General features: G+C 41.4%; 1 protein-coding gene across 1 annotated transcript; it reads right to left on the bottom strand.

Moving 5' to 3' along the window:
• Positions 1-13,333: 13,333 nt before the first annotated feature.
• On the bottom strand, positions 13,334-57,553 carry ticrr (TopBP1-interacting, checkpoint, and replication regulator). Its single transcript, XM_078529997.1, has 22 exons — positions 56,863-57,553; positions 54,134-54,455; positions 53,195-53,430; positions 52,534-52,765; positions 44,805-44,934; positions 44,578-44,714; positions 43,975-44,178; positions 43,184-43,335; positions 38,488-38,588; positions 36,800-36,893; positions 32,422-32,504; positions 30,888-31,124; positions 29,554-29,641; positions 27,959-28,037; positions 24,989-25,126; positions 23,756-23,846; positions 23,530-23,594; positions 22,643-22,795; positions 21,358-21,482; positions 17,538-20,748; positions 15,430-15,552; positions 13,334-14,699 (listed from the first exon to the last, which is right to left on the bottom strand). The coding sequence occupies exons 1-22, from the start codon at positions 57,469-57,471 to the stop codon at positions 14,548-14,550; spliced, it is 6,762 nt and encodes a 2,253-aa protein (XP_078386123.1). The 5' UTR covers positions 57,472-57,553; the 3' UTR covers positions 13,334-14,547.
• Positions 57,554-69,816: the final 12,263 nt, after the last annotated feature.

Raw genomic sequence — 69,816 nt, 5'->3', positions numbered from 1 at the left:
TCTCTAATTTAGTCTTCTAGCTCAATCTGTCGGCCCTGGAACCATTCTGGCAAACCTCTGCACACTCTCAAATCCTTCCTAAGGTATGGTGAGTAGAACTGGGTGCAATACACTGGCGATTTAGAAAGGTTCAGTATAACTTGGCTGCTTTGGCTGAGCCTTTATAAAGCTCCAGTTAGGCCACAACTTCCCTCTGAACTCTGCCTAGCAGATCTTGACGATAACTGGGGTGTCCAACTCAGGATACCATTTCTTCTCAAGTATGGACAAGATCAACCAGGAACCACCCACCAGCCCCCAAACTCAGGGGATGACAATGAAATGGGAATCGCTTTCTCCTCACTCGCACCATGTCCATGACCTTGAAACAAGATGTTTGTTATCTGATTGTCAATCACCTGCCTCCAACATCTCTTGCTCTCATTCTATTCTTAACTTTCAGAAAAACAAAGTACCGTGGATGCTAGAAATCTGAAATAAAAACCGAACATTTTGGAAACATTCAGTAGGTCTGACAGAACAGATTCTGATGAAAGGGCACAGACCTCAAACGTTAACTCTGTTGCTCTCCCCACAGATGCTGCCAGATCTGCTGAGCGTTTCCAACACCTTCTGTTTTTATTTCTTATCTTCCACTCTTTAATGATATTACATTGAGGATTGTCTCTCTGAACTGTCTTCTTTGGCTCCTCTTAAGCTCTGGCCCCAATGGTAGATGAATTCTTCCTCTTCCTTGTTTCCACACCATGTTGAAACCGCAGCTTGGTGGGGCATTCATCCAAAGGACTTCAAAACTGTAGAACTCCTTTAGCTCCCCTTTCCTCCTACAAATACAGTCTTAGAAAAGCTGAGCATAGTGTCATATGATCACCACTTCTTGAGTGAACCACTTCACTCCCTCTCTTACTCTTTTCTTTCCACATTGGTGAGACTTAGCCCTTCCCTGGGGCTTCTCATCAAAAATAAAAATGAATAAATACAATCAAGAGGTAATGAAAATTCCTCAGCAAATAATTTAGATTTAGATTGTAAATCTCCCTGCTTAGCACCCTCAGGAAAAGAGGGGAGGGAAGGGAAGGGAACTGTTTGAATAAATAAACTGACTGAAACTTGCAGTTGAAAGATAAATGTTCCAAGAGCCTTCAGCACTAACCATCTCCTTGCAGGAAAAACACTGGAACTTATTTGTGAAGCTTCAATGTTGTCCAGGAAATGGACTGACACATTGCTGATCCTCAGATCTCAGGCTGTATTGTGCTTCTTTCCTCTGGCTGGTTGTATTTTGCTAATACTCTGATTTCCCTTCACCCGCCCCCTCCTCCCCGGGTCTAATGGCAGCTGTTTCCAGCCATTCTTCACCAGCGGAGCTCAGGTGCAGGGGGAGGAAGAGCCTCTGTTCCCAGTGATGCTGTGAGGAAACAAGAGCTTGACTGGGGTCAACACAAAGCTGGTAGCCAAAGTGTAAATTTGTAGACCCCTACCCTTCCTCTCTCTTCCCTTCAGTCATCCTGTCTCAGCTTCTTGCTTAATGAAAAAACATCCAACAGTTTTTTTTTTATATTCCACATCCAAAGGCACCAGAAAATACTTTAGCTAGCCAAGCATCAACTAACACAATGAACCATGTTTTTTAATTTTGTTATTCTTTTTCACACATTTGTTCCCTCTCTCCCCAATGTGGCCAATTCATTCACCTCAGGAAGCATCTATTGGCCTTAAAGGGAGTGCAGTGCAGATTCAGCAGAATGATGCTTCAACATGGAAGGTAAAATTAGGACGACAGGTTGCATAAACTTGATTTGTATTCCCTTTAAGCAGAGAAGATTGAGGGGTAATCTGATCAAGGAATGTACAATGTTAAACAGTTTCAATAGGCTGGATACAGGGAAATTATTTCCACTGATGTCTGAATCATACAAACAAGGAGCATGAGTAGGCCATTCAGCCCTTCGAGCCTGCTCCGCTATTTAATAAGATCATGGCTGATCAGATAGTAACCTCAAATCTGCATCCCACCTATTCCTGATAACCTATCACCCCCTTGCTTACCAAGAATCTATCCACCTCTGCCTTAAAAATATTCAAAGACTCTGCCGCCACTGGCTTTTCAGGAAGAGAGTTCCAAAGACTCACGACCCTCTGAGAGAAAAAGTTTCACCTCATCTCCGTTTTAAATGGGCAACCCCTTATTTTTAAACAGTGACCCCTAGTTTTAGATTCTCCTACAAGAGGAAACATCCTCTCCACATTCACCCTGTCAAGTCCCCTCAGGTTCTTATATGTTTCAATCAAGTTGCCTTTTACTCTTCTAAACTCCAGTGGATACAAGCCTAGCCTGTACAACCTTTCCTCATAAGACAACTCACCCATTCCAGGTATTAGTCTGGTAATTTCTGAACTGCTTCCAACGCATTTACATCCTTCCTTAAATAAGATGACCAATACTGTACACAGTACTCCAGATGTGGTCTCACTAGTGCTCTGTACAACTGAAGCATAACCTCCATACTTTTGTGTTCAATTCCCCTCGCAATAAATGATAACATTCTATTATCTTTGCTAATCATTTGCTGTACCTGCATACAAGCCTTTTAAGATTCATGCGCTAAGACACCCAGATCCCTCTGCGTCTCAGTGCTCTGCAATCTCTCACCATTTTGATAAATGCCTCTCTTTTATTCTTCCTGCCAAAATGGACAATTTCATATTTTTCCACATTATACTCCATTTGCCAGATCTTTGCCCACTCACTTAACCTATCTATATCTTTGTGTAGCCTCCTTGTGTCCTCTTCACAACTTACTTTTCTACCTATCTTTGTGTCACCAGTAAATTTGTCAGCCATCCCTTCATCCAAGTAAACAGTTGAAGTCCCAGCACTGACTCCTGTGGCACACAACTTGTTACATCTTCCCAACCTGAAAAAGACTCATTTATGCCTACTCTCTGCTTCTCGTTAGCCAGCCAATCTTCTATCCATGCCAATATGTTACCCCCTATACCATGAGCTTTTATTTACTGCAATAGCCTTTGATGTGGCACTTTATCAAATGCCTTCTGGAAATCTAAGTACAGTATATCTACCAGTTCCCCTTCATCCACAGCACATGTGCCTTCTTCAAAGAACTCCAATAAATTGGTTAAACATGATTTCCCTTTCACAAAATCATGTTGATTCTGCCTGATTACCTTTAACTTATCCAAGTTAAAGCTTCTTTAATAATAGCTTCTAATATTTTCCCTATTACAGACGTTAAGTTAACTGGCCTGTAGTTTCCTGCTTTCGGTCTTTCTCCCTTTTTGAATCATGGAGTTATATTTGCTATCTTCCAATCTAATGGAACCTTTCCCAAATCTAGGGAGTTTCAGAAAATTAATACCAATGCATCAACTATCTCACCAGCCACTTCTTTTAAGACCCTAGGATGAAGTCCATCAGGACCTGGGCACTTGTCATCCCGCAGCTCCAGCAATTTACTCAGCACCAATTCTCTGGTGATTGTAATTTTCCTGAGTTCTCCCCTTCCTCCCATTTCTTGATTTATAGCTGCTTCTGGGATGTTACTTGTATCCTCTATAGTGAAGCCTGATGCAAAATACCTGTTCAATTCATCTGCCATTTCCTTGTTTTCCATTATCAATTCTCCAGACTCACTTTCTATAGGACAATTCTTACTTTGTTAACTTGATTTTTTTTCAAAATATTTATAGAAACTATCTGTTTTTATGTTTCTGGCTAGCTTTCTCTCATACTCTAATTTTTCTCTCCTTATTAACCTTTAAATCGTCCTTTGCTGTTTCTTATATTCTGTCCAATCCTCTGGCCTTCTACCTTTCTTTGCACATTTGTATACTTTTTCTTTAAGTTTGATACTATCTTTAACTTTTCTAGTTAACCACAGATGGTGTGTGCGTCCCTTAGACTTTTTCTTACTTGTTGGAATGTATCTATTCTGTGTATTCTGAAATATCCCCTTAAATGTTTCCATTGCACCTCTATCCCTTAACCTAATTTGCCAATTCACTTTAACCAGTTCTGCTTTCATGCCATCATAATTGCCCTTATTTAAGTTTAAAAATATCATCTCAGACCCACTCCTCTCTCCCTCAAACTGAATGCAAAATTCAGGCATATTATGGTCGCTGCTACTTAGAGGTGCCTTTACTATGAGATCATTAATTAATCCCATCTCATTGCACAATACCAGCTCTAGTATAGCCTGCTCTTTGCTTGGCTCCAGAACATGCTGTGCTAAGAAACTATCCCAGAAACATTCTATGAACTCCTCACCTAGGTTACCTTTGCCCATTTGACTTTTCCAGTCTACATGTAGATTAAAATCTCCCATGATTATTGCCGTGCCTTTCTGACAAGCTCCCTTTATTTCTTCCTTATGCTCCATTCTACCATGTGGTTACTATTAGGGGGCCTGCACACAACTCCCACAAGTGACTTCTTGCCTTGATCATTTCTCAGCTTATCCAAACCATTTCCACATCATGGTTTCCTGAACTTAGGTCATCCCTCTCTATTGTGCTAATACCATAATTAACTAATAGGGCCACCCCTCCATCTTTTCCACACTTCCTAAATGTCCTATACCCTTTAATATTCAGGTCCCAATCCATGTCTTCCTTCAACCATTTGTCTGTAATGGCTATCAAATCATACTTATTTATTTCTATGTGCACTCTCAGTTGTTTTGAATGCTTCATGCATTCAGATACAGAACTTTTAGTTTTATCCTTTTATAACCTCTAGTCTCATCTGTTGATTTACTGTTAGATTTGTGCTCTCTATCCCTTCCTGTCACGGTCTGTTTTTCATTTCTTGTAAAAATACCTTTCTCTTTTGCCTTGTCTCTACTCGAAGATTTACCATGTCTATCTTACCTGGATGAGTGCAGCTCTAACAACACTCAAGAAGCTCAGCACCATCTAGAGCAAAGCAGCTTGCTTGATCGACACCCCATCCACCACCTTAAACATTCACTCCCTCCACCATCGATGCACAGTGCAGCAATTGTACCATCTGCAAGATGCACTGCAGTAACTTGCCAAGCCTCCTTCGACAGCCCCTTCCAAACCTAAAACTCTGCTATCTAGGACAAGGGCAGCTGGGAACACCATCATGTGCAAGTTCAAGCCACACACTATCCTGACTTGGAACTATATTGCCATTCCTTCACTGTCTATGGATCAAAATCCTGGGACTCCCTTCCTAACAACAGTTGGGTGCACCTACGTCATGTGGATTGCAGCGGTTCAAGAAGGTGGCTCACCATCACCTTCTCAAGGGCAATTATGAAAGGTTAAAAATGCTGGCCTTGTCAGCGAAGCCCAAATTGCATGAAAGAATTTAATTTAAAAAATAGAATTAGAGCTAGACTGTTTAAGAGGAAATCAGGAATCAGCCTTTCACACCAAGAGTGGTAAAAGTCTGGAATTCTCAAACCCAATTGACAGGGAATGGGTCAATTGGAGTTTTCAAGTCTGAGATCGATAGATTTTTCTGAGATGAGGGTATCAATATATGCTGAGCTAAGCTGGGTAACTGATTGGAGGTAAGGATCAGCCCTAATCTAATTGGATGGCAGAGCAGCCTCAATGGGCTGAACGACCAACTCCTATTACTAATGTTCCTAAGGATTTTTCACTGACTCACTGTCCCAAAGGGTGAATCTTTGGTGGGTTTATTGTTTCATTGGTAACTGGTCAGCTTCTGTTCCCTTAGCTAAGTGGCCTTTCTTTGTGAATTTATAGCAAGTGACAACGTATCCACCCACAGGGCGATGCCATCAAAGCCAAACTCAATCTGTCCTCATCTAGTTTACACATGCACATTTCCAGCACTGACTACACCGACTGGATAGGGATCAGTCACAAGAATCTTACTTATGGACTTATGTTCCACACAGGATTTGAGTTTATAATCTTAGCTGGCATTCCAATGCAGTGCCAATGGAAAACGGCATCGCTGGAGGGGGAACAGAAAGGTGTGGCCTCATCTGATTCCACTGATGGTTTAGGTGGTAGATAAAGATCCATGAAAGAAGAAAAAACCTTGCATTTATATAACACTTTTCATGGCCACTGGACATCTCAAAAACACTTTACTGCCACCAAAGTATTTCTGAACTGCAGTTGTTGTACAGTAGGAAACACAGCAAATAATTTGCAGGCAGCAAACTTTTGCAAGCAGCAATAACCAGGCAATCTCTTTTTGAAGGATAAATATTGGTCAGGACATCAGGGATAACTCCCTTAGTCTTCTTCAAAATAGTGCTACAGGATCTCTTACATCCACCTAAGCAGGCAGATGGGGCCTTGGTTTAATGCCTCGTCTGAAATACAGCACCTCCAACAGTGCAGCACTGGAGTGTCAGCTTTGAATTTTTGCCCTTAAGCCCTGGAGTGGGACTTGAACCCAAAACCTTGTGTCTCAGAGGTGAGGGTACCACCAACTGAGTCACAGTTGTAACTGAAAGAGAGAAAGGAGTTTACCTGGTGAACTGTCCAACATTCTTCAACCAACAAATGGCAGATTAACCAGACATTCTTATTGATACGTGTGACTATTTTGCGAGCAAAATGGCTATATGAAAGTAAATATATTTCAAAATTGTGACTGTATGTGAAAAGCTTTAAAAGGTACTTCTGAGAAATACAAGATGCTGTAAAATATATTTTCCTCAGCTGAGACACTCCTCATTCCTGGCCTGACCCTAAAGCTCTGATTCTCACTTGCTTCCCTGATTTTCATGGTAATCATTGTTCATTGCAGTGGTGGAATTCTATCAAACGTTGGCAAAGAAATAGCCAAAATGATCATCTAACCAGCCACGAACCCTTTGTGTGACTGCTTTCCCAATTCTCGCCGCAGCACAAAAAGGGATTGAGTCTTCATGGCTGCTTGTTTGTGTTATTCACTACCTGAGTGTTACAGACATCGGGGACAATCAGTGCTTTGACTTCAGCAGGAGGAAATGGCTGGTGTTGGAAATTCAAACTGAATATTGCCATCCTTGGAAGTTCATAGCAGGCAGTCACTGGAGCACAGAGGTAGGTTATTTTGAGCAGGAAACTTGGGTAGAAACTGAAAGAAAACACAGAGTAGCTAGAAAGGATCAATTCAATTCAACTCCCACCCAATACTTTTAATATTATGATTTATATATTTCTAAATAAAAGAAACAGTTTTTGGGTGTGGAATTGCCACACAGAATCCAGGCATTCTAATGGAATTTTATGCAGCGCCTATTGACTAAGAGATAACTCTGTCTTTACTTCACATATCTTGCTGTACAGACAGGTTGTTTTATCAGGTTAAAGTTGAAGGTGTTAGCAGGAACAACTGTGTTAGACATGGAATAGCAGTTTGTGTAACCCTCTCTCCCTTCCCCCTCCACCTCTTCCCCAACACAGTTCATTTTCTGAAGATATTTAAGCAGTTTCATCTGTCCTGCTTCATCTCTTTTCATATAAATACATAAATCAGGTCATTAGTAGTATTGGGCCAGGAGTTAAACATATAGAAGCTTCTGATCCAGCAGCTTAAGCTCTCTCAAAATAACATTGCCCTTGGGAACTTGCAGTGCCCCAACCAGGGCAGATACTGGCAAATAGGCACTTGGCAGAAGTCCGGTATTTCTCTTTCTCAGCCAAGATTATGTCTGTACCTCTTTAACTGAGCGGAGACGCAGTGTTCAAATACTTCAATTAATTGACACATAAATATTAGGCCATTGTTCAAAGGTCATACACAGTCACAAAGAATCGAGGCAAGTTTTAACTTGCATCCAACTCAATGCTCAGGACGGTTCCGGCTCTGTACGTATCTAACCTGTGGCATGGTGGTGTTGCTGAGAAAGGGTAGAAGGACCTCTATACTCTGCATCTAATATCAGACTGTATTTGAGTTGGGAATGCTTAATGCAAAAGAGGGGCTGGTTTTTCCACTTTTACCTCCTGGTGGAAAATGGGCATTAGAGGATTGATGCTTGTTTGACATAAACCCACCTCTCATGTTCGTTAGTCAATGAAAATTGTGGGGGTTGGAAAACAGCAGACTGATTCACCACTGGTTTTCTGCTTGGTGGGAAAATTGATGATTCACCCCGTGTGCCTTAAAATGAACAGCGTTCCATTCCTAGAATCCTTTGCATCGATTAAAATCAACAAAAATAATATACAAACATTAAAAAATTCCTTTGAAACTCCAATAAAAACAAATCCTTGCCAAGCATCAAAATCCTAAATTTCCTCAGTATTAAAGTTTTCAAGCTGTTGGTATTTTTGTTTTTTGGTCTCCAGGTTTTGCATACTGAACCACAAACAGCCCCTCAGAACTGAAGGAGAAAGGAAGGTGGCACTAGCAGGATCCCAAAAGCTGGAGCAAAATGCTGCAGATGCTGGAAATCAGAAATAAAAACAGAAAATGCTGATCAACAGTTCTGATGAAGGGTCATCGACCTGAAATTCCCCTTTCCACAGATGCTACCTGACCTGTTGAGCGTTTGCAGCATTTTCTGTTTATCTCAAAAACTGGAGATCAGGACAGGCTATCATACTGAAAAGGTGATTGGAGTTATTTGAAGAAAGGAGTTGGGTCAATGATAAACAGATACATCACTGAGGCGGTGCTGATAACTTGCACAGTGACCCAGTTCCCCCACAAAGTTTGTTTGCGTTATTCCGTCAGATAGGACAGGAAGGCTCGAGGTTCAATTCCCAGGTAGTTAGTCAAGTTGGCCAATCTCAGCCAGAGTGACAGATGGGAAATAAAACAATTGGTCTCAATGCCCCTGGGCTGGGGTTGGGGTGGGGTGGGGGGGGATAATCATCAGACAATTTCACTGTTCCCAATTACAATACAGTGAATCATGTTGCTTTGAAAGAGGAGGGAGTGAGGTAACTTTTGCAGGTCACAAAAGAATGATGATTTTGAACAAACTCAATCCAGCGTCACTGACGGGATTAATTTTTCTTCCCCGCTTAGTTTTCTCCTTTGTTCCTGAAATCATTAACTCCCATTTATTCAGGCACTAGCTGGTCTCTGGCACTTCATCCTTTGATTATCTAATCAATATTCTACTAGCCTCACGCAATGTGGGATTGGGAGACAACTGGGGAAGTTGCACATAACCCCAACCTTAACCTCACCTGAGGGAGTTATTAGAAATTGATCAGGGGCAGGGACTCTGTCTAAATTTCCTAGCCCCTATACTGGGGTATAATTCCAATTACTCCCCAACTGACTCAGAGATTGGCATTCAAGGCTTGAGGCCTTGTTGTATAACTCAAACACTTAGTCTGTACTAGAGGCCATCAAGAAAAGAACAATATGAAAGTCAATAGACAAATTGGAAGAAATGTATTTACCCTACAAAGAAACTTCATGGGGGGTGGGGCCAGCATTTGGTAGGAGGTAACGGTGGTAGGAGGCGATGGTGGTGTCGTGGTAATGTCACTGAATTAGTAATGCTCAGAGTCACAGGTTCAAATCCCACCATGACAGTTGGTGGAATTTAAATTCAACCAATGAATCTAGAATTGAAAGCTAGTCTCAGTAATGGTGACTGCAAAACTATCATAGATTGTCATAAAAACCCATCAGGTTCATTGCCCTCACCTGGTCTGGCCTACATGTAACTCCAAACCCACAGTAATGTGGTTGACTCTTAACTGCCCTCTGAAATTCCTAGCAAGCCACTCAGTTCAAGGGCAATGCTGGCCTTGCCAGGAACATCCACAACCCATGATAGAATAAAAAAACACCCAAAAAGTAGCGAGAATGTGGAACTTGCAATCACATGGAATGTTTGAAACAGATAATATCGATGCATTTAAGGGGAAACTCGATAAACATGAGGGAGAAATATCCTGGTGAAGGAGAACAGCTGGAACACCAGCACCATCTTCATTCCAATATCACAGAACACTGCATTTTGTGCCAACTATTTTGTAAAATAAAAGGTTTCCAAATAAAAGGAGTACCCCTTTAAACTGACTGTTGTTTTGCAGGTCTGACCCACAGCTCAGAAGTACTACAGCATTTATTTCCATGTAGCTAGCCAAGCGCTTTATGCAATGAGCACTCAGCAACTTTTCCAAAAACAAATCAAGTGTTTATTCAAATTTAAGTGAGCTGCACATAGGTGTAACTAGTTCTAGTGATACAGTAGAGAGGATTTGTTTACTATAGTTTTCCCACTGACTTTCCCTGAATTTTTTTGCCCATCCTGAAGGGATGCCTTTGTGAGTATTGGCTCATAGCCTCTATTATCTCACCTAAGCAGCCAGCCAGAATGAGCCCAGTCAATGATTCTTTGTAACCTGGCCAATCATAGGAATGGTCACAGCTGAATATGATCCTGTTCTCACCCAGCACAGGGAGTAGCAGCAATGATGAGTAGGATCCAAAGCTGATTTTTACCGTAGGCCTTCAACACACAAATTGTTTTAGCCTCATTGTCTTGGTGAGAACAGCTATCATTTCGAACAAGGATAAAGCCTCAGACCAGACTACTCTGTATTGGTTACTGTCATATGTGGAGCCTGTCCACCACATCGCCTCCATCAGAAACCAAACAGATCGGGTTATTTAGAACTATTTAGCTAGAAATAAATTCCTGATGAAAGATACTTCTCTGGCACACTCCTATCCACCATGACTGTGACGACAATTTGCTGACAAAATTAAAACTCATCATCTTCTTGTGCTGGCATTACAGTAACTGTCCATTAAAACAGCACAAGGAAACTGCTGAATGACCGGGTGTTTGCAGATGATACCAAACCATTACTTCCTCCTCCTCCCAATGTTCCATGTCCTGTCAATAAACTATTTAGTCCCCTCCAGTAAAAAAAACATTTTAAAAGGTGGACTTCCTTACCAATTCTAACATAGAATCTGTCTTCAGCTAATTTCCTTCCCTCCTCATAGTATCTACAGCATGGAGACAGACCATTTGGCCCATTTACCTGTGTATTTATTAGTGACCATCTTATATTGATGGTCACTAATGCTGGTCTCTGCTGCAAGTGAAATCATCTCAATATCCACCCTATCAAATCCTTTCATAATCTTAAAAGCTTACAACTCCACACTGGTAACAATCACCCATGAGTATTCTTCATGCATGGTTCTAAACAGTGATCGTTCCTGTGCAACAGGGGTTACTGGATAATTAGAAGCTGGAACTCTTGCTAAATATTTCCTCTCTGGAATGCTGCGACCAATCGAGGGCAGCAAGAGTTCAGCTAACACAAGTCAAAATCAGGAAGTGATTTAAAAAAAAAAAGATTGATATAAAAATCTGTTTTTTAAAAAACATTCCAGTTGGAGATATAACTTAACCATTAAGCACGTGCTGCACGAAATGCAAAAGCCCAGATAGGCAAAGGTCTGATTGCCATTAAAACTAAACAAAGTATGCCCCCTAGAGGACAACCAGAGGAAGAATCCAATTAAGGCAAAGTGCTGTCTTCCCTTACATCGCAATCAGATTGACAATTTATTTTCTTTCAAGCTCAGACCCCTCACTGCTGTCTGACATTACTGGCATCTCAAATGCTAAAAATAGTGACACTGTGATAAACTGACAGGACCAGTGACAAAAGCAATCAATACATCCTCCCTGCTGATTCCCACGCCTCACTTCAAGAACCTATGAACACGATATAGGGTCACATGAAAAACAGCTTCCTGGGTGAAATTTTGAGAAGCCACCAATAATTGTGGAACAGTAAACTGGACGAATCAGAACCTTCAAAGGAGGCATGAAGAAAATCTGAAAATAAAACTAACAAAAACACTGGCTGAATTATCTATTTCAATCTGATTGCAGCTATCAAGTATGTAGAACAGTAAAACTAACCTAAATCCTTCTAATTGTCAGGATAAAAAACAAACAGGCATTACGTACATAAACTTAAGAGAGAGTGGCTTCTGATGTACGGAGGAAGTTTAAACAATTTCAATTAGGTATGGGGGACATCTGCTGGTATATTCAAGAACGACATGTGGAGCTGCACCACACTGATCTCGTTATAGCAATCCTTAGTGTGAACTACACAACAGCCACTTACATAGACCTAGCTGACTAGTATTGAACAACAGGAACAGAAAATACTGCAAATACACCGAAGGTGCAGGGAGAGAGAAAAAAAACCCAATTAACATTTCAAGTTCAGGCCCAATGTCAGATGTAGGGTTTCAGCCAAAAATGCTAATTTATTTCTTTAGATGTCAATGGGTAGAACAAAAATACCTCAGGCAGAGATGTTTCAGCAATGAAAATTCTCAACTGAATAGTTTGACTTTTGCTTCCATTCCATCTGTTGTAGATCAACATTTAATAAATGTACATGTTCTAAGAGACATTCAGTACTCAAAAGGGTTAAAAGCCGTGTGTTCCAATGCCATACCTTTTTTTTTATATATAACTGAGTTCACTGCTGTTGCAACTAATTTACTTAGACTATTCTCCCTTGTGATCCTACCTCATTCTGCTCTCAAATAACGAGTACACCATAGACTTAAGGAACTGAATTGCATGCATCCATCTTGTAAAGTACGCAAACTCTTGAGCATGTATCTTCAAATGGATATTAGCACACCACAAAGAATTCAGTGGTGTAACAGTAGCTTTGGTGCCTGAATAATCGCATGAATTGATGGAAGCCTGGGAAGGGAAGTGTAGTCTACCAATGCATTCTCTCAACCTGAGCAGTGGGACCCACTAAAAATCAACTTTTTAATTCTTGAAGGGTTTATCCTCAGATCTACCTTTTTGCAATGGTTACTGTGATCTCAAATCCCGAGAGCACATTCCCAGAAGAGACAATTTACTAAAACAGAGAAAGTTAATGGATCTGACAAAGTGTTATAAATTGGTGAGGGATTTTGATAAGGTAAATCAGGGAAAACTATTTCCAGTGGTCAGCAAGTTGATAACTGGATAACATAGTTGAAGAAAATCACCAAAAGAACAAAGATGGTGGGAGTTTATTTTTATTAGACAAGAGGGTTGTTGGAACATGGGATGCTCTATCAGTACCTGTGGTAGATACAGAATCCATAATAACTAAGAAAAGTGAGCAAGTCTAGAAAAATAAACAGCAAGGGAATGGAACTATGTGGATAGCTTTTTCAGTGACACAATGGCTGCTCTCTTCTATGCTGTTCTGTGATCCTAATATGGACCTATACAAATGGAAGTTTTTTTTCTTATCCTTCATGGAGGAAAATAAAAATATCCAAATGCTGCAAATCTGAAATGAAAACAGAAAATTCTGAATGCACATAAAAGGTGGATCAGCACTTGAAACGTCAGGTTCATTTGCTTCAATGCACCTTCAGCAGGACAGCATTGAAACAGTTTAATATACGGCATAATATCTACAAACTGCATCTTTTTGTAATATACTTTCTGTACACAGTGATAAATTCACAATTTTACCAAACAACTGTACAAAATGTTTAACAGCTTTAATTTAAAAAACACTTTACATAATTTTACACCCCGCCCCCAAGTTTGTAACACTTTATACACAATTTACTATTTAATAAAATCTGAAACATTACCTGGTGATCTGCATTGAACATGCATTCAGGCCACATTCCCTCCCATATGGGCCCAAGCGTTATCTTTATCTTTTCAGGTAGTCTAAAACAAATCTAAAAGCCAGCAAAAAGACTAGTGCCCTTCTGTAAAATGTATTTAAAATTAAAAATGACAAATGTCAACGGTCAATTGAGGCCATTTAAAAACTAACTGAAGTACTTAAAGGACCTGCCGGTCCAACCTTAAGGTTGGCGGGCAGGCCAGGAGCCCTGGTGGGCTTTAGAAAAAGCATGAAATCTCATCCATGGGCGGGATGAGGTTTCATGTGGGTTTTTAAAAATTTAATAAAAGTTTAATTAAAAGTGATGGACATGTCCCAACTCATGTGGCAGTGTCACATGAGGAGGCATGTCACAGAAATTTTATTTTTCTATATTTCACAATTTTGAATTTGGCGCCGATCTCCGAGGCAGCGCTTAGCCTCAGGGAGATGAGTGTGCTCTTTCGAGCGTATGCATGAAAGAGTGCACTCTCGGCTTAGGGAATTCCCCCCCTCCGCCCGCACAGGGAGCACACAATGCTTCCTGGTGGATGTCACGATGGGTGGGCCTTAATTGGCCCGCCCACGTAAAATGGCAGCGCGCTCCCAATCGGGGGTGCACCCGCTCTTGAACTTCCCCCACAACGGGGGGAAAATTCTTCCCCATTATATGGAAAAAAAAAGTCAAAAGCATTCGTAAAAAGCAACATGAAATTTGAAGGTTCAATCCACCATAACATGTGAACACAAGATTACAATTTAGAATGTAGTGTTGCACCCTCTTGCGTTCATTCCATTGCAAGTGCCATTTTACAGTCATGATGAACACAATAAAGAATTCCATTGTTCAAAATATTTGCTGCATTTCATACCCTACATCCTGCAATAAAAACAGAAACAAAGCCAGCAGGGGATGAAGCCAAGGTTGAGGTGTTCTAGTTAACTGACTAACTTTTTTCTAGAGTAGGTTTTTGTGATGCAACGGCGAACAGGCACTTTGGGGAAAGGGGAATAATCCTGGTCAATGTCACCAGCTATCGCCATTCTCTTGCTAGCAGAAGCATCTGTCTGCATATCTTCATACACAGTATCTGTAAAAAGATTCAGCACAATCAAGAACTTAGCTCTTTGCTCACAAAACTCTTAAGCTTAGTGGCCAAATGTGTGGTGTGGTATGGAACCCAAATCCCAGGTTCAAGTCCCAACTTGTATCAAGTGATCCAAATTCAGGTAGCTCTCAATCCTGGGCTAAAGACAGAATGGACAGACAGCCATGGAGGCAGGTTCGCTCCTAATTACCACCTGATGACTTCTCCAAAGTACTTGTGGTTGTCCAATGAGGGCAGGAATGCTCTGATCATGCTTCATAACATTCGGCTGAGATAAAAACAAGAACAATGTGGTAGCTGTGTTGGTCTGCCAGCGCAAGTTCAGCTGTACAATGCAGCTTACATCAATAGGAACCATGAGCAAGAACAAAGGTTTAAATTTATTTCAATAGTTTAGATTTGCCATGTTTACAGCACTAAGTGGGAACTGAACCATCCAAATTTCCATACCCTGATTCAGTCCCCGTTTGATGTGTTAATATTTGTCCACACCCAGATCCAAAAAACCTACCAGCCAGACCTAGCCAATTAAAGGTTGGTACATAAATCTTAAATAATGACATAAAACTGACAACAGAGAAGAGGGGAGGAAGAAAGCAAGATTTCCCTCTCCCCACCTTTCCATTAGCTTGGGATAACTTTGATTATAACTTCTGTAATAGCTTATGGATCAGTCATAACACTTGGATATTATAGGAAGTTTGAACTTTACCTCTGGTACCAGGTCTTTTCTTAGCAGGTGTTCTCCCAGCATATAACAAAGGTGACTGAGTGAGTGCCAGCAAGCCACTAGCTGACAGGGTCGATTTAACTTTACAGCTTGGTGATGCTCCTGCTACAGAACACAAACAAAAGCATTACAATCACAGGTAGAAAGCAGCTGCTATACCCAGTCTGCCCAAAGGGTATATTTTTTGTCAAAAGTTTCTTTGGTACGCCTCTGTACAAACTATTTTATCCCCAACCTCCAAACAGCAAAAAAAGATTGTCTTTTGGGCATGTCACTCTACTCACTCCATCCACATGCTTTGACATAGTAATAGGACCTTCCACAAGATGCACTGCAGCCACTTTGGCTGCACCTTTCAAACCCATGAACTCTACCACCTAGAAGAACAAAGGCAGCAGACGCATGGAAACGCCATCAGCTGTAAGTTCCCCTCCAAGTCATACATCATACTAACTTGGAACTATATCATCATTCCTTTACTGTCACTGGGTCAAAACCCTGGAACTCCCTAACAGCACATGGGTGTATCTACACCACATGGACTGCAATGGTTCGAGAGACGCCTTGTCACCACTTTCTTAAGGGCAATTAGGGATGGGGAATAAATACTGCCTTGCCAGCAATGCTCACATCCCATGAATGAATAAAGAAAGACAGCTGCATTACTGTAAATGATCCATCTCTCCATTTAATCGATTATGAGACCTTCAGTTGTGACTACTGGTCATCCCTGGGTTTGATGGTGGAGATCTGACTCAGGAGTTACCAAGGCTCACTGAAATAGCTGAATTGTAAACAGTGCCCTTACACCCAGAGTACACTTTTCTTGTACTGCACTTTTCTCTGGAGCTTTGTTTCCTTTCTCTGTGCACACACCAATGTAAGTGAAGAAAAATAAAAGCATAGAAACAAATAATTTTCATTTACTTGCTTGCTAGAATTTGGTTTCAAATTTAAGTACAGTTTGTAATTTTCTGTTCATCACCACATTGCTTTTAATTTTATAAGCTCAGTTTTATTTCCTTAATGTTAATCTGGCTTTCTTCTGCCATTTTGTGTTTGTCTCCCCTCCAATTTTCAACTTCTACTTGCTCAGTCCCTGCTGCTTGGGACTTGAGGTTAACTACAACTGATGGGACCTTATTCCACGTATATACCTGCAATTCTCTCTTTTTCACAACCCATCCAATCTCTAAATGGCCTATTTCCATCTCCCACCCAGTTTGTCTCTGAACAGATTTTCTTGCAAGGACATCAGAATGCTCAATGACTCAATGCAAAAACAGAAATAAGGAGACAGATATGGAAAGACAGTGCAAGACAACCATTTTTCAAATGGTTTTAGCAGTTTTTTAAACTATTCATTTCAGCAACACCTTGCCTCCAAACTTTGCAATAAACTGCAAAAGATTAATGTGTAATGAAAACAGAAAATGCTGGAAAAACTCAGCATCTGCAGAGAGAAAAACAAAGTTAACGTTTCGGTCAGTATGACCCTTCTTCAGAGCTGAAGGAGGGTCATACGGACTTGAAACGTTAACTTTGTTTTTCTCTCCACAGATGCTCAGATCTGCTGAGATTTTCCAGCATTTTCTGCTTTTGTTTCAGATTTCCAGCATTTGCAATATTTTGCTTTTATCTAAAGATTGTGTTTTTAATAAGTTAATGTTAACTAACACCCAAATCAGCAATTGTTTTCTCTTTGGGTTGCTATAGTGATCTTGCAGATTGGACTCCAGTTTAACTATGTCAGCTTTAGCAATATTTTAAACTTCAAAATGAGTTTCATGCAACTACATTATAGCCAATTTAAGTGTGATCATACAGAACTTTTAGGAAGGGACTAGATATATTGTCATTTTACTGATTTTCAGTTAAAGGAAGTTGCATTTCAATCCAGCCACCAGCTTCAACAAGCAAATTCACATCAACATAATTGACAGTTGTGGATTTGCTTGTTTCAGAGCATCTTGAGCCACATTTCCATAAATCTCCCTTCTCAAAAGAAGCTCATTCTGTAACAGCTGAGTTAAGGTACAATATTTGCTGAATTACAATTTTGGGAGAGGTAAGTGAAGTAGGAGAATCACCTGGGCTATCGAAAACCATCTCATCTTCAACTGAACGCTGGCATGTAAAGGTCTTACAAAAAGGGGAGAAAGAACAGGGTGGAGACTGCTCCTTTCGCACCTCTTTCACTGCAAACTCCGTATCTGAAAAGGGAGCAGCAAAATTTGCTTTCCTCTGCTTTTTAGATTCTTTTGCCTCTTCTGATGTGGGAGAGATAAAACCACGCCCACGTTTTCTAGACCGAAGGCCAAACTTTTCCTCTGGACTACCTGGAAATCTTTGGTCCCATTCAATAGTAGGGGAATGATCTTGTAACCTGCTCACTCCTTCCATACAAATTTCCTCCAAAGGCACGGCTTTGTTGCTATAGTGCTCTGTATGAAAGTTATCCTCCTTTTGCATGGCTGTAGGCTCGCCCTTCTGCCACTTCCCACCAAGTGGAGTTGTGGCTGCTTTCTTCTTCCGTGGCCAGTTTTTGATGGCATCTGGTGTTTGGGAGGGTCTGATCTTGTGTGTGGGAGAAGGAGTCCAGGGGGCCAATCCCAAATCTGCTTGTGACGGAGAGGATGTGTTAGAGGAGCATTGGGTTGGAGTATATGACTGGCAGATATAAGTCTGGACCCCACCTTTTCTGGGTGTAGCCTTTGCTGGAGTGTTGTGGGAGGAATGGAAACAAAATGATGGGGATATATGGCCTCCTTCCGTTTTTCCTGAATGCTTAACACACCACTGTGCATTTCTCTCACCCAACGGGCTTTCACATCCACTCTTTACACACACTGAGGAGGGATTACCATTGATTTTGTTGACAGAGTGCTCCAGCTGTGGGCTAACAACTGCACTAGACTTGGTCCGTTTGAATCGGAGTTTGGGAAGCCCAGAGTCTTGCATTTCCAGCTCAACCTCATAGGTTGGCATTGGTGGCCAATTCCGACCCTTTGGAGTTGAGATTTTCCTGGGAAATTCAGGTATCTGTTGCCGTGCGGCTGCTAGTCTCTGCCTCCTGTCTGGAGTCCAGCGGAATTCATAAGATGTGGAGTTCTTTTGAAGCAAGGGGAATTGAGCAGTAACGACAGAATTAGAAACACTGGAATTGGACTCTTTCCTCAGCACAGCAAATTTCATTTTCAATCCAGAGCTTTCACTTTGTACAAGTCTGACTTGAGATAGGTCTCTTCTCTCTTCTGCTTGAGAGTTAGCTGCACCAGCATCTGGTGAACTAGCCAAACGCAAATCCAGTCTCTCAGTTATCAAACCGACATTGGAAACAAGCTCAGAAGCTGTGCTCTGAGAAGAGCGAGAGAGAGAATCTGAAGCATTTAATCCTAGAACAACATTAAAACAGTCCTCTCCAAGATTCCCTAAGTTATCACTGGTTGCTGCTGACCAACTGTCAGATCTATTATGGTTGGTCACAGAGCTTGCATTAGTGTCAGGAGTCGCAAAGTTTATTTGTGGTATGCTCACCCACAAATTGGATTCTTGCAATGCATGTTCTCCCTTAAGATTGGATTTACTGAATGCCTTGTGGTTCTTCGAAGACTTCCTCTGTACATTGTAAATTGTGCTTTTATTTTTCTCTGGGGTTTTTAATATTTGGTCCAATCTGATTGTTGAGGTGGTACAATTTCCTGGCATTTTCATTGATACTACATCTGCTTCATTGGACATTGGTCTAAGTGGTGTGCACAGCATTGGTCTAGATTTAGACAGCATACTCACATCATGTTTAGCGGGTGTCATGTTAAGCCCAGGCTTTGTCTTTAATGGAGTTTTGAGATGTGGAGGTGTTGAATTAGATGTGGCTGGTGACCGAATCATTCGTGGGCTTTTGGGTGGTGTTGAGTTATATTTAGACAGCATCTTTTGATCAACCTTTGAGAGTGAAACATCAAGCAGAGTTCCTATTCTTGGGGATTTGAGGTCTGGAGATGTTGCAGTATATTTAGATAGATCTGTCACCTCAACCTTTGATGGAGTTACACTGAACATTGATCGTGTCCTTACCGGGCTTTTGGGTGAGGTTGCAGTAAATTTTGATGGTGTCTTCAACTCTGATTTTAAGGGTGTTACACTAAGCATTGATTGTGTCCTTACTGGGTTTTTGGGTGAGGTTGCAGTATATTTTGATGGTGTCTTCAATTCTGATTTTAAGGGTGTTACACTAAGCATTGACCGCGTCCTTACTAGGTTTTTGGGTGGTGATGTTGTAGATTTTGATGGTGTCTTCAATTCTGATTTTAAGGATGTCACATTAAACATTGATCGTGTCCTTACTGGGCTTTTAGGTGGTGTTGCAGTATATTTTGATGGTGTCTGCATCTCAGATTTTAACGGTGTAACATGAAGCTCAACCCTTGTTCTTGCTGAGCTTTTATACTGCATTGCACCAAGTCTATCTGGTGTAGGCACATTATACATCGATCTGGTCATCACTGAAGTTTTCAGAGGTGTTTGAAAACTGGCTTTCCAGATACTCCTTGGCGTACAAGGGGTGCTTGCATTTGATTTCTGAGATTTGCCCTGATCTGATGAGCATGAACTATCAGCAGTCTTTTTCAAAGATTTCAGCGTGCAAATTTTTGCGGGCGAAACTACAAAACATTTCATTGGAGCTTGAGAGATGACTGACTCATCAGATTTACATCTCCTCAACTCTACGTTTCGCACTGCATAAGGCATTGATTTATTTTTTGACAAATTATTGATCAAAAAAGATGGAGATAGCTTTTTGGATGCTCTTACTGGACTATTCATTACAGATAAACTTTTCCTTGATGATTTCACTTGGGAGGCAGACTGTACAGACTTTGAAGGCATAGCAGAAACATTTACTGTTGAGCCATTTCTACAAGGAGATGCTAAGCGCACACTCCGTCTGGGAGATGGCTTGACTGGCAGATGGTTCTTGTAAGGTGGTGTCAGAATTGGATGCCCACTCATCATGAAAGGGGATTGAGCTTCCATTTTCTGAGCTGGAGTACTTTTGTTAGGTGTTTCTTTGTTTAGACGTTCACTTCGTCTAGGTGACTGAAATTGTGAATCGGTTGCCATTTTCCATGGTGAAGACTCCTTACGTAAATAATCGTTGATGCCGTTTCTTGTTGTTGGGCTCTTGGATCTCTTTGTTTTCTTCTTTGGTGTCAAATAGTGGGATGTTCCTGGAGATTTTTGGGTGGCTCTGTTCTTGTTCTGAGAACTCAGAGGTTTATTGGGAGTAGGCTTTGGACTCTGATGGTATTAAAGAGACAAAGTTATTAAACTGGAGTTCCTAAATTCCAACAGTTCATTAGTCCCAAACTTTCACAAAATGTTGACATGATTAAAAATGCCAGCTAATAAGCAGAATGCTGACGAACTAAAAGCTTCTTATTCAACATCTCATTGCCAATAATGTGCAAACTAAGCTAGCAACCCAAAAGCTTATTCGCCATATAGTCAGTCTTTGCATTTTAAGTGGAGTTAGGTATACTAGTGGAATGAAACACTTAGTACAATTTTCAACAGTTACTTTTAAATAACATTTTATGCTCAGGTCAAAGGGTGTTAATATAGAGCAATGGGACACCTTCCATTCAAGCACCCTGTTATAAGTATTTGCACTACTTTTCCAGTATTAAGTTTCAAAACTTTCACATTTATAAAAAGGACATAATGATCTTCTGAATCAAATGTTTAGCATAGCTTTAAAAAGAAAATAATCAATCTGCACTGTAAGACAAAAGTATGTGTGAGAGGAGAAAGAGGGGAAAAGCCCATTTCATTCATTTTTTTTTCTTTCAATAGTACATCTGATTTTATTTTGTTTGCCTCACTTAACATTTTTAAGTTCCATCATACCTGAACCACAGATAAGCTCTCAGGGTCTGAACAGTAGCCCTTTGATGACTGCTTCTCTTTAGGACTGACAAGTCCAAGTACAGCACCAAAAAGCAGTTGATTTGGAGACCCGATGATCTGATTGTCTAAAGAGAAGGAACTAAGTTAATTAAGTGCAGTAGAAATATTCACTTTTAGCAGATGCAAAGTCTGAACACCAATTATACACCACTAAAGATTTTGCCTTGTCTCAATACATACATTGATCTACTTCAAAACACAAGTAATATTTATTTTATAGTTGAAAGCTATGCCATTTTCAGTTATGTGGCTAGTTTGACTAGTTACCAGCTTGTATTCTGGTAGTCCTGGCTCAGAGGCAAATTCTGACCAACACACTGGAAATTTGATGCTTTTTGAATGTTCACATGTTATTTCTGTCATCCAGCTGAACAACTGGATGGACCCTCCCTTTCACAAATTGATGGATGACACTAATTATAATAGAGAACTTTTTCAGGATTGCATTAGTCTGTCAGCCTAGACTGGGCCTAAAGATCCAGCTTTCTGAGTCAGACAGGAACATTATCAACTAAACTAAGCCAATACTGTGTACCGAGCTTCTTTACCACATACCAGTGCATGTTTTTTTTAAAAATGCAGATGCCTATATGCTCAATCACAACGATTTTCTATGATGTACCATTAGAAAGTAGTAAAAAACTGTTCTTGAAAAATTAAACATAATGAATGATCTCTGGCAGCTTGACAGGTAAAAGCAATTGCCAGAGATCAGAAAGCCTTGGGTTCAATCTCGTTATGTCCCGAGTTAACTTGATAGGCATTTTGATTAGTGGGATAGAGTTATCTTTAGGAGCCCTGAACTAGGCACTGCAATGATCAACCTGGGTCCCCACTTGATCCAGTGACCCTTGCTTGAAATGTTTACATTGATGTCAGGTCAGAAACAGGTTCAGATCCCAATTATTAAATTGCCACCAACATGCACAGTCTAGGTTGACAGAAGGAGAATATCTATGCACAACTGTATCAAAGGAGAGGGAGAGAAAATTGCAAAATACACAACCAATTGTTTGATAATGGTCTTTTAGAATGTTTTTAAACCAAAACTTGAAAGAGAGACTTCTCATTAAGGCCTCTTATATAAAAAAATCAGCAAACCCAAAGTTTTCTGAATTTTTGATCTGGGGATGAACTAAAACAACTCATCCACTTTTCAAAAGCCACATGAATTAAATTGAGATAAAGTGATTGCAACTTGGAAGTAATTGGTAACTTTGTTTACCTGCTCTTTTAGCTTGTCCTGCCTGTATACGTGACAATGACTGGACTCGCTCCAAACTCCGAGACATTGAACATGAACCAGAGTAAAACGAACTAGAATGACACCTGGCAAGAGATACTTTCCTGATGCGTGGGCTCCTCCTCATATTTGAGTCTGCATACAAAAAATTACTATAAGGAAGGGAGAACTCTTGCAAGTAATTTCATATTTAATGTATGGTCAGATACTTAACTCATAGGATTGCTGATGCCAAACACATGAAATAAAAGCTACACTGTGAACTCCCCTACTGTCTAGAATAATCCATCAGGCAAGTAGTGCATTCACCTTGTTTTTATATATCTTTGTCACTAATTGCAAATTGTGCCCTCTTGGTCACTTGGTTGATTGACCTTGAATTAATATTCTGGGTGCACGAGACCAGTAATATGGTTTCTCTTAACTGGATCACTTGAGAACCCCTTCCGATCTAAATTCAGTTGATAGCCTCAAGATAACTATTCAGTAGAAAATCATTTGCCTTAATTATATTTCATAAAAATCATAAATACAGCACCATTTGGCCCAACATGCAGGAGCTGGCTCTTTGAAGAGTTATTCAGTTAGGTTGACACCCCTGTTCTTCCCCCACAGATCTGCAAATCTTTCCTGTTCAAATATTTATCCAACACCTTTTTATTACTGAATCTGCTTCCACCACTCTTTCAGGCAGTGCATTCCAGATCATAACTTGATTTGTAAAGATAATTTTCCTCACCCCACATATTTTGTCCCATTTTCCACTTTAATGAAAGGGCTTAACACTGGAAATTTGTGAAATTCAATTTGGTGAATGTGAAGTGCATTAACAGTACATGAAATAATTGATCCATCAGCCAAAGACTTACCAACAGATAGAGCTCTCTCTGGAGATTCTTTTACAATACTAACATCAGAACCAGACTCTGAGCACCTGCAGGAAAACAGACATGAATCTTAATTTTTATACAAGGTTGCTGATATATCTGAAGAACATCTAGTCCTTATTATATATTTTAATACTAAAGATTCCAATGACGTATTCTAACAGGGAATAGAAAGATAATTACATTTCATCTGTATATGGTCACATACCTCCCTCTAATCTGCTTGTCCAGGAGCCGGTGTGACACCTGTTTGTGAAGTGGCGTTTCAGTCACCTTCCTAGTCAGTAACTTCCGATGACCTAAAAAGGTGAAATATATTCAATTTATATAACTTTCCTAATTTAGATGAGATCCTTTGTAAAACTAACCAAAATGACTGAACAATCTTACGTAAAATGAGTTTTATCTTATGCCTGTTATAGCAATCTGCAAATAAATTTATGAAATTAACTTGATTTCATGTCTGTGTGGAGATTGCTCATCTCATCCAGCATATTGTCTAGACTTTGAGGATGGGGAAATGAGTAAGCCTGGTAGATATCTAGTGACTCCTGCTGGAAAATGCGTATACAGATATCAAACTTAGAAGCAATAAACCCATTGTCAAACAGCCTGCTGTTGGCTGCATCAAAGGTTTGACAGAGGTACCAGAGGGTTAAAGATGATTCTGCAATTGTACCCAAATAAAAATCAGCACAAAAGGGAAGGAGAAAAAACTCAAGTGAGTAGCCCAAAATCTCCATTACACCAGTGACTTCACATCTAGGGTGCCACAAGGTCAAATAGCAGGCCATTAAGTCTGTTCTGCATAAGAGTGTCTCAAACAGACACCACCAAATTGAGGCAGTAGACAATGTTCCAAATCTTCTGGTCTCCAGATCGTAGGTGTATGACAGAAGATGCACGTCAGGACCCTGGGGAAGTCCTGATACGTGGACCTATGTGGGAATTGCCCAGGAAGTTTAAACTTTTGAGGGTAATTCCCTGCTCAGCTAGAATCGGAGAATTAGGACAGACACGTGCAACTTACTTGGATAATTACCCAGGAAATGTTCGACAGATTAAAACCTGGTCTAACACCTGATTAACACCACAGCCGAACCACACCCCATCACCCCCTGACCCAATCGCCACCCTCGACCCAACCACCCACCTCATCCATTCACTAACCCACACTCAAAGACTGGACCTTTAAACTTACCAGACAGAATATGACAGCTAGTGCCATAAAAAAGGGGCAAGTCCTCTCTTTCCCCAACTCTACTCTACTCTGACAGAGTTCCCCCAAGGGACGCTGCACTGAGCATTTCTTTGACAGCCGGAAGAAATGCGTAAAAGCATCTGGTTGGGAGAATCCTCCCAGCAAGATTCAGGCCAGGATATTTAAAAGTGGTCACTCAACAACTTAACTGCATGCATTCACATATAACAATGTAAAAACCTTTATTAGCTTTTTCTTCACCGTGCAGGTGTCTCACTCCCTCCACAACTGACTCGGAGTAGCTTTTTGGCATCTTCGATTTTTTCCTCGGAGACAAGATTTCTTGATTAAATAGATTCCTTCTCACTTTAGTAACCTCTAAGATGGTGAAAAACAGAGGGACAAGGTCATTTGAGTGGTAGCCAACAAAGGAGATTTGACAGAGTAACTCATGCAATTTATTTTATACACCAGGGACAGGCACTATAGTATTCATTATTGCCAGTTTTCTTCTCTCCCTGAAAGCATCAGTTCCTTTTGGGATACATTTCCATTGGCACAAATAGTGCTCAAACACCTGACGACAAATCTAGACAATAACCACCAGTAGAATACTCCATTCTAGAGGCATGACACACTAGCCAGGTCCTAGACATAATCAACATTAACACGCAGGCACATTGCAACAAGGGTTACTGGATAGCAATTTGAAGCATAAACCATAGTCAATTTTTTTTCTAAACTCTCCTAGCCCAGGGACTGAGATCAGTCAATTCAGCAGACCAGGAATTGAACATAGGAGCCTCTGTGTTGGGTCAAACAAATTTCCAAGTGAGCTTTCAATATTACTGCCTTCCTTCCAGCCACTGTGGTTGCTAAACTAGAATGTCAAGCACTACCAACAGCAAACCCCACAGCACAACAGCCATATGATTAAGTCGAACTTTGCAATTTTAAAAGCCAGCTAAAGTAAGTGTTCAGCCCCTACCAATTATCTTACCGTGAAGTGTGCAGGATTTTGTTGCATCACTGTCAATCCAACCCCAACTTTTACTGAAGTAATTGTCTAAGACAAAAGCATCTATCCAAATTAATACCAACATTTACCAGTAAAAAGTTCAGAGCCTGAACAGGGCAGTCTCTGAATCACTTCTATCATTCATTAACAAAATAATATTGTCGATGGCAAAAGATGTCAGCTGTGGCTCAGTGGGTAGCACATCTGCCTGAGTCAAAAGGTTGTGGGTTCAAGCCCAACTCGAGACTAGAGTACAAAATTCTAGGTTAAGATTCCTGTGCAGTACTGAGAATGCGCTGCACTGTCAGAGATGCCATCATTCAGATAAGATTTTAAACCTACTCTCTCAAGCAGATGCAAAAGATCCCATGGCACTATTTTGACGAAGTGGAGTTATCCCCATTGTCTTAGCTAATATTTATTCCTCAATTAACTTGACTAAGATAATTTGGTCGTCACCACATTGCTGCATGTGGGAGAAAATTCGCTACAGCATTTCCTGCATTACAATAGTAACGACACTTCAAAAATACTTCATTTGACTATAAAGCACATTGGGACATCCTGAGGTTACAAGAGTGCTTTAGAAATACAGTTTCTTTTCTTTTAATGGCCTTCTTTAGTGCACTGTCTGCTATACTCAGAAGCACTTGTTTATGGCAGATGAATACATCAAGATTTGTTGAATTACATTGCATTTCAGAATTTTTACTGGACATTTTGGGGATGCCCACATCCTGTGAATTAATTGAAAAAAATTACAATCACATGACAAGGCATCAATACTCTATACATCTTAAACTTACAACATCAGGTACCAGCTATTTTTCTATAAATATAAAGCAACACCTCAAAAAATTCCAGTCGCTTCTTTAAGATGTGTTTCTACACTGTGTCTAACAATAAAAAGGTTCATTTTCACCCCCATTTTTCACTGTCTCAAAAAAATGCCAGCTATGAAAAATGCAAATTTGTAAAATTTTCTATACTGAAATGTCATTTTAGCAGGAGGAAAATGAATAATGCACCAGTTTACAGCCAACCTAAATTCTCTCGGGATATAAAGAAAAACCCAGTTAAGTGTAATTACCTGTAGCTAGCTTATTTTAAAAAGCTATGCCTTTTAGTATACATTTTGCCCCTCTATTAGACTCCTATAGTTTTCTTCCTCTATAAAAGGTGGAGATAATTAAGTCTTCCCCTCAACAACTTGCTTTTATATAGCATCTGTAACATAGAAAAATGTCTTAGTGCTTCACACAGGTGTATTTTTTTTTAAAAAAAGGGCATTGAGGAAAAGATATTACGAGACTAACCAAAATCTTGCTCAAAGATTGGGTTTTAAGGAGGATTTTAAAGGTGGCAACAGAGGTATAATTGTTGACCAGGATACTGGGAGAGCCTCCCTTGCCCTTGCACAATTTTTTTTAAAATGTCCACCTGAGCAGACAGATGAAGCCTCAATTTAACAGCTCAGGCGACTAAGGCGCCCTTAATAATGCCAGTGTTCCATGAGTATCATTCCATGAGATTGGTATCTCTGCCATTAGACTCAATTTCCACTCCTTCTATAATCTGGCCGCAGTATGTATGATTTACAGGCTGCACTGAAACAACTCATCAAGCTTATGTAAAACAGTTCCTCCTGCCCCTATGGCTCTCCAAGATACATGGCACCCTGATTTGGACATACATCGACACTGGGTCAGAATACTGAAATTCCCATCTAGCATTACCACCACAGAGTGTAGTGTGATGGTACAATGGAGCAAGGGGCAGATGCAAAAAAAAGTCAGACATATAGAGGTAAGGTAAAGTAAGTCTATGATAGACTTTTAAGCAAGGACACTGAGCCAAGAGATCAGCATGCTACGGTTGGCTGGCAAAATGCCAATTTTAGAGTACTGAAGCTGCATAACAGGAAAAGGAAAATAAACAACAGGAACCTAACAGCAACAAACTTTGAATTCACCTGCAGTAAATGCTGATATATTTGCCTCACACATATTAGATTAATGAACATTACAACTGTTCACAAGAGAGGGTATCACCCAAATGACCAGACTGTGATCTATTCAAGAATTAGTTGTTCTGTGACCACCCACATGGGTCCCAGCACTCAGTGACACAACATTAAATATATATTTCAATCATAAATGCTACAGCACAATATAAACATGACCAATTTGTACCTTGAACTTCTTTTTGTGAAGGAGGTGGAAGTACTGCCTGCTCAATAGCAATCGGAAGGTGAGACTGAAAGTTTTCCTGCTACAATAAACACTTTTGATTAGTACAATTTCCAGCTACACAGATTTTCATGTTGGAAATTTTCAAACTTCCATACAAGTTAAGTGCTCATATATTTTACATTTGTCAAGTTAATGTGGGGTTTTTCAATCATTCCTTTCAAGTCAAAAACGAATCTGGATAGATGTTTTAAATAAAACTGGAAGTTTGAAAATTGTATTAACAGAAGTGAACACAAATGAAGAATGGACCATATGAAATACTTCTCCCAGACAAATGCAGCACAGGATAAGTGCAACTTATAGCCCCACAATGTATCTAAACAATGGAGGATAATAAACTTTAGCAAGACATGCAGACTAGTGAAATTGGCAAATTTGGCAAACAAAATTTAACATAAAAGTGAGAGCTGATCCATTTTGGTAGGAAAAAATTAGAAGTGGCAATATAAACTAAAGAAAACAATTTTAAAGGAGTGCAGGAAGAGTGAGAGATCTAGGTGTGTATGTACACACATCATTGGGTATGACAGGACAAGTTTAAAGCTGTTAAAAAGCATATGGGGTTCTTGGTTTTATTAATAGAGAGTACAAAAGGAAGGAAGTTATGCTAAAATAAAATATTAGTTAGGCATCTGCTAGAATATTGTTTAAATCTGGGCACCACACCAGGAAGAATGCAAAGGGCTTAAGAGAGGGTACGAAAGAGTTGTACTAGAATGGTGCCAGGGATGAGAAACTTTGGTTATCTGGATACTGAAGTAGCTGTGGTAGCCCTCCTCAAAAGCAGAGAAGGTAGAGGAAATTTGAAAGTAGTGTTCAAAATCATGAATGATTTGATACTGTAAATAAGAACCAATTGTTCTTGGTGGCAGAAGAGTCAGAGGAAACAAATTTAAGGTGATTGGCAAAAGAACCAGAGGTGACATGGGGAAACATTTTTTAAATGCACAGTGAGTTGTAGTGATCTGGAGTGCACTTCCCGAAAGGATGGCGGAAGTAGATTCAATAGTAATTTGCAAAAGGAAATTGGATAAATGCTTATTGGGAAAGAATTTGTATGAGTTTGGGAAAAAGCAGGGGAATGGGACTAGTTGAATACTCTTTCAAAGAGCCAGCGCAGGCTCAATGGACAGAATGGTGTCTTTCTATGCTGCATCTTTCTATGATAAACCTAACCTATTGTTGAAAACTGACTTTTACAGTTTTATGCAGACATCTTGGGATGGTAACATTGCATTAAAGTACAAAAACATTTCACTTTCTTCTTGGTGTGCCAAGGTATTCATCGCTTAGCTACAGAAAAGAAGGGAATATCATTAAATTAGCCTGGCTCTGGCCGTCAAGGCTGTTTGAAAAGTAAATATTTTCTTAAAAGAAGATATATTGGAGTTATCACACACCAAGTTCTACAACTTCAGCTTCATCTATTCTTTTTTGTACCCACTGCTCCATCCTCAATCCCGATCAGAAATTCCAGCAGGCTTTAGCAGCTACAGATTCACAAATAAATAGTTATTTCCTCCCAAGCAACTTACCCGTTTCACAGCCTTTTTTGGTATTTGAATTTGTCGCAAATTATGGGACACCTCAGACATGGTCCGATGTCTCGTCAGTGGAAGGCTCCTAAAATAAGAGTATCGTATTGAGCAGGGCTTTGAATGCTCACATTTAGGATAGCTATGTTTACTGGAGGAACACCAATTTTACACCTTTAACCCATGTATTTCAATCCTTAGAGTGTGTAGCTAATCTAATTTGTAATAAGCAGCTCTAATTTCCTCCAGCGAGCTGCACTGTTAACCTGCAAACTTTCATGTCTGACCCAGGATATCCAAGCTGACAGCAGCACTGTTCAGGAAAATAAAATATGCATACAAGGCTGTGATTCTGGTTGAATCAGCTGATCTGTCAATTCTATAGAAAACAGAGCAATTGCTCTCAGTATCAACCAAAATGTCACCCTTTCAACACGCTACAAAGTGTGGCTGTGAGGGCATGAAGGGACTTTTAAATTCTAGGTTGGACAAAGTAGATGTACACCCCATACTGTCAAATACTTTTAAGTGCTTTTCTGATCTACAGAGCACAATTTAAATTTTAAAATGTGTGTTTCATGACCTTTTTATGTCCTCAAGACATCCCAAAAATGCTCCATAGTCCGTTATTTACTTGTGAAATTTGGTACCTATTAGTATTACATTGAAATGTCAGCCAATATTATCTTCAAATCTACTGTGTTATGGCAGTCATGCCTCATTCACACCATGGGTCTATTTTTTATATTCATTCAATACTATACTGAAAATACAGCTTTAGACCTTTACACATCTCTCCTCAATGCTGTTTATTAGAATTTTAGTAGTGTACAATGGATCTGAAAGGTTTTCATGATGTAGACTTAAATTATGGAGGAGGCTAAAAAAACAGGCACTCAGTTGTAAGCTGTCTTTTTAAACCTGGATTGCATATGGAGTAGGCTACAGAATACTAGAGAAAAGCAGTTCTCAAAAGCAAAATACTGTGGCAGCTGGAAATCTGAAATAAAAACAGAAAATTTTGGAAACTCTGGTGAGAGGTCATTGAACTGAAATGTTAACTCTTCTCTCTCTCTACAGATGCTACCTAACCTGCTGACTATTCCAGCATGATCCCTTGCTGTTGTTACAAGCCTGTAATTGGTGGAAGTCAATTTGAGATGACAAATTAAGAGCATCACAATGGTGAAGGCTCTTGGCTCAAGTGTCCCTCCTTCGATCCCGGAATACTGAATTCAATGTTCTATATAAGCCAAGTAACAGCAGCGCATCCCACATAGTGCAGGAAGCTAAAACTTATATTGCAAAATAGACAGGGCTCCAGTACCCAGTACCTTCTCTTTCGAGATGATCTGGTGCGTAGTTCTTCCAACTGTTCTCCTTCACAGCCTGCAAAGCTTGTACTGGTGGCCAGTGAAGCCAGCTGGGAGGCATCAGGTGATTCAGTCTTCTGGCTCATGGATTCATCACTTAAGAAGTCAGCAGGAAGCACTGAGGCCAGACGTGCTGGGACATTCTGTCCTAATCCAAAGTATAGCTCACCCAATATCTTTGGTACTGTGAGCAAATATCTAAAACACAAGATGGTGAATAACCAACTGAATCAATTTCATTGAATATTTTATGAGTAACTGGAATGAGAGGGAGGAAAAAGAGAGAAGACCTGATGCTATTAGCCCCACCCACCATATTAATCATATGCAATTTTCTGCAAAGTAAAACCCAAGTACAGTTTGCAAGGCTAAAACCAAATATCCAGCAATATGTATTTAAAATTAATCTCTTATTAACTTCTCCACTAAATCACAATTGTATACTCAATGTCTGCTCAGCATCATGCCTAGCATACCTCAGAGCAGGCTTGATGTGCTGACAGTGAACTGAAGTACTTCGTAAAAACAGTGGCCTCAGGGTTTGAATCCCAGCAGTGCCTCTTCCATACCCACAAAGTTATATCCACTTATTGAATAGAAAAGTTAACATTTTAAAATTTACTGTTAAAGTGTCTAGTGGGAAACCAGTGAAGTGCAAATAGTCTGCTCTTATACTACTCGATCCAGTAACAGAGCCACTAGCAAACTCAATGGAAGAAATGAGAAATAAACTAACCAATAATCTTCTAAAACTTGCCAAATTTGTATAAATTATCGTACACAATACAGATTATTTTCTTCAAGTTGCAATACTTTCTATGACACTAAAACCAGTCTTTTAATGCTTTATTCTTTCCAAACATAGATTAAAAAAATGCAAATAATAAATTGCAGCTGCTTCATGTATCCCTTACATCCTTTCCCAAGCCTATTATAGAACATATGGATCAGGATTTTACTTTTGATTTAAAAATTCAAATTTGCTGTTGAGGTACTTTCCTTACCTCCACTGACCTCATGGGTAAAGGTACAGTCTGGCAACGTACCAGACCATAGAGATCTCAAACCCTTTTGTTTTTTTTCAAAGCCAGTGGTAGTTGGTTAATCTCAGCAGGGGTATGAGTGGGCCACTGCATCCTATGGCTAAGAATGGGGGGGGTAGTGGTGGAGAGAGAGAGCATCAGTGCTCTCACTCCTGATCATTATCTAGTGATCCCAACCAGAAAGTGCAAGTAAGTAGACGTCAGGAGAACAGGATGAGTCTCCAGTATGAAGTTATACATGAGAAACAGTTTGCCTAAGTTCACTGAAAAATAGGGAAGGTACCAGACAAATATCAATAGCCCCGGGAGCATACTGCAGCATAATTCCTTTCTCCAGAGAAGAAAATGGACTCAAGAGACGATCCCCATCAACTGCAGTGGTATGCAGGACAATTACAGTATATATGCAGATCTGAACTGACACGTTCAAGCTTAGATTGCTTTGAACTTACGTGTTTAGGATCTCTTCTTCTAGAAACTTTGCAAGGAATGTAGTGTCCTTTGTTAGAGAAATGATGCGCAGTAAATTTGTCATCTGTAAATTTGTCAAAAACAAGTGATCAGCTTTGGAAAAAAATATTTGACTTCCTAACATGGGTACCAAAATACATTTAAAATCCTATTACGAACCAGTACTTAATGGCAGAACAGGCAAAGATAGTCTCTCCAGCTGTGATGGCGGAAGGTGGTCCCATTGTGGTGGCTTGACACATCACTGAAATCTGATGATCAACCCAGCAAGATCGTGTGGACAATGTCAGTGCCCCAAGGTCCCCACGTCAAACAAAGCCACGCTCAGACTTCTACCACGGTTAATTTGCCAAGTCCTGTGGCAACGGAAAATTGGCAATGGGGACAGGGCTGTGAACCTGGAAGTCCCTAGTCAAGAACCTGCACGCAGAGCACAGATGCATGAAGGTCTTGTTCACTTGTGTTGAGACGGAGGTGTATTTGGGCAGCTGCATCTGTGACTGAGCAGTCCTCTTCAGGATACCTTCTGCTCACCCCAAATCGGGTAGGGGCTAGAAAAGGTGTCCTAAAATTAGGCTGTCCCACTTTCTCCTGGCTGGGGAACCACACTTAGTGTGATCACCATTTTCGTGGTCAACCTCTAAATTTTGCAACTTGGAATGTTAGAACACTCATGGATAATCTCAAAAACACCCGTCTGGGAAGAAGAACTGCAACGTATCACATGAACTATCAAGACTCCAAATTGACATCGCCTCCCTCAGTGAGACCTGCCTTCCTGGGAAGGGGAATCTGGAGAAACAAGCAGGGGGATATGCTTTCTACTGGAAAGGAAAGACTGTTAGCGACCCTCATGTCCATAGAGTTAGCTTTGCCACCCGGAATAGGAGCTCCCCAATTGTATAAAGGCTCATAACACTTCACCTTCAGCTCAGCCGTAAGCAATATGCCACCGTCATCAGCACTTATGCCCCAACCCTTGACTTCAATGATGATGTTAAGGAAAAGTTCTACTCTGACCTTGATGAAATCTCCTCACTGCCATCCCAAAAGAAGAAAAGATCATCCTTCTGGGGGGGCTTTAATGCCAGGGTTGGCCATAACTCATGTCTGGAGAAGAACCATTGGGAAAAAGGGCATGGGAAAAGCCAACAAATTGTGTCCTCCTGCTGACAAAATGCATGGCCTCATTATAACATGACCTCTTCCACCAGGAGGACAAATTCAAAACCACATGGAGGGATCCTAGATCAAAGCATTGGCACCTCCTGGATTATATCATTGTTCGAGTTAAAGATCTAAGTGATGTCCATATTACTTGATTCCATGTGGGGAACTGATGCCTGCTAGACAGATCATCAACTTGTTTGATTGGTGATGAACATCTACCTAGCACCAAGAATCAAAAGTCCAAAAGGAAAATGATCAATGCCTCAGCCATAAAACAGCCCAACCAAAGAAAGGAGTTCCAAGTGCAGCTCACAACCAATCTGAAAAATGTGTGGCTTTAGACATTCCAGGGGAATCTGACAGTCTTTGTTGCCAGACAAAATCAAAAGAAAAATGTTGAGAACACCATTAGGAACTCTTCACAGCATTCAACAACCTGACCAAAGCATTTGACTCTAAATCACAAGGCTCCTTGGATTTTGGCCCAGAGATTTGGATGTTCAAGAAACTTCATCACACTCTTGCAACTAAAGATGTGACTGCAACTGTCTTGGGTGGGAGATCAGACTGGTGTCAAGCAAGGCTGTATGAATATCCCCATATTATTTACAAACTACCCGACAGTGACTATTCACCTCATAAGGTCTGCTACCCTCTGGTGTGAATATTAAATACTGCCTAGATGGAAAACTCTAACCTATCGCCTCCCTGCCAAAACTAAACCGACCACCATAGACATACATGATCTGCAGTTGCGGGTGACTGCAATGTTGTTTCCCAGTCAGCACCAGATTTGCAAGCCACTCTTGATCACTTCAACTTTGCATAAAAGAGACGCAACCTGTCCTTGAATGCTGCCAAAACAAAACTCATATTAACCCAGACTCGGTCAGTCGAATATTCCACTTCCCATATATGTTGAAGGAGACTCTGGAATATGTTGAGCACTTCCCAGACTTTGGCAGCCACCTCTCTCAAAAGGCCACCACTGACAAGGAGATCCAACACTGGATCATCTGTGCCAACTCAGCCTTTTACAAACAACTGCAGTGAGCATTTGACAAGGACCTCCACAAGTCAACAATAGTCCTAGAGTACAAAGCAGTTGTCATCACTACATTCCTGTACCACAGAGACCTGGACTGTGCATCAGTGACACATAAGAGCGCTAGAGAAGTTCCACTAGCAATACCTCCGCCACATTCTCAGAATTCAATGGGAAGACAGTTGAACAAACACTAGTGCCCTTCTTGAAGCCAGCTCCACAAACATTCAGGCAAAACTCGTGCAAAATCAAATACAATGAACTGGGCAATGTCACTGGACAGGATCTTCCCCACTAAGTCCTGTTTACTCAATTCTCAAATGGTCACTGTTCCAGGGTATAACAAAGAAAATGTTACAAAGACACTCTGAAGCTCTCCTTAAAGCACAACAGCATTGACATTAATGACTAGGACGAGCTTGCTACCAATCGTTCAAAATGGCAACCACCTGTCCATCAAACTGCATCATGCTTCGATTCCAAATGCCTTAATGACAAGGCAGAGCAGCAGCAGAGAAGGAAAGAAAAGGAAGCAAATCCTGCATTCCAAATCCCATTACCTCCTGGAACTTCCTGCCCCATGTGCCCAAAGATCTGTGGGTCAAGAATCAGCCTGTTCAGTCACGAAGACACATGGCAGAAACTTTGAGTAGATATCATCCTTGAATCAAGGGACAGCTGACAACGACAAACCAGTCATGCATCACCACATAACAAATGGGCTGTTTCTACAATGCATTTATACTCTACAATGCATTTATACTTTGAATCTAGACCATAAGCTGCAGTATCTGTTCCATGGAGGGAATACATTAATAATATCAAAGAATGCCTATACTCGAGACAATATTCCAGGGGTAATTCTGTGTAATGCATCCTTAATATTTAAGACAGCTTGGAGAAGTTTAAAAAGTGCTCAGGATGTCTAATATATCCCTGAAACCTGTTTTCAAATTATCCTAGACTCTGCAGTTGAGTTACATTTCACATGGCATCAAATCTAAGCAGTATAGGACTGCCTCCTCCAAAAGTACTCTCACTGCTAATGTCTGGAATCAGGATGTGACTCAAGTGTAGGTGCAACTTCACCATTGCTGCGAAGTGGACCCTTTTGCTCCTATGAAAGCATCCCATACTATTGCCTTGTTGCATTTCTTTTAAGGTTGTTAAAAACCACATGCTGCTAGAACAAAAAGCCACTTTTGAAGGCCTTGTTTTGTTAATTGTAAAACAAATCTGCATGCACATAGTATCTTTCACAACTTTAGAACATCCCAAAGTGCTTGAGAGTCAATTAAATAGTTTTGAAGAATAGTCACTGTAGTACACACTACAACCCAATTTCTGCACATGATCCAATGGGATAAACGTCCAGATATCTTAGTGGTGTTAGCTGAGGGATAAAGTTAGGAAAACTTTACTCCTTTTTTGAAATAGTACTATACAAATAGTAACTGCATAATTGTTCAAATCAAAAAGGACAGTGCACATACAACAAGCTCATTCCATGCACTTAATGATGGGATAAAACTCATGCATCAGCCGCAGCACAGAAAGGGTCCACCATGCAGATTAGCCTTCATACAAGAGTAATTAATCTTGTAGGAATAAAGACTTTTACCCTACAGGTTGAAAAATGCAATTTTCTTTGAGATATCCTAGACATTCTATTGGTAACAGAGGAATTATTTTACAATACTTGGATTCTGTGCTTCAATTTGGAACGGAATATTTTTCCATTAATCGAATATGTACTTTTACTTAAAATGGCACTTGTGAATCTTGTGCTCAAGATGAATAATGTTAGTACTAGATAATAGAACACTGTCTAGAGGTGGCACGGTAGTTAGATGTAGACTGAAGTGCCTCATACTTTGTTCCAAAATGCTTCAAAGACCACATCTTACTGCAACAAAGAGGCGCTTTTCCATTACCCAGTGCAGCAACTTTGTGGCCTTCGAGTGGGATTACAAATTCGGTTTCAGGAGCAGCTATACACTTAGTTTCAAGCCAAAAAGGAAATGGATTAAATCTAATAAATTCATTTCACAACACCCTTAGAAAACTTACATCCCATCATTCTAAACCAGATTTGAAGAGGTCCCAGACCAAGTGCACAGTTTCATATCTAACATTATACTCACTTCTTCCACAAGCTGTTCCAACTGTTCATGGTTACTTTGCAATGATGGAAACTGCTGGAACATCTCCAAGCGTAATAAGACCTGGAGCTGGCAACTGCAACAAGACCAATCACAAAAATTAACACAAGGATGATCCTCAAACAGATAAAGCATAAATGCAGCTAACATAGATCTTTCTTTTCTTAAATTTACCCTACTGCACCCCCAACATTATCTCAGGAATAATTTTGTTCAGTGTTCAAAGAACAAATATTTTGTTCTTTGGTTATCTGGCGTTAGCAGAGTCAGATGCACAAAGGCAAGTCAGCAGGTTAAAATTTGCGTGACTTTTCCTCCCCCAAGTAGTGCCTTAAGCTAGCTCAATCAGCGTACAGGTATCCTCTATTTAAAGTGCATTCTAATAGTGCATTTTTGTTTTAGCGCTGTTTGTAAATTAGGAAAGTTTCCAGAATAGCGTTGCCTCCATTTTGATTTCAGCAGTTACTGCACATGTGCCGAGAACCACAATGTAACTTCACATGCTCAGTCAGTTTATCTTAAACACAACTGCACCTCTCCCAACCCCCTTGCTCCCTCCAGTTTGTCACTTCCCTCTTTCAACATTCCCATTCTCCACTTTGCTCTCCCGACACCTCCACTCGCCACTTCCTTCTTACAGTTTTGCTCCCAGTTGCGGTGAGCAGCAATGAGGGAGAAGGGCGGGTGGCACAAAGTGGCGAGCTGGAGGGTCAGGAGGGGGAAGCAGTGAGTGGGAGAGGTGTTGAGCGTAAGTAGAAAGAGAGTTAGTAAGTTATTAAAAGTAAATTAGTAAAAGGATTTTTGGGAGATGGTAATGTCGCTGGATTGGTAATCCAGAGGCCCAGGCTAATGCTCTGAAGACATGGGATTTGAACCCAACACAGCAACTGGTGGAATTTGAATTCAATCAACAAATCTGAAATTGAAAGCTAGACTCAGTAATAGTGACCATGAAACTATTATTGATTGTTGTAAAAACCCATCAGGTTCACCAACGTCCTTTAGGGGAGAAAATCTGCTGACCTTACCTGGTCTGGCCCACATGTGACTCCAGGCAAACAGCAATGCGGTTGACTCTTAAATACCCTCTGAAATGGCCTAGCAAACCACTCAGTTCAAGGGCAATTAGAGATGGGCAACAAATGCTGGCTTTGGCAGTGATGCTCACATCCCATTAATGAATTGGAAGTTGGGTTCAAGGCAGCCAAATAGGTTTTAAATGTAAAATTTATAGGTCAGGAACTTAGCCCACCCTTAATACATGTTTTCTTATGGGAAAGTGATTTTCACTTAGGGCGTTTTCATTTAGCACGCTGTTTTATTTTAAGAACATATTATTTCTTTTTCATGGGATGTGGGCGTCACTGGCATGGCCAGCACTTGTTGCCCATCCCATTAGTGGTGTAAAACGAGGGATAGCTATATTTTAATACAGCAGTGACATTCTCAAATCCACATTACACACCAGAGGATAGCTTGAATTGAAAAGACAATTTATTGGTGCAGGCAATTTTTTCATTGTGGACAGTTCAGTGCAATTCTGTTAGAATGTTCAAACTTGGCAAAATATTAAATTTTTTTTGCTTTCGAAATTATAGGCACAAAATCCTGCATGTCACCAAGATGGTGGATACTCCTGGAGTCTCCAATTTAAATATGATCTTACTCACTCTCTGACTTTGAGTTCCTTATTCTCCTGGTTTCCGTACTGCTGCCGAATGGATTTACTGCTCTTCAGTAATTGCATTTGAATCAGATTTATACACGTGGCCTTTAAAGATAAGTAAAATAATCAATGTTGAAATTGTGCTGCATTCAAAATTGCAAAAGACATCCAGCAGTATGACTACATATTTGTCCTTTCAAATTTGGGGTGCACCTTGAGCCAAGATTGCTAGGGGCACGGATGGAAGGGGAATGTCTGGTGGACTTAGCAGTGGAACTTAATTTTACGGTATTGCATAGAATCTGCAGCAGAGGAGCTGGCCATTTGGTCCAACAAGTAATGCTGATGTTTCTGTTCTATACATGCCTCTTTCCATCCTTCATCTCACTCTATAAAGATAGCCCTCTATTTCTTTCTTTCTCGTGTGCATATCGAGCTTCTCCATAAATGCACTATGCTAACGGTCATGATCCCAGCTGCTATTACAATTGGACAAGCCTAATCCCAGGGCAGAACCCAACTTGATAGATCCTAACTTTTAATTGTTTGTTTAAATATGTGGAGAGGGGCTACTGAACAGTCACTGGAGTCAGCTAATAAACCTTTAACCAAAAAGCATAAAACATTTATTAAACAAGAAAAGATTAACCATATTACAATGCTCCTTCACCCACAACTATGCCTTTTTAGATATATACAAATTTGTAAGGATAACACAAGTTACAAAAGCTATCTTATACTCATGCTCACAGTAAGTACAGTCCAAGTAAACCAACTGGTGACCTCTGAAACCAAGTGACAGGTGCCGCCTTAACCAGATGCTATGGGTCTCTCCTCAACTCCCCCCAGACTCGTCATACCGTGAGCCAATCAATCAGTCTCACTGAACTCCGTCCTTCACATGAGGGTTTCCAATCTCCAAGAACTCTCCTTGGAATCTTCTCCCAAACCGACACTTTCTTTCAGATGCCTTCCGCAAGGGTTCACCCTCCAGGGTTTCAAACTCTCCTCCCAATGTTGCTCTACCCAGGTCACCACATGCATGCAGGCTTTCTTCCATGCACTCTCTCTCACCAACTCAGCCATCAACAGAATACCACTGCGTCACAAGCCCAAATCAATAGTTACAGGCCTTCAGTTGTTGCTCTGGAGCTTCTGGCCTCTCGCTTTAAACCTGCTTCCTTTAAGCTTGAAGCTTTCCTCTCGGCTCCTTATTTTCGCTTCCACAGAACAAAACCTTTCCCAGGTTCCTGTCCTTCCTTTGGCTAGAAGGTCTTCTTGGGACTTTCTCTCGTTCCGCTCCCCTGGATTTGGGGACTTTTCTTTAGCTTGGGTCTTGCTATCTATCCCCTTTGCTCCAGTCTCTCTCTCTGGCAGCTACTTTCAACCAACTTTAGCTTGGGACAGGCTGTCTACCCCTACTAGGCTGCTTCTGCCTGGCAGCTGTCTTCAAAACTGAACTCAAACAGCTTCCAAATCAAACTGCTGTTTCTAGTTTCTTGTCTGTGCGTCTACAGTGGTGGGGGAGTGAACCTGCCTCTCTGGAGCCCTGTTGCTAGACAACAGCCCAGTTTTTTCTACTCTTGTTTGCTTAACTTTTCTTTCAGTCATAAACTCTCATTAGAAATGCAGGCACCTTTTAAAGTGAAACTAAAACACAACTTGACCTTTTCTTAAACAGATACAGAAATACAAATCAAACTTAAACATTAAAGCTAAAACTCATTCCCAACACCTGCAAATACCAATATAACTTACTTAAACTCTCTCTATTTCCTAACATATCCAAATGAACTCCTTGTGGTAGCGTAGCACATTCTCACCACTCCCTGGGAAAAATTTCTCTGAACTCCCTATCGCATTAGTGACTATCTTATATGTTATGCCCCTAGTACTGGCCTTTCCTATTTTCTCTATCTCAACCGTGTCAAACCCCTTTATAAGCTTAAAGGACTTTATCTGGTCACCTTTCGGTCTCATCTTCAATGGAGAAGAAAGAGACCCAGCCTGCTCAGCCTTCCCCAGTAGGTATAACCTCCAATTCTGGTGTAATGACAATTTTTTTTACGTCATATCCTTTTTACAATATAGAGGCCAGAACTCCCAAGTGTGGTCTAACCAATGTTCTATAGAAGTTTAATGTAATTTTTCTGCTGTACAATTCTATTCTGCTAGAAATGAACCCCAGTGATTTGTTTACTTTTTAAAAATGGCCTTATTATCCTGCATCACTACTTTGTGATTTGTGTATCTATACCCCCAAATCACTCTGCTCCTCTATCCCATTTAGACACTAAGTATTCTAAGACACTAAGTGACACCTCCTCATTCTTCCTAATAAAAAATGTATCATCTCACGCTTATCTATACTGAAATTCATTTGCAAATTATATGTCCTGTACCTAGTTGAAGCCCTTCTCAGTATTATACACACCCACCAAATTTGGTGCTGCCCTCAATTTTGAAATTGTACTTCTGATTCCAGAGTAAATTGTTTATGCTGATGGCAAACAACACAGATCTCAACACTGATCCTTGTGAACACCACCTTCCATCTTTTGCCAGTCTGATAACAAAATATTAAAACATTTTTTATATTCCTTCTTGGGATGAGTGTGTTGCTGGCAATGCCAGCATTTTATGCCTATCCCTAACTGTTCTTAAGATGGTGGTAATCCAGCTTCTTGAACCACTGCAGTCCATCTAGTGTTAGTACACCCACAGAGCTGTTAGGGAGGGAGTTCCAGGTTCTTGATCCAGTGACACTGAAGGAATGGTGATATAGTTCCAAGTCAGGAGAACTTGCAGGTGGTGGTGTTCCCATGAGTTTGCTACCCTTGTCCTTCATGATGGTAGAGATCATGGGCAGAATTTCCTGCCTGTCGGGCGGGCGGGTTCGACCCAATCTCCAGTGGGCATGGAGCCAGTCCCCGCCAGCGAAGCAGGACGTGCCGCCATTTTACATGGGTGGGCCAATTAAGGCCCGCCCAGCGTGACGTCCAGCGGGAAGCGCTATGTGCTCCCTGTGTGGGCGGGGGGGGGGGGGAATTCCCCAAAAGCGAGTGCGCGCTCTTTCACGCATGCGCACGAAAGAGCGCACATCTCCCTGAGGCTAAGTGCAGCCTCAGGGAGATCGCCTGGACTTTGAAAAATATTAAAAATAGAAAAAAAAAATCCCTTACATTTCCCCCTCATGTCCCAACTCATGTGACGTCGTCACATGTTCATAATTTACAGAATAACTTTATTAAAATTTTTAAAACCCTGCATGAAACCTTATCCTGCTGCTGGATGAGGTTTCATGTTTTCTCTATTTGCCGCCGGGGCTCGTGGCCTGCCCTCCAACCTTAAGGTTGGATGGGCAGGTCCTTTAATTGGTTAAATGATCCTGTCAATGGCCTCAATTGGCCATTGACAGGTCGGCGGGCCTGCAGCTGATTTTGCTGCACCTCCGCCTTCCTGAAAATTTAAATGGGGTGGGATGACGTCGGGGGTTCCGCCTGAGGTTATCCCCTGTCATTTTACATGTCGGCGAGCAGGGCACTGTTCTGTTGAAGGGTCATGAGGACTCGAAACGTCGACTCTTTTCTTCTCCGCCAATGCTGCCAGACCTGCTGAGTTTTTCCAGGTAATTCTGTTTTTGTTTTGGATTTCCAGCAACTAAGATTAAGTGTGCTCTTCAACAGATAAGGGAAGGACAGATGGTCCCAGCTTAGATAGGAGTAAAGGTCTCTGCCTGGGTGATAATAGGGACATACAGTGCACGTACCTGTTACCAGAGATGTCTGTTTAATGTAAACTTATATGTTGACGAGATCGGAATCTGGAGAATGTTCTTGTACAAATGTATAAAAATGCTGAACACTTGTAACTTAGCAGAGTGCTATCTCAAGCTGCCTTGAGATGGTTCTCTCCTTGCAATTGCTCGAATAAACGATCATGACCTGTACCTGAGACTCCTGTGGTCTGTTTGTTAAAGCTACAATATTTATATGTCCAGTTAAGTTTCTGCTCAATGGTAACCCCAGGATGTTGATGGTGGTGGATTCAGCGATTGTAATGCCGTTGAATGTCTAGTGGAGATGGTTAGATTCTCTCTTATTGGTTAAAGTCTAATAATTCCTGTAATGTTATATCAATGGACCAAGTCAAAGTGACAATACTGCAATAATGTGTACTAATAGCAATAGATGAAATCAACAGAGTTTGTTTTTTTCGTAGTACGAACTTAAGAATTGCTGAAAAGAGACATGCCTAAGCTTTTAGTCTTGCATTCATCAGGTCACTTGCAAGAATGCCAATAAGGGGGAAAACAACAAATTATACTGTATGTGAAGAGAGTGCTGATTGGTTGGCAAGTGGCATTGCCTTGGTGGGATACCTTGACCAATCAGGGTCAAGCTGCCTGGTTTAAATTTCAAACAATGCTTAGCAGTTAACTGCCATTCCCATCTGTGGTGCATTCTCCACGACAGTACCACTTGCCAATCAATCAGCACTCTCTTCATACACAGTATAAATTGTTGTTTTCCCCCTTAAATTGCTATTCTTGCGAGTGCCCTGATGAGTGCAAGGCAAAAAGCTTAGGCATCTCTTTTTTTAGCAATACAGTTAGTTTACTTCCTCTTAATAATAACCCATGAAAGTGAGATCATTAAATTCCTTTAGAATTATCAAACCAAATTAGAAACTGATATTACCTCAAAAACTTCAGTGTTGCCAGATTTTAGGTACATTTTAATGACTTCGACTGCATTCTGTATGAAACTGAACTGCGACAATTCATCATCTACAACATGTTTCTGGTAATTCTCTTTCAAACTGGACACCATCTCCTCGTCACTTTTAAAATCTATAATACAAAGACAGAATGAAAAGTCAAATTTAAAAGCTGCAAATAAGTAATATATGAATAATGGTAGAGTAGTGAAAGATGTACTACATGATTTAACTTTTTTTCCAATCAGACCATTAATATACCCATCACAAAAGTATGCATAAAATATAGTGTTGTATAGCACTGGATACATTTTTAAAAAAATGTAATATCCTGTTTTTTAAATGAGAAAACTACAGGAATCTTCCCGAGACTTCAGCATTTCTTGTGTTACGGTTCCACAAACAATCACCCATCAACTATTCAATACTGTAGTCTTGACACAGTCCCTAGTGAACACCAGTCCACAGTACAATCATTCCTCGCCCTTTAATCTAATAATGATCAACAAAACAACTCCACTGCTTTCACAGACTGCAAACTCTTCTCTTTCTTGTACTGGTTCGCATTGTCATATGCTCAATAATAAAAAGCAAGTGACTGGGCAATCAGGGTTTTAGCATTCCCCAACTAAGCCATTAAAACTTAAACCACGATGACTATACTTGCTATTCTGAAAGGAATCCAAACATCTGAAAGGAAGTTTCCTCTAAAATAATCAAGACAATGACAAATCTGATCTACAATTTCAGTAAAAGCAGCAATAAGACATACCTACTGTACTCTTCCTCACTCTTTTAGATTTCTGTTCGCTCCCCAAACGTTTCTTGGACTGATGGGTGGACTCATCTCCAATGGGAAGCTGCATCCCATCTGGCTGGCTTTTTTGTGCTTTCAGGTTTAGCCTAGCAACATTCAACATCTGAAGAGAGCGGCTCATCGATCTCATCTTCTGTCGGATGGGGGTCCGAGGACCACCTGAAATTAATTGATAAAGCAACAAGAGAAATGCTCAGGATAGGAAGAAAATCAGAAGGTGGCCAATCAGTAAGCAAGCTGACCTGAGTGGCTCAGTTGCTAAATGTAGTACCATCTGGGCCACAAAGTTTGAGCAGAATGATCTCAGCCAAATTAGCACTTGAGTGCTATGATTTATCTTAGACCAGAATTTCTCTTATCCTGCAGAGATAAACAGCAGGCTGATACTCACCATCCAAGCTCACGAGATTGCTCAATTAAAGCATGTTACCACAGAACCATATCACAATTAAGAGTCCTCTCATTCAGAACAGGAACTGTATGTAGGGAAAAAAACGCTACGAGGCAAATCCCCCTGTAACTATGCTTTAAATTCCAAGCAATTTATACTATACTTACATCGTCTCCTTTTTACCCCCTGCTCTACAGCTGCTCCAGCTTCGTCTGCAGATTTCCTCTGGTAGAACTCTGCTAACTGACCAGTTAGGGCAAGTTCAGAATCCATGTTAGCTTTCTCATCTTCTCCCTGCATTGATCTAATGCACAAACAACAATTTTAGTTTTTGGGATACAGTTACTTTACCATTTCAGAGGTTAGAAATATCTTATAACAATCCACATCTTACCTGAATGATTGCATTAGAGCAGAGCTTGCTCCTGACAATTCAGATAATGGAAACCAGCCTTCACCAAAGGAAATTCTTTGTTGGGAAGTCTCGGCCAACTCTAGTTGTACCCAATCCGGAACAGTAAGCTCTTGTGGAAAAAAAGACAAATTCAATTCACCCGTTTATTCTACATCATTAGGCAGGTTTGAGAGCCTGAAAGTGACCACCTTGGAAAATAGAAGGCTCATGCTATTTAAGGCTTCAAGATTAAGAAAGTAGACAAATCAAACTTCACTGACATATTTGAAACTTCTACAAAATCTAGAGGCAGAGGGCATGGGTTTCAAGTATGCATTGGATTCATGGAACAGATTTCCTGAAGATAGGCAGATAGTGTGGAAATTCAAGGCACTGTTAAGTATATTTGAGGAACTGGGTAACTGAAATTTTTTGGACCAGTCAAATGGATGCAAACTTGTTCTTTCCTAGATTCCATGACTGTAATGTATCTTACATCTAGTCAGGTCCATGAGTTGTTCAAAGGTCATGACTCCTTCATGTTTAGTACTTTATCTTAAAAAATTGTTGTTCAAATTTGACAATCGTTAGAAAAGAAAAATTGCAATCAATTGATTAGTTTTGTGTTTGTGCACATTACAACAGCATTTGTAATCTCATGTGGTTCTTTGGTATATTAGCAGATGGGACCAGATTTCCATTGTGTTAATAATTCATAAGCTCTGCTTTGAAAAATTTGTTCAACTTCATTTAAAAATGTTTCTTTGTTGGCATACTGTACATTTTCCCCTTTCTCTACTGGAGTTTGATTCTATTATTGAATGGTACTGCTTTAAATAGTCATCATGATCTCAGACAAGACTGGCTGTATTCCATTGCTAGAGAAATCACAGCTGTTCTATATTAAGTTTTTAGGCTGTTTAAATAGTAATTGACATTCATACAGCAGGGTAAAACTTACTGTTATTGAAAACTTCTATGCAATGGGAAATAATACAACATTCAGACGTTGCTAATCCATTGTCGTTACAATCAACCACTTACTGTCAAATCTTCATAATTCAAAATTGCTTTTGCACTGAAATTATTAATAAATTATAATAAGACAAAGTCAATAACAGAGCAAAATGGGAATTGATTTTTAATTTCAATACATTGGCCTAAACAGTTCAACACTTTTTTAAAGAAAAAAGATTCTAATTCACTATGACTTTAGCAGGTTAATGTTTATTGAATTTCAGGATAGAGCTCAAAAGGAAAGAATTAACTACATTTTTCCAAATGTGGTTTGCTTTGTTGCAATGCTGTCTATTTAAATACATTTTATTTAGTGAATAAATAATCTGGAACGATTGATCATCATTGTCTCAATGAGAGGAGAAATCGAGATTATGGGGCAAATTTGAGGAATTATTCTGCTAAACTAAAGGTGCAGAGCTAAAATTACAAAATTCAGCAAGATTCATATAAATCGTCTTTTGTGTATAGTGGGTAATCATGTCAGCATCAATATGTCCACTATAAACACTGGGGAATTGCAATCATAATTTTAATTTAGTTATGTTAATCGGACAATAGTGTGGATTTTGAGAGGATTACCAACAATCCATGGAATAATAACTCACCATAAGGCAGTTCAAGGAGAAAAGTGGCCAATACTTTTAAAATTAAACTAACAATTAACTTTATTACATTCAGTATCTACACAGATACTGTGCTGCAAATGTGAGCGTGCAGCATTTCAGGAAACTTAGTTCATAAACGCTATTTAATATAACATTACATAAACCAGCCAACAAGTCTATCTCATCGTTAAAATATTTTCCTGTACAGCAGACAGCACATTCAACAGGCCTTTGGTTAGAGTTCTTGTTATCCACAGAACCAAAAGCAAGCTCTGGCTTGCTCAGTTCTGAAAAAGTTCTGAGCAATACTCCAAGACCTAGTAACAAGAATACAGCAGCAGGCTGTCAAGCTTGTAACTTCCATTCTGAAAATTTCCAATATCTTATCAGTGGCCAGAGCACTCTTAAGTTCCTCTGATTCCCCTGTTACAATACTTAACTGTTCCTATATCTTGTCACACATCAAAGTTCACATTCAAAGAAATCAATATCACGAATAAGCATTATACACAAATTAAATTTCACACCTCCTCAAGTTTAAGAAGCCCTATTCTTTATCTAAATGTAACAATGCTGAGTCCAAAGGAATAACAAACAACTGAAAAGTACGGGGCACAGGTGGAGATAGGCAACTATGCCGGAGTAACACAGAGACTGAGTGCGTAGCGAACTAGGTCCACATGGGAATTTGGTGCACAGGGGCAAGAGGTGTAGTATACATTGGAATTAAGTGAGTAATTAACTTAATTTAACTAAATAAGATAAGTAATAATGATGGGACAGGAGTTATGTTGCAGCTGTGAACATGAGAGTTTTTAGACGCCAAGGCGATCCATGACAAACCTGTCTGCAGGAAGTGTAAGCAGCTAGAGGAATTCCAGGTCAGGATTATTGATCTGGAAGCCGAGCTGCAGACACCGTGCAACATAAGGGAGGGCGAGAAATACTTGGGCACTTTGTTCCAGAAGACGGTCACGCCTCTTAGAATAGGGTCATTTGTTTTGGTCAGCAGTGAGGGACAGGAGGATGTGACCATGAGTAAGGCAAGTAATGTGTCCAAGACGACAGTAGTGGAGGAGCCTTAGAGTTTGCAATTGTCAAACAGGTTGGTATGCTCACAAACTGTGTGGACGAAAGCGAGGCCTGCAAGGTGGATGAGCAGGTTGGCTGTGGCACCATGGTACAGGAAGCCGTTCAAGCAGGGGGAGCAAACAGGAATGTGGTGGTAGTAGAGAATAGTATAGTGAGGGGAATTGGCACTGTTCTCTGCAGCAAACAGCGAGAGTCCAGTCATCTGTGGTCCATCTACGGCGATGGGGTGGCATAGTGGGATTGTTACTGGACTAGTATTCCAGAGAGCCAGGGTAATCCTCTGGGTACCCAGGTTCGAATCCCATGGCAGATGGTGAAATTTGAATCCAACAAAAATCTGAAAAGTCTGGTGATGACTATGAAACCATTGCCGTAAAACCCCATCTGGTTCACTAATGCCCTTTAGGGAAGTAAATCTGCCATCCTTACCTGGTCTGGCCTACATGTGACTTCAGACCCACAGCAATACGGTTGGCTCTTAAATGCTCCCTGAATGAGGGCAATTAAGGATGGGCAATAAACACTGGTCTAGCCAGCAACATCCACATCCCATGAACAATTTTTTTAAAACGTAGGTACCAATGACATAGGGAGGACAAGGAAGGAGGTTCTGCACAGTCAATATGAGAAGCTAGGTACCAAATTAAGAAGCAGAACTTCAAAGGTAATAATGTCTGGATTATTACCTGAGCCACATGCAAGTTGGCAGAGGAAATTAGGGAGATGAAAGCGTGGCTCAAAGACTGGTGCGGGAGAAGTGGGTTCCGGTTCCTGGGGCACTGGCACCAGTACTGAAAAAGTGGGGGCTGTACTGTTGGGACAGTCTACACCTGAACCATGCTGGAACGTGTGTCCTTACGAATCATATAACTAAGGAAATAGAGAGGGCTTTAAACTAAACAAGGGGAGGAGAGGGTCAAGCTTGGGTAGATGTGGCAAATCAAGGGGTAGATTCAAGGCAGGAGACATTAATAGTAATATGGGAAACGAGGGTCATAGGTTTTATCTTCTGTCCCTTGCTGCTATTCTAAGAACACACCAATAGACAAGGCTAGATGTTACAAAGATAACAAAAAGACAAAACTAAAGCCTCTATGTGAATGAGCATAGCTTTCATAAGAGTGAATGAATTGATAGCACACACTGAAGTAAATAAATATGATCTGATAGCCATTATGGAGATGTGGCTGCAGAATGGGTCCTAAATATTGAGGGGCATAGGATATTCAAGAAGAATAGGAAGCTAGGTGAAGGTGGAGGGGTAACACTGTTGATCAAGGTTGGCACTGATGCAATAGTTAGAGATGACCTTAGTTCAGATCGTCAGGATGTAGAATCAGTTTGGGTGGAGATGAAGAATAGCAGGGAAAAGAAGCCACAAGTGGGAGTGGTCTACAGGCCCCCTAACAGTAACAATAATGCAGGACAAAGTATACAAGAAATATTGAGTGCTTGTGATAAACGGACAGCAATAATCATGGGTGAGTTTAATCTATATATAAACTGGAAAAATCAAATTGGCAGTAGTAGTCTGAATGAGGGGTTCGTAGATAGTTTTTTTTAGAGCAGCACATTCTGGACCCAACCAGGCAGCAGATTATATTATACCTGGTATTGTATAATGTGACAAGATTAATTAATTACCTCAAAGTGAAGGCAACCCTAGGTAACAGTGACCACAATCCAATTGAATTTTATATCCAGTTTGAAAGGGAGAAGAGTAGGTCTAAGATTAGTATTTTAAACTTAAATAAGGGCAATTATGTGGACATAAAGGCTAAGCTAGCTGAAGTGAACTGGGGTAAGAGGCTAGGGTATAGATCAATATAGAAGCAGTGGCAGACATTTAAGGGGATTTTTCAGAAAACTCAGGATAAGCATATTCCTACGATAAAGAAAAATTCTAAGAGGAGGACCCACCATCTTGGTTAACTGAACAAGTTAAGGAGAGCATCAAACTTAAGGAAAAAGCATGTAATTGCGCAAAGATGAATAGCAAGTCAGATGATTGGTCAGAATATAAAGAACGGTAGAGAATAACTAAAAGGTTAATCAGGAGTAAGAAATTAGAATATGAGAGGAAGCTGCCTAGAAATGTAAAAATGGATAGCAAGAGTTTCCACAGGTGTTTAAAAACAAAAAAAGTAGTGAGTATTTGTCCTCTAGAGTGACAGTAGGGAGTTAATAGTAGATAAGGAAATGGCAGATGAAATGAACAAATATTGTGCTTCTGTCTTCACTACAGAGGATACAAAAAACATTCCATTAATAGCTGCAAATCAGGGGATGGACAGGAAGAGGGGAACTTGGAATTACACTCACTAGGGAAGCAATGCAGAGCAAAGTGATGGAGCTGCAGGCTGACAAGTCTCCAAGTCCCGATGGACTTCATCCTAGGGTCTTAAAAGAGGTGGCTAATGCCATGAAACTAACATAGGTTTCCACATTATTGTGATTTATTGTAAAGTAGGTTTGTGGGTCTGAGTGTCAATGGGTATGATTTAATTGAATTAGATTCAGGTAGACTGCAAGCTTGAAATTATCAAAAAAAGTTAGGAGTAAAAGGCATTTGAAATGCTAATGAGAAAATATGGATGAGGTCTTAGCATATAAGGTGTGAAGGAAATTTGCATTTTTAGATAAGTAAAGAATTGTTTGGGTTTCAAAGGGATGATAGGATGTTTACAACTAACAAGATAAGCAAGGCCAAGCAATGTGTTTATTTTTCCCCCAAAGGTACTGACCATATTGGCAACATGAAAGATTTTTATATTATGCGAAAAGTAAATTTCCAAAGACATAGAACAATAGAATTTACAGACTAAAGAGGGAGAAACATATATAAAGAGGAATGGAAGGCTATGTTGGGTGGCCATGTAAAATCCTGAACGTTACACCATGTGACAGACTTGGATGAAGCCTCCAGCCTCTTTTGCAGAAGTCAGGTGTGTCCAGTAACCAAAGGAAAGCCTTTCGAATTCCATTGTCGAGTGGTGGCTATGGTAAGCTTGCTTGCCATTTAAATTAAAAATCTATTTTGGACTGTTGCCTTAAAAGGGAGCATGTAGTTGAGAGTCAGGTTAATTAGGAATTTGTTATTACAGTTACTTAATACAATCTTATGTATGGGCTTGAAATTATTTTTGTTAATAAATGTTTTAATTTAGTTTTAAAATCACTATAGGGGTTAGTGGACTCTACTTCTGAATTCAATACATAAATCTTCTCGTAATAAATACAAGTTGCAAAACTGTTGCGATAGCATTGCCAAGTTTCCTTGCCTGGCACACATCATCTGCCATGTCATAACATTAATGAGGTAGTAAATGCGTTGGCATTAATTTTCCAAAATTCCCTAGATTCTGGTAAGGTTCCATCAGACTGGAAAGTAGCAAATATAACCCCTCTATTCAAGAAGGTGAGGGGGGATTGCGGCAGGAAACAGAAAACTATAGGGCCAGTTAGCTTGACATCTATCGTGGGGAAGGTGGTGTTAGAATCGATCATTGAGGAGGTTATAGCTGGGCACTTAAAGAAATGCAAGATAATCGGGAAGAGTCAGCATGGATATGTAAAAGGGAAATAATGTTTAATCAATTTATTGTAGCTCTTAGGAGTAACATGCGCTGTGGATAAAGAGGAGCATGTAGACGTGCTATACTTGGATTTCTAGAAAGCATTTGATAAGGTGCCAAATCAAACGTTATTGTGGAAAATAAAAGCTCATGGTGCAGGGGTTAACATATTAGCAGGGATAGAAGATTGGCTGGCTGGCAGAAAACAGAGTATGTATAAATGGGTCTTCTTCTGATTGGCAGCATGTAGCGAGTGGAGTCCCACAGGGGTCTGTGCTGGGGCCTCAACTTTTTACAATTTATCAATGTAAAATTATGACTTAAGATGATAGTTAAATTTGCAGATGACAAAGATACTTGGAAAGTATGTTGATGATGAAGACATAAGGAGATTGCAGACTGATATAGATAGGTTGAGTGAATGAGTAAAAATCTGGCAGATGTAGCATAATGTAAGAAAATGTGAAGTTGCTCACTTTGGCAGGAAGAATAAAAAAGCAAAGCATTATGTAAACAGAGAACAGCTATAGAATTCCTAGGTACAGACCAATCTGGGTGTTCTTGTGCATGAGTCACAAAAAGTTAACATGCAGGTGCAGGTAATTAAGGCAGCTAACGAATGCTATCCTTTACAATGAGAGGAGGTGTCAGCTGTGGCTCAGTCCACAGCACCCTCGCCTTTGAATCAGAAGGTTGTGAGTTCATGTCCCACTCCCGGAAACCAAGAACTGTGATTGTACTCAAAAGAGTTGCAATCTGTGACTGTTGATAACTCGAAAGAATTTTTACAATGAGAGGAATTAAACATAAAAGTAAGGATGTTGTGCTTCAGTTATACAGGGCATTGGTGAGACCACATCTCGAATACTGTGTGCAGTTTTAGTCTCCTTATGTAAGAAAGGATTTAAACCGTGTTGGAGGTGGTACGCTAGATTGATACCTGGAATGAGCAGGTTGACTTATGAGGAAAGGTTAGACAGACTGGGCTTGTTTCCACTGGAGTTTAGAAGAGTGAGGGGTGACTTGACTGAAGTATATAAGATCCTGAGCAGTTTTGACAAGGTGGATGTGGAAAGGATGTTTCATCTGGTGGGTCAGTTCAGAACTAGGGGGCACTGTTTTAAAATTAGGGGTCGCCCTATTAGGACAGCGATGAGGAGACTTTTTTCCTCCGAGGGTTGTGCGGCTTTGGAACTCTCTGCCTCTGGATATTTTAAAGGTGGAGGCAGATAGATTCTTGTTAGGCAAGGTTATCAGAGGTAGATGGGAATGTGGAATTGAAACACAAACAGGTCATCCATTATCTTATCGAATGGCAGAGCAGGCTCGAGGGCCAAATGGTCTACTTTTGCTCCTATTTTCTATGTTCATATATCCAAGAAGAGGAATGAAATAAATTTCCAAATTAATGCCCAAACTATGCTTCGTTTTCCTTACCTGAACATTCATCAGTGATATCAGAGAAAAGATTTAATGCTCTGCCTACAACATCCGGGGCCCCTGAAGACATCGCTTGGTTATTCTCAGTTAACTCTGTCTTCAAGAGAAGCTCCTCAAACTCTGGTTCTTGTTCCCAGGAGATCAGTGTGAGCACTGCTGTGCCACTAAGCAAGGGAGACAGTACTCCTGTACACGGCGGCAGGTAATTATTCAACTCCATATCAACAACCTAGAAAAATATGAACAACAAATACCACATTGATCTCTTTCAAGATTCTTAAATGTTTTTCCTATCAATTTTCCAAATAAGCAGGTTCCTATATGACTAACTGCTAACCAGAACAATTTGAATAATCAAAACCTGTTATGTTGGAAGAGATGTTACCAAATATCAGTGCAAAATACATCACATCTCTACTTCTCTTTAGCTCTGAAGTCATACGGACTCAAAATGTTAACTGTTTCTCTCCCCACAGATGCTGCCAGACCTGCTGAGCTTTTCCAGCATTTTCTGTTTTTATCCAGCATCCACAGTATTTTGCATTTATCATTAATCTTTTGTTCAACAAGTGACAATTAAAATCCCAGGTGAATAGATGGGAACACAACATACAATTAATACACATCTTGAAAAACTAATTTAAATGAAAATACCCACCAAATATATGTTTTTGCAGGCCATTTCCTCTAGAAGTCGTTGAAGAAAGTAGGTCTCTTTAGTTTCCTTCTGTCTGGCTCGTTGTAAGATCCAAGCATGTGTTGACAACCGGTCAGTCCTTTGCAGATCCCAATCTTTTACAGCTCCTTTTACTATAATACTCGCTGGCGCAGTCAGGTGTTTCTGACTACAGGAAACTGGCTCCAAAGTGATAGGGCAGCACACCTCCTGCTCTCCTGCTCAAGGAGGAACAACAAAATAATTTTACAAATTTCCAACACACAAAATAATAAAGTGGAGCCTCAAATGGAAGAGTTTGCATTTAAATAGTACCTTTTTTATACCTCTCAGAAATGCCCCAGAGCTCTTCACATTCAACGAATTATGTTGAAGGACAGTCACTTATGTACATAAGCTCAGCAACCATTTGGCGCACAGCAAGAGGCCAAAAACAGCATATCAGATAGCCAGCTGACACGCTTTGGTGGTGTTGGTTGCAGGAGAAATGTTTCCCTAAACAGTGGGAGAACTATCTGCACTTCTCCAAATAGTAAAACAGGTTCTTAGAACTCCTTAAAAATATGAGAACCAGATTTGACATGACATTGGATTTACATTCTGTGTGGTGTCAACTGAAACAGTGCTGAGTGTTTTATATTGGAAATTTGACTCAGATTGATTCCCGACTATAGATTTACACTGCAAGTTAGCTTTGATAAAAGTGGAAATTGCTCTGCGCCATGAATACTTTTATTGCAACTGCAGCCCAAGTAGCGTTAAAATGTCTCAACTACCGATTTGTCAGGTTAACAATATAAGCTGAATTTAAGATAGGAAATGCTAAACCGGAATCAAAAAAGCATACTATTCTAAAGGACCATTATGTACAGAAAGCACACTTTCAAATTTGACAACGGTAGGAAAAGGGGTGATAATTACCTTGTGTGATAGTCAGTAATCCTTGCTGAAGAGGAAACATCTTTCGATAGGAACTTTCAACATTCACAATATAATTCATGCTGCAATCGAATGGAAAGAAAGCACCCACTGTTTTCCTCTGTTTCGCGTACTCCTTTGCATCTATTCCATTCTTCTCAAAAGCAATCTTCTTCAGGCCAACTTGGGAAGTTTTGCCCAATAGTACAGCAGAGTCATTAAGCGTAAGTTCCATTAAAGCAGCAAATGGAATTAAACTTCCACCAACCAAGCGCATCACTTCAGAGACCATCTTATAGCCAATATGATCAGAAGCTCCAATGAACTAGAGAGGAAAAGAAATCAAATCTAAGTTCTTTCATAAAACCTAGCATACAAAGTGTAAAAGCACAATTTGTTCACAGCAAGATCCAGTAAACAGCAATGGGGTATAATGGGATAATGATTGGACAAACTGTTTTATAAATGTTGGTCGAGGGATAAACATTGGCCAGGCCAAAAGAGCTTCCTCTCCCCACCCACACCCCACTGGTGTTTAAAATACTACCCTAGGATCTTTTACATTCACCTGGGTGGGCAAACAGAGCATCAGTTTAATGTTTGCCAAACCGTCAAATTTAAATAAGACCAAGTGGAAAGTAAGAGATAGAATTGTATATAGGATGAAGTTGCTAGGGTTTTGAAAGTTAGATTGGCTTGGACCGTCAGCCCCAGGGATCCACAGCATGGACATGTCCTTTAAGGCTACAGTGCTGTGCATTCCTGGGGTGAATTAGAGGCCAATTTCTCTTAGGCAGTTCCTAGTCAATTAGAAATCAAGGAAATCAACAGGAAATAATTGATGCTGTGACTGTATTTTGCATGCGTGACAAAATGCAAAATCCAATGTAACATAAATATTAGCCAATCTCCAATAGTGCTCTAAGTGAGAATGCACCACTCTGCAGCAACACAAGTGTGATGGGGAACATGAATAAGAATTGCACTGCACGGAAGACCTATTATAAATGTTGCTTCATCGCATTCTCAGAACACCCTAAAGCATTTCATATGCAATGAATTACTCCTTGAGATGCAGTAGCTGTCACTTAGGTAAATACAGCAACTTATACGCACATAGCAATATCTTAAATAGCAATGACCACCAATTGGTTTTTACATCTGTTGGTCGAGGAAAAATGTTGGCAAGGATACTCTGCTCTATTTTCCAATTGCCAAGAACTCTTCAACATTCATTTGAACAAGGAGCAGGTATCTTCAGTTTAATGTTTCACCTGGAAAGATACACCTCATACATATGCTGCAGCTGTAAATGTTACACTGGCTGTTGTAACACATTCCTCATTACATTTTGATTTGATAGAACAGAATCTGGCCAATGCAGTTACCATAAGTTAGTAGTCCTAATAGTCTGTATTAAAGAACAAATTACTTTGTAAAGGAAGTTATTTGTTTTGTAGGCAAACATGGCAGCCATATTGTGCACATCAAGATCCCCAACAGTCACAAGATCAACATGCAAATAGAACTTTGACAGTATTATAGTTGAGGGGGAGAAGTTTGGCTGGGACAACAGAACTCAGTGCACTTCCACGAATGGTGCCACAGGAATATTATTTTTCATGTTAACCTGAATTGGCAGATACAGCTGTGATTTAACCTCTTATCTGAAAGAGGGCATCTCCAACAGTACAACATTCCCACAATACAGCACTGGAATGTCAACCTAAATTATGTCAAGGCTTGGAGTAGGACCTGGACCATGCCTGGGGTGGCTTTGGAAAGGGTGCATACAATAACTGCCTGTACGCTTGAGACTTTCTACGACCAGCAGGCACTGCAGGGAATAGCGTGTCTTATAGACGTTGAAAATACGATCAGTTAGTTAGATTCTTTTTGGTTTTGCTAGAACTTTGTTGCATATTTTAGTTTAATTCAACCATGTGTTTATTTCTTGTACATCAGTGGTTACACTTGTACTGATTCTCGTTTGGTGACACTAAAGCATCTCAGGCCTCCCTTATTGGCCCACAAATTTGATTAGGACAAGAATGCTGCCAACTATCAATTCTTGTTGTTTTAAAGTTACTGCATTCTGCTGCTCAGGTCCAGTCAGGTCAAGGGATCAATAACTTGCATTTATACAACACCTTTAATTAGTGAAACATCTGACAGGACTTAAATAAAAGCAAAATACTGTGGATGCTGGAAATGTGAAATATTATCCAAGTGCTGGAAAAATTCAGCAGGTCTGACATCTGTGAAGAGAGAATCAGAGTTAGTGAGTCAAATATCACTCTTCAGAACACAAGAAGCCATACTCGACTCAAACCATTCACTCTCTTTCTCTCTTCACAGACCTGCTGAGTTTTGCCCAGCACTTTCCCAAGTGCCCACAGTTGGGGCACCAAGCCACAAAGGATATTTTTTTTAAAAAGTGACCAATAGCTTGGCCAAAGAGGTGGGTATTAAGGAGGCGAGGGGGTTTAGGGAGGGAATTGTAGGCCTTGTGGTTTGGGCAGTTGACAGCACAGCGCCAATGGTGAAGTGATTAAAATCGGGGATGCGCAAGGGGTCAGGGTTGGCAGAGATCGCCCAGGGCTGTCGATTGCAGAGAGAGAGAGAGAGGGTGAGCCATGGAGGGGTTTAAAACAAGGATGAAACATTTTAAAACGGACCCGCCAAGAGGAGTTAAAATCGGGCGCCCTGTACGCCCGCAGCGCGCTCTTTACCTGTTGCAGCTGCTGGGTGTCCACCCAATGCAGGGCGATACAGTGGCTGGAGAGCAGGGCCCGGACTGGAGCCGGGATGATTTTCTCCGCCAGTTGCTGGCAGCTGTGGGTCGCGGGAAGCTGCAGGAAGCCGAGTAACTGAGCCCGGGAGTGCGGGCAGGGGGCGAAGAGGAAGAGGGAGCTCCGAGGCCGGGGCTGCGGGGCCTCCGTTCCCGACCCCCGGCGGCATTTGGCGGGGGAGGTGATGTCCGGCCGGTCCCACTGATAGTCCGACAAGGCCTCGATCAGCGCCGTCTGAGTGGTGGTGGCGGCGGCGGAGGAGGAGGAGGCGGCGCTCCCCCGCTCCCGGCCCGGCTCCACCTCCCGGCAGAGGGCTTCCTCCAGCTCCTCCAGGTGTCGGAGCCGCAGCTCCCTGAAGCCGCGGCCCCGGCCCCCGCCGCGGCCCCTGGCCCTCGCCGCCGCCGAGTCGAAGAGTTTAAAGGCCCAGCGGACATTGTGGAAGCCGGAGCCATGGGCCGAATGCAGCAGCACCCGCAGCGCGGCCAGCCGGACCAGCCCGGCCTCCGAGGCCGCCGTGTCCACCAGGAAGGCGATGTAGTGAGAAGCCATGGCCGCTGCCGGAGCCCGGGGGTGGGGGGGGGGGGCCTCTCTCACTGCCTCCGGCTCCGCCGCTCTCTCCGAGCCGCCGCCATTCTCCACATCTTCAACCGACAATTCTTGGCGCCCTTTTCATCTCTCAAAGCTGATTGGTTCCAGTTCCTTCGTCCTGTTCGCTCATTGGATAATGTTCCGAACGCTTCGCTCTCCTTATTGGTCCAATATCCGCACTTGCCTCTCGGTGATTCGCTGAAAGACACACAGACCCCCGTCGCTGATTGGCCACATAGCTGCGCAACTGCATATATGGATAACTGATTGGATAATGTACTTCGACGGTTATCCAATAGCCATCGAAGTAGCTCTTCTTGATTTCCGATTGGAAGACCCGACTGTAAACAACAAGGCCGGGCCAATGGGATAGCCACGTTTAAAATGCACTGTAGATTGTCCTTTTAAAAAACATTTAAACTTTGATGAAATATTGCACACGGGGCGGGGGAAGACACAGAAACTCATTTGTACAGAGCAAGATCCCAAACAGTTGATAATGTTGTGATGTTGATTGAGAAATGAATATTGACCAGGACTTGACGCTGCTTTTCTTTGAAATATTAGGACCCTTTACCTCCACTTAGAGGGCAGATTGGCGTCAGTTTAACATTATCCAAAGATGGCACCTCTGACAAAGCAGCATTCCCACAGCAAGTGGGATTTGAACTCACAACCTTCTGACTCAGCAGGAAGAGCACAGTCAACTTAGCCACTGCTGACACTTTCCCATTTGATCAGCACCAGAGGCATAAAATACAACTGGCTTCTGAGCCTGAATTGGGGGTGAAAACATAGAAACATGATCTTAATCCAGAATGTTGTTAGCTATGCTTTTCATCATTTTAATCACAATTTCTTGTGCTTTCTCTGTATATCCTCGGCACCTAACCTTTCACATATGTATCCAGTATCATACATATCAGTTGTTTTATGGCAATCTGGAGCAGTGTATTCTTCATTCTTGCGGCCTTTTGGGGGGAAGATATTTCCTCTGGATTCACTTTGAACAGGCTTAGTTCAAATTCTAAGATGGCATCTCCTCATTTGAGATTCCCCTACAGAGGCAAGAGTCATTCCCCATCTACCCTTCCAATTTCTTTCATTATATTGTACACCGCAATCATGTCACCCATTTCATTATCAGGGGTATAAAATTCTCAACTGGCTGAAAACTCTGGCACAAAGAAAAATGGTTATGATAGTTAGAGACCAAACACTCAGCCCCAGGACATCGCTGCAGGGGTTCCCCATTGCCATATCCTTACAATCAACATCTGGCAGCCACCATTAACCAGAAATTGAACTGGACCAGCTACTAAAATGGTACAGCTACTAAAGCAAGTCAGAGGCTGGGTATTCTGCTGCAAGTGGCTCACTTCTTGATTTCCCAAAGCCTCTCTACCACCTAAAAGACACATATCAGTAGTATGATGGAATACTTTCCACTTGCCTAGATTGGTGCAGCTCCAACAACACCCAAGAAGCTTGACACCATCCAGGAGGAACTAGTGTACTTGATTAGTGCTTCATCCAGTGGCTTAAACATCCAATCCCTCCACCACTAGTGCACTGTGGCCACACTGTGCACTTTCTACAGTAACTCCCCAGAGTTTCTTCAGCAGCACTCTATAAACTTAAAACCTCCACCACCTAGAAGGACAAGGGCAGCAGATGTATGGGAACACCATCACCTCCAAGTTCCCCTCAAAGTTACACACCTTGGACTTGGAAACCTAGAGCTTTCCTTCATTGTCACCAGGTCAAATTCCTGGAACTCCCAAAGAGCAATGTGGAAGCATCTTCACCACACAGACTGCAGCTTTTCAAGAAGAAGGCCCACCACTGCCTTCTCAAGGGCAACTAGAGGTGAGCAACAAATACCAAACTTACCAGCGATGTCCTCTTCCTGAAAATAAATTAAAATAATAAACCTTTCAAAGTCCAGGCATGTTTTCAAGAATTATTTTATTAATCAATGTCGCAGAAATATTTAACATGCAACATTTAAATGTTTAGTAAATATATATTTTTATACATATTACATTTGAACTTTTATTTGTAAATTTAAAATAAACTTTTTCTATCATTATCTGGACTGAAACCCTATATAAGGCTACACCAATCCATTGTTTCTGAACCAATAATCACTCCGCACATGCTTCCCAAGAGTACTCGGGTATTAATTCCAGCTCAGGCTGTCACAGTTATTTAGTGAAGCAGTCTATTCTATTCATCCTCAGGCTGCATGATCATTCAGCCTGTTAAAAAGATGGAGCCAGACAAGGGAAGTGTTTGTAAGGAACTTGTGCAGAGGTTGTGCTCACTGGCTGGCTCCCTGGCTACTCCCACTCTCAATCCCACTGATTTTCCATTCTTTTCCTGTGAATTAGTGTTATGGCATCATTGCCTCGTACATGCAGGCATTGCACCTCATCTGTGTCCCAAAGACAACAAAATGATCTTCTGTAGTATTTTACTGAGCTGGCACCACTCCTTTAATTCTTTCCTGACATCTGTTTATAGATGGTGAAGCATGGCAGACCTGAAGCTATAATGGCTGAATTATTGCCCCAAAATGGGATCATGTGACATCATCCCAGTGAGTTCCAACGGTTCAGCCTCCAATAGAAAAGCAATACAAAAGCACGGTGTCTCTTTTGGAGGGCCACATTTCCGTTAACCCTTTCTTTTCTGTACCTGGCATGTAGGTGTTTAAAGTCTCTGATAATTTAATCTGAATGAAACAGTGGCAAATTGGTCTGGTGCTACAGGGCATTTGTCTTATTAATGACTAATTGGATTAAAGCCCCTACTTGACATGCACAGAGTGACAGCTCGGATGGGAATGAGGCAACCCCATATGTCAGTGCCCCCAAGGAGAGATCTTACCTGGACAGGATGGGAAATGCTCACTGGAATTAAAAACCCTTTGATAATAAGACACTTCGGTCCAAGTCCATCTGAGCTATTGGCACAAATAGGATTTGACAAGTACACTATCTATTTGGTCAACCTATATGAGTGAAGCTTTCTACTGTACGTCAAACAAATTTCTGTATGGAATCATGTGCATTTTCCTTCCGTAATTAAAGAGACAGTGTGCTTTTTTTTTCCGAGTTGGTGAACAAAGCTGAAGTGCTTTAGGATTAAGGAGAAGCAGGCAGCATACATTGTCAGTCTCTGCAAACTGTCTTTAACTGGAACTTATGCAAGCAATCTCATTCTATTTACCCTCTTCTTAATCATTCTAAACAACACAATTTAATCCTTGCAGCTTGTGTGAACAACCGAGAACCAAATAATCAAGTGATTCTCCACTATACGCCCTACATACTCTTTCTCTTCCATGCATGATAATATTGAAATCATCTCTGACTCTAACTCATTCTTTCATTCTTTCCCTAAGGCCGCAAGATTCTAGAATTCCACAGCTCCTTCAGCCATCGCTCCTGTTGCAATCTAAAAGTCGAGCTTGGCATCATTTAATCACCACTTAATGAACTTCCTCGCCTCTCCTGGATAGTCTCATTTTGGTTCCTGCTGGGCACAAGCCTGCAGAGTCACTCAGAGAGGTCACAAGATGTGCTTGATGTGGAAAATGGGAAAGTGTCAATGTAGCGCAAAGGAATCTTTGCTCCTTATCTGACTTGGGTGTGCTTGAAGAGACCATGTAGAAGGAGCTTTATTTGGGATCCAACCTGTGCTGTACTTGACCTGAGAGTGCTTGATGGGCAGTGCAGAGGGAGCTTTAATCTGAATCACAGTCATGCTGTACCTAACCACTGTACGCTTTATGAGGCAGTGTAGAGTGAGCTTTACTGTACTGTGCTATACCTGATCTGGGAATGCTTGAAGCTAACACTAGGTGCCTGAGAAGGAAAGCGTTCCATTCTTCCACCAAATATTTTTCACTCTCCGTAACAAAGGCATGAGAAAATAAAACAAAACAAATAAACCCAATTGTAGTTTTAGGATGGGCATCTCTTTAATATTGATGTACTTGTTTGAGGAAATGGCCTGCTGCTGATATGGTGGAAGTAATTAGTGATGAGGGGGCCGCCTCGCAAAGATAATGCATTTGCTTGAGTAGCAGATAACCATCAGGCGCAATTAGCATTGGGCACGGATGATGTAAATAAGGGCACCTTGTTATTTTAATTGCTGCATTCAAAAAGACTGTGTATTACACAAACCTACTGTAATTATTTTGATTTCATTAATTTTTGACATGAACACTTCAGAACTGTAAACTTTGAGGCTGTGTTAATTGAAAGGCATGAAAAATTTAAGCTGTTCACTAATGGCAATGCATTTTATATTGGTGAAAAAACAAAAGTTTCTATTAATATTTTAGTCCGGTTTACATTCTGTGGCTGGGAGAGCCTGTATAAAAAGCTCTGTTGGCCGCAGGGTACCATCTGTTCCTGGGCCTTCGGTTGATGTCTGGGTTGCTGTCCCATATTGGATGATGCAGGACAGAAATGAAATGGAGGAGCAGCTGGCATCTGATAAGCCACATTTCTGAGTGTTGAGCTAAAACAATAGAGAGTGCGGCTTAATGGTGGTTGGATGCATACTGTGGTTGAAGTGGATTTAAGCAATGCGAAAATTGGATTGAGAAACTACATATATTTAAACTCGTTCTATCAATTTTTGCGCCCATCAAACTGACAGATGCCAAGTTAGGGCTGAACTAGGGGCAGCCTTGCTGCTTGGCCCAAGTTCACTTGAGACTCATTTGAGATTACTAAAACTCATCTCGTATTGGACTATTGTGGGCAGCGGACAAAGAAAACATGTATCCTATCAAACTGGGCATGATTTGAACCCAGGTCTCAAAGGTGAAAGGGCACTGCATCAACTTTTTACAATATATTTATTCTTCTACTTGTGAAATCAAAAATAAATCGGAGTTTAAATGGATTTTTCTTTTGGCCTGCTGTTTTTTCTTTCTTCTCTTTCTAATCCACTCCCTTTAACTTCTCAGACTCTCGATAAAATCCAATCCCGTGCTTTTCAGCAGTTTTAAATTGCCCCATTCAAATGACAATTCTTCAATGTAAGCCCAAACAATAATTGTCAGTAGAATAGTCAAGCATAAGCAGGCATCACACCAGGATCTTGCCCTCAGCTCATGTCTATACTAATACAGCTTCCAGAAGATGGTCACTGATGAAGGAACAGGAACCCTGGCGGATCTTTCTCCCCCTTCACCCACCAGTTAATGGCACTGAGGCCAATTGTAGCACCCCTATTGCTATCCTGCCTGAGATGAGATACCAGAACACAAGGGGGGAATTGAACCTGGGACGAGCAGTTGTTTCATTAACAAAATGGGACAACGCATTGAGAAAATCTAATTCGCGCACCTATGGCTCCTCCGAGCAACAATGGGAGATCAGATAAGACGCTGCCTCGTGCAGTTTCATTCTTCAGGTACAAGTGGTGAGCTAAGAGAATAAAATCCTTAAAAAGTTATTTCATTTCCTTGTTCCCAATCTCTTTATGAATGGAACTATGTATTGAGTCAGTAATATAGAGCAACCACCAGGTGGAAGCAGACAGTCACTGCTCCTGTGTTAGCTTCATAACAACGCCCAGGATAAGAAGTAGGTGCAGCTCTGGGTGACAGTCAAAAACACACCCTCCTTCTGATTTGGTATATTATAAAAGTCACTTTATTTGCAAAAAAATCTTAAAACTATACAGCCCAACTACTGCTGACTGAACATAGTATTTTCCTGGTAAGTAGCACACAGAGTGCCAACTTTGATTGGATATCTTCCTGGAGGTTTCATTATGGTTTTGGGCCTCCATCTGGTGAAAAAGAGTCTTTTTAATATTTCCAATATTTTTACAACTCATAAATAAAAGCGTTCCAAGAAAATGACAAAAAAAAACATACAGGGGCCTCCCGGGCTTCACCTGCCATGTGGGGCCTGTCTGTCGCTGCTAAGAGCCTGGCAGCATCCCCAATCTGGTCCCAAGTGGGCAGTTAATTGACACTAATTGGTTACCAGCTGCTGCTGGGTGGGTAGCCACTTCCATTGCTTGCCTGTCTCTGGCCAGATTGGCCGGGGCGAGAACATGTCAGGTGATTGACCCAACCCGCCATTTTCTAAATTTCCTCTTCCACCCACCACCAAGGCTGCCTCCTCATGGCTGGTAAGATTCCACTCTTTGCCTTCATACTGAGAGCGAACAGTTAATGGCAACAGTGAGTAAAATCCACACAGTGCTGAATGCAGAATGTGAGAGAGAACGATCAGAGCACAGTACAGCAAGGATGGCATGGAAGCACAGTACTAGATATATTCATCATTAATCCTTATTTATTATTTCCTATTGCTTGATTTTTGTAAAACTTAGGCCCAGAATTTTCACAGGAATTGTCCTAATTGCCCAGTGTAGATTTAGAGGAAGCTTAGCAGAACTCCTACAGTAAGAACATCAATGAAGAGTCATACCTACTCGAAATGTTGACTCTGTCTTCCTCTCCACAGATGCTGTCAGACCTGCTGAGTTTTTCCAGCTATTTTTGTCTTTGTTTCAGATTTCCAGCATCCGCAGTATTTTGCTTTTATTTTAGCCAAATAATAATAGATGGCTGTTTACACCATTTCTTTGCCCAACTCTCTCCAGTGGAAGATTGGAACATCACATGGAAATTTAGGGCCTTATTTTGTAATGTATTCTTGTGTACAAGGCGAGGAATGTTAATACAAGGGTTTAGAACCTCTACGCGCACACAAACACATGCACACACACACACATTTCAGGCATCCACTGTCAGCATCAAATAGGTCTAAATAGGTAAATTGGAGATTACATTTCACTCTATTGTAACCCAACAACAACCTCAGGGGAGGCCTTAATTTCCACTCCCTGCACCAACCACCTTTATAGCATCTCTGTGAGAGCTCCAATTCATGGTGAGTCAGGGGTCTAGAACAAGGAGACATAGAGCTAGGGTTAATTGTTATAGAATTAGGACAGAGGGCAAGATAAACTCCTTGAACAGCAAGTTGTGAGGCTGTAGAGTGTACTACCAGAGTTAGTTCTTTCTGCTATTGTATTCATGTCACACTTCAAGAATAGATTAAATAGGTGGTTGAGCAAAAAGGGAATGAAGGGATATAGAAACAGAACATAAGAGCATAAGAACTAGAAGCAGGAGTAGGCCATACAGTCTTTCGAGCCCGCTCCACCATTCAATGAGATCATGGTTGATCTTCTACTTCAACACTATTTTCCTGCACAATCTGAACAGACAGCCAAGAGTTCCCTCCAGACATTGAAACACATAATCTCAGCTGTCATTTTCAGTGCAGTACTGAGGGGTGAGATACTAAATTAAGGTCCCAACTGCCCTATCAGTTGACTATAAAAGATGTGAAGAGGAGCAGAGAGTTCTCCCAGCACCTTGACCAACATTTATGCCTCAACCAACATCATTAAAGTAGATTAACTGGCATTTTATCTCATTGTTGTTTGTGGGATCTTGCTGTGCAAAAGTAAGCTGCCCTCTTTCCTTACTTTACAACAGTGACTATGCTTCAAAATGATTTCATTGGCTGTGAAATGCTTCAGGACATTCTGAGGTTGTGAAAAGTGCTATATCACTGCAAATCTTTCTTCTTCTTTCAACCCCCTGTCATGGGGGTGGGATTAAAACTGAACCTGATTTTCCTCTCACCCTCACACTTGCGTCAGGGGCCTGTGGATAAAGATCAGCAGCAAGAACCTGGCAGACTTTCTTTGCCTAGCAAGTTTAGCAAACTCTGAGACTAATTGTAGTGCTTCTACTATGATTTCAGCTGATGCAATTCAGACTAAGGGTGGAGATTCAGCAATGGGTGTTTTCCAAAATTTACTGCTATGTCCTCCTCATGCATTCCTTTTGAAATAGGTAGATGTCTCGCAATATAAGCCTGTTATCTTGGTCTTGGTCTCCATTGGATGCCAGCAGCTTGACAGTTGGGAATTTGAAAGGGCACAGAAGAAAGTACAACAGGGTTGGTGAAGGGTTGTGGTGATGGCTGATAAAAGGAAGTGATCAGAGATGGCCTTATCTGCAATTTGACATGATGGAAATTGCAAGGCCACATGAATGGCAAAGTCAAGCTGGTGACCATGAAGATAAAAGCAAAAAACTGCGGATGCTGGAAATCCAAACCAAAAATAAAAATACCTGGAAAAACTCAACAGGTCTGGCAGCCTCTGCGGAGAGGAACACAGTTAACGTTTCGAGTCCATATGACTCTTCAACAGAACTAAGGAAAAATAGAAAAGAGGTGAAATATAAGCTGGTTTAAGCTGGGGGTTAGAGCTGGATAGAGGACCAGTGATAGGTGGAGGTAGCCAAAAGATGTCATAGACAAAAGGACAAAGAGGTGTTGACGGTGGTGATATTAGCTAAGAAATGTGCTATTAAGGGTAGAAAGCAGGACGAGCAAGGTACAGATGGACCTAGTGGGGGTGGGGTGAAGGGAAGTGATCAAAATAGGCTGAAAGGTAGAGATAAAACAATGGATAGAAATACATTTAAAAATAATGGAAATAGGTGGGAAAAGAAAAATCTATATAAATTATTGGAAAAAAAAGGAGGGGATCGGAAAGGGGGTGGGGATGGAGGAGAGAGTTCATGATCTAAAATTGTTGAACTCAATATTCAGTCCGGAAGGCTGTAAAGTGCCTAGTCGGAAGATGAGGTGCTGTTCCTCTAGTTTGCGTTGAGCTTCACTGGAACAATGCAGCAAGCCAAGGACGGACATGTGGGTATGAGAGCAGGGTGGAGTGTTGAAATGGCAAGCGACAGGGAGGTCTGAGTCATGCTTGTGGACAGACCGAAGGTGTTCTGCAAAGTGGTCACGCAGTCTGCGTTTGGTCTCTCCAATGTAGAGAAAACCACAATGGGAGCAACGAAATTGTAGACTAAATTGAGGGAAGTGCAAGTGAAATGCTGCTTCACTTGAAAGGAGTGTTTGGGCCCTTGAATGGTGAGGAGAGGGGAAGTAAAGGGGCAGGTGTTGCACCTTCTGCGGTTGCATGGGAAGGTACCGTGGGAGGGGGTTGAGGTGTAGGAGGTGATGGAGGAGTGGACCAGGGTGTCCCGGAGGGAATGATCCCTGTGGAATGCCGCCGGGGGGGTGAAGGGAAGATGTGGTTGGTGGTGACATCATGCTGGAGTTGGCGGAAATGGCGGAGGATGGTCCTTTGAATGCGGAGGCTGGTGGGTGATAAGTGAGGACCAGGGGGACCCTATCATGGTTCTGGGAGGGAGAGGAAGGTGTGAGGGCGGATGTGCAGGAGATGGGCCGGACACGGTTGAGGGCCCTGTCAACCACCGTGGGTGGAAAACCTCGGTTAAGGAAGAAGGAAGACATGTCAGAGGAACTGTTTTTGAAAGTGGCATCATCAGAACAGATGCGACGGATGCGAAGGAACTGAGAGAATGGGATGGAGTCCTTACAGGAAGCGGAGTGTGAGGAGCTGTAGTCAAGGTAGCTGTGGGAGTCGGTAGGCTTGTAGTGAATATTGGTGGACAGTCTATCACCAGAAATTGAGACAGAGAGGTCAAGGAAGGGAAGGGAAGTGTCAGAGGTGGACCATATGAAAATGATGGAGGGGTGGAAATTGGAAGCAAAATTAATAAATTTTTCCAGGTCCAGACGAGAGCATGAAGCAGCACTGAGGGAATCATCGATGTACCGGAGAAAGAGTTGTGGGAGGGGGCTGGAGTAGGACTGGAACAAGGAATGTTCCACATACCCCATAAAGAGACAGGCATAACTGGGGCCCACGTGGGTACCCATAGCCACACCTTTTATTTGGAGGAATTGAGAGGAGTTTAAGGAGAAATTGTTCAGTGTGAGAACAAGTTCAGCCAGACGGAGGAGAGTAGTGGTGAATGGGGATTGCAGGGCCTCTGATCGAGGAAGAAGTGGAGAGCCATCAGACCATCCCGGTGGGGGATGGAGGTGCAGAGGGATTGGACGTCCATGGGATGTAGGTAGGAAGGGACTGGACAAGTGGAGAGAGAAGGGAGTCAAGATAGCAAGAAATAAGTTCCGTGGGGCAGGAACAGGCTGACACGATCTGTCTGCTGGGACAGTCCTGCTTGTGGGTTTTGGGTAGGAGGCAGAAGCGGGCCGTCCGAGGTTGGGAGACTATGAGGTTGGAAGCTGTGGAAGGAAGATCTCCAGAGGAGATGAGGTCAGTAACAGTCCTGGAAACAATAGCTTGATGTTCAGTGGTGGGGTCATGGGCAGGGAGAGGTAGGAGGAAGTGTCAGCGAGTTGACGCTCAGCCTCTGTGAGGTAGAGGTCAGTGCGCCAGACGCATCTGTTCTGATGATGCCACTTTCAAAAACAGTTCCTCTGACATGTCTTCCTTCTTCCTTGACCGAGGTTTTCCACCCACGGTGGTTGACAAGGCCCTCAACCATGTCCGGCCCATCTCCCGCGCATCTGCCCTCACACCTTCCTCCCCCTTGATAGGTTCCCCCTTGTCCTCACTTATCACCCCACGAGCCTCCGCATTCAAAGGATCATCCTCCGCCATTTCCGCCAACTCCAGCATGATGCCACCACCAAACACATCTTCCCTTCACCCACCCGGCGGCATTCCGCAGGGATCATTCCCTCCGGGACACCCTGGTCCACTCTTCCATCACCCCCTACACCTCAACCCCCTCCCATGGCACCTTCCCATGCAACCGCAGAAGGTGCAACACCTGCTCCTTTACTTCCCATCTCCTCACCATTCAAGGGTCCAAACACTCCTTTCAAGTGAAGCAGCATTTCACTTGCACTTCCCTCAATTTAGTCTACTGCATTCGTTGCTCCCAATGCGGTTTCCTCTACATTGGAGAGACCAAACGCAGACTGGGTGACTGCTTTGCGGAAAACCTTTGGTCAGTCCACAAGCATGACCCAGACCTCCCTGTCGCTTGCCATTTCAACACTCCACCCTGCTCTCATACCCACATGTCCGTCCTTGGCTTCCTGCATTGTTCCAGTGAAGCTCAACGCAAACTGGAGGAACAGCACCTCATCTTCCGACTATGCACTTTACAGCCTTCCGGACTGAATATTGAGCTCAACAATTTTAGATCATGAACTCTCTCCTCCATCCCCACCCCCTTTCCAATCCCACCCCCCCTTTTTTTTCCAATAATTTATATAGATTTTTCTTTTCCCACCTATTTTCATTATTTTTAAATGTATTTCTATACATTGTTTTATCTCTACCTTTTAGCCTATTTCCATCCCTTCCCTTCACCCCACCCCACCCCCATTAGGGCTATCTGTACCTTGCTTGTCCTGCTTTCTACCCTTAATTAGCACATTCCTTAGATAATTCCTTCAACACCTCTTTGTCCTTTTGACTGTGACATCTTTTGGCTATCTCCACCTATCACTGGCCCTCTATCCAGCTCTATCCCCCACCTTAAACCAGCTTATATTTCACCTCTTTTCTATTTTTCCTTAGTTCTGTTGAAGAGTCATAGGGACTCGAAACGTTAACTGTGTTCCTCTCCACAGATGCTGCCAGACCTGAGTTTTTCCAGGTATTTTTAGTTTTGTTTTGGTGACCATGAACATGAGTTGGGGAGTATGTGTGGAGAGAGATATTGAGGGAGGAAAGGAAGGCAGTGAACTCAGAGGAGAGAGAGCATGATGCATTGAGATGAAGGTTGCAATCACAGGACGAGAAGTTGCTCGGTGCAGAGGCTGCATGTAAGCAACCCCCTCAGAAGACTGGGGAAGTGTGAGAACATTTTCTGTGGTCTACTCCAGCTCCTATTTCTTATGTTCTCATGTTCCAACGCTTCAGCATTCCTTGACCTTTCTACTCTCTTGTAGTCACCCCAGGTTTGAGACCCTCTTAGATAAGCCAATAGCTTCCCCCAGGTTTCTCTCAGCATCCTCCGAAACGCCCTTTGAGACACTTGTTTCTGTCCCCTCACAAGCAGCAACCCCAAAGTCCCATCCTACTTTTTCACTAATGATCTCCTACTTAGAACATCTCAGCTTGTTTCACCCCCTCACCGCTCATTTAAAATGCTCGTTCTCTACCACCCAACCAAGTACCATAAAAGTTTTTCACATTTCCCCACTCTTCCGAGGGGGTTGCTTACATGCAGCCTAATGCTGCAGTTAAATACAGAAATTGGCAAGTTGAATTTAGCTTTCTGATGTGTTGTCAGTATCCCCGGTTTTAACTTCCCAACTCATTCCCAAATGCACATGCTCCTGTGCATTAAAATTCAGCCCTGTATGTCAGATTGTGAGGCGCCTG

The sequence above is a fragment of the Cetorhinus maximus genome, chromosome 26, assembly GCF_964194155.1.
Source record: "Cetorhinus maximus chromosome 26, sCetMax3.hap1.1, whole genome shotgun sequence".
Classification (NCBI taxonomy): Eukaryota; Metazoa; Chordata; class Chondrichthyes; order Lamniformes; family Cetorhinidae; genus Cetorhinus; species Cetorhinus maximus.
The sequence above is the reverse complement of the archived record's forward strand: the minus strand, read 5'-3'. Positions and strand labels throughout refer to the sequence as shown.

What these genes read in the sequence shown, in the direction of transcription:
- ticrr (XM_078529997.1), bottom strand. Translation starts at nt 57,471, where the DNA reads ATGGCTTCTCACTACATCGCCTTCCTGGTGGACACGGCGGCCTCGGAG. An exon ending in TATCACTGATGAATGTTCAG is followed by an intron (nt 44,935 to 52,533) that starts GTAAGGAAAACG and finishes TTTTTCCACAAG; the next exon opens with AGCTTACTGTTCCGGATTGG. An exon ending in AAGGAACTCAAAGTCAGAGA is followed by an intron (nt 36,894 to 38,487) that starts GTGAGTAAGATC and finishes GTCTTGTTGCAG; the next exon opens with TTGCCAGCTCCAGGTCTTAT.